General features: G+C 35.9%; 2 protein-coding genes and 1 non-coding gene across 3 annotated transcripts; 1 reads left to right on the top strand and 2 right to left on the bottom strand.

The window, feature by feature from the left end:
- Window positions 1–34,585: 34,585 nt before the first annotated feature.
- On the top strand, window positions 34,586–34,693 carry LOC118348555. The gene has a single exon (XR_004801633.1). It is a non-coding gene; the product is annotated as a small nucleolar RNA R71 (small nucleolar RNA).
- Window positions 34,694–45,977: 11,284 nt separating this feature from the next.
- Window positions 45,978–50,773, bottom strand: LOC118348432 (L-ascorbate oxidase-like). Its single transcript, XM_035690056.1, has 3 exons — window positions 50,678–50,773; window positions 46,411–47,201; window positions 45,978–46,057 (listed from the first exon to the last, which is right to left on the bottom strand). The coding sequence occupies exons 1-3, from the start codon at window positions 50,771–50,773 to the stop codon at window positions 46,000–46,002; spliced, it is 945 nt and encodes a 314-aa protein (XP_035545949.1). The 3' UTR covers window positions 45,978–45,999.
- Window positions 50,774–58,808: 8,035 nt separating this feature from the next.
- LOC108986893 (L-ascorbate oxidase-like) lies at window positions 58,809–62,954 on the bottom strand. The gene is made up of 5 exons (XM_035690484.1): window positions 62,527–62,954; window positions 62,347–62,439; window positions 62,035–62,247; window positions 61,193–61,387; window positions 58,809–60,010 (listed from the first exon to the last, which is right to left on the bottom strand). The coding sequence occupies exons 1-5, from the start codon at window positions 62,830–62,832 to the stop codon at window positions 59,057–59,059; spliced, it is 1,761 nt and encodes a 586-aa protein (XP_035546377.1). The 5' UTR covers window positions 62,833–62,954; the 3' UTR covers window positions 58,809–59,056.
- Window positions 62,955–72,089: the final 9,135 nt, after the last annotated feature.

Below are 72,089 nucleotides of genomic sequence, written 5' to 3'. Positions count from 1 at the left end.
TGAAACAATATTAATACATATATATTCTTATTTGCAATGAATCAAAATTAGTTGCAAATAATAAGTTTTTCCAACTTAAACATAAATCCTTGCAAATAAGTCTAATTGCAATGAAACAAGTGTTGCTGCAATTAATAATACTTATTTCTCACAACCCATTTCTCAGCCCCTCCGTTTGAAGTGTCATCATCCAGCTCTGTCACAACCCATAGTACCGCTCCACCTCTCAAGCCATTCTTGTGTGTGTGTGTGTGTGTGTGTCTCTCTCTCTCTCTCTCTCTCTCTCTCTCTCTCTCTCTCTCTCTCTCTCTCCTGCGCCTCCCACATGCACCGTAGGTAGCCACAGATGCCACTGACGAGCAAAAAGAAAATTGTCAGTTTTGTATCATTAACTCTGTTATGGTTTAAGGAATGTTGTAAAGTTTACAGTGTAAATATGTAGGCACTTCGAGGGGCCTGACCTCCAATTTGTACTTGTATTGTACTGGAAAATCTGATTACCTCATTCATTCATCATGAACATATAAATAAACTACAAATGAGACTAAGTCAAAATAATAACCCACAGACTCAACAACCTGAGACCCACTAACTCATAGTTGACCCACTTAATAACAAACTCAATATAGGGACTTAACTGACTCATAACGAAACATAAAATACTGACTTATGTGGCCCATCTAAGTACAATCCGGAACCATTCAAATGGACTCATTCAACGACTTAAATACTGGACTCAATGAATAAAATAGATCCTAGGACTTATGGCCCAGTCAGGCCCCTTTGACACAACCCGGTCCACACAAAGCTTCAGATATTAACCCTAAGGATTAGGGTTCCTCTTTGACGGCTCATAACATACTTCCCTTCTTCAGAAGACCTTGCCCTCAAGGTTTGGGAAATGGCGTTGCAACTCTTCTCGATCCACCCACGTAGCATCTTCTCCCGCCATGCCCTTCCATTGTACTAGCATCTCAACCCCCACCTTCTGCCCTTTCTTGAGTAAACGTTGATTGAGAATCGTTTCGGGTTCGGGTTCTAAAGCTCCTTCTGCCGTAACTCTAGGTAACTTTGCTAATGGTTGAATCTGTTCTCCGAGTGTCTTTTTGAGGCACGAAACATGAAATAATGGGTATATCTACGATTCCTTGGGTAGATCTAACCAATACGCCACCTTGCCTATTTTTTGCACCATCGTGTACGGCCCATGGTATCTCAGTGATAGCTTGAGATTTCTTCTTACTGCAACTGACATCTGTCGATATGGCCTTAGCTGAAGGTAAACTCTGTCTCCTTGCTAGAATTCTCGGTCTGCTCTCTTTCGATCTGCATAAAGTTTAATTTTTTCCTGAGTTTCCTTCAAGTTTTCTCAGACTAACTTGTTAATGAGCTCCCGATTTCTAAGTTCTTCGTCTATTACTTGAACTTTTGTTGACCCCGGTTCGTATGGCATCATTCTTGGGGGTGGTTGTCCATACACTACCTCATATGGTGAGATCTTGGTAGAGGTATGTTCCGAGGTGTTGTATGCATATTCTGCGAGAGCCAACCACCATTCCCAGTCACGAGGTCTGTCTCCTGAAAAACTCCTCAGGTAGCCTTCCAACCCTTTGTTTACTATCTCTGTTTGGCCTTCTGTTTGGGGGGTGGTAGGCTGAGCTAAGTAATAACTAAGTACCACTGATCTTGAATAGTTCTCTCCATAACTGACTAGTAAACACTGGGTCCCTGTCACTCACAATTGTTAGTGGAAAACCATGTAATTTGAATATGTTATCAAGAAACACTGTTGCCACCGTGGCTGTTGTGTAAGGGTGAGAGAGAGACATGAAGTGAGCATATTTGCTTAACCTGTCCACTACCACCATTATCACTGTACGCCTTCCTGATGGTGGTAGACCTTCAATGAAATCCATACTTAAATCATTCCAATTCCTTGTAGGGATTGGTAAAGGCTGGAGCAGGCCTGCTGGGTGGATGTTTTCCACTTTGTTTCTCTGGCATACATCACATTCACGGATGAAGGCCCTAACATCCCTTCTTAAACCAGGCCAGAAAAACTCTTTTTTGACTCTTGCATATGTTTTATACACCACTGTGTGGCCCCCTAATGGACTATTGTCGAACTGTTGCAGGATCACACGCTGGAAGGCCACCAAATTCCCAAGGTGTAATATGCCTTTGTAAAAAAGCAGGCCATCTCTGGTTTGGACTGGGATTGGTCCAAGAGACCCTGATGGCAGTTGCTTAAAAGCTCTTGCAACTGGGAATCTAAGGGGTAAGCTTTCCTTCACTCTTCTACCCAGTGAGTTTGTAAAAGGCTTATGGCTTGGATGTTGGCTTGTTGGGTTTGTGTTTGGAGGATGGTGGATTCTGGTTTTGGTGGGTGGTTGGGTTGGTGTTTGGTTTGGTGGATTGGGTTTCTATTTCTAGTTTTTTTTTTTTTTGTGATGGATAATCTGGAGAGAGCATCAACAACTTTATTTGTTTTGCCACTCTTGTATTCGATTGAAAAGTCGTACCCCAACAATTTTGAGACCCATTTTTGCTGAGCTGGAGTACCCACTCTTTGCTCGAGTAGATATTTTAGTGCTTGTTGATCTGTTCTGACCTTAAAGTGGTGCCCCAATAAGTAATGTCTCCACTTTCTGATTGTCATCACTAATGCCAGAAGCTCTTTTTAATATGTAGACAACATGAGAGTTCTCCCCTTTAACCCTTGACTTAAGAAAGCTATGGGCTTTCCTTCCTGCATAAGCACCGCTCCCAATCCTTCTCCTGAAGCATTACATTCAACCACAAATTCTTTAGTGAAATCTGGTAAACGTAGTACAGGGGGGCTTACCATTGCTGTTTTAAGCTTCTCAAAGTCCTCTTGTGCCTTGTTTGTCCATATAAAAACATTTTTTCTCAATAGGGCAGTCAATGGAGATGCAATGGCTCCATAATCTTTTACAAACTTCCTGTAATACCCTGTTAACCCTAGAAATCCTCTTAGGGCTTTCAAACTCTTGGGCAGGGGCCACTCTTGCATACCTGAAATTTTATGTGGCTTGGCTTTCACTCCTTCTTTGGAGATTAAGTGACCTAAATACTCTACTTCACGACAACCAAACATACACTTGGACTTCTTTGCATAAAACCGATGGGATCTCAAGGTTTCTAGGACCATATGCAAGTGTTGTAAGTGTTCCTCCAAAGATTTGCTGTAGATCAAAATATCATAAAAAAAGACCAAAACAAACTTTCTTAAGTAAGGCTTGAAGACCTCATTCACCAGCCCTTGGAAAGTTGATGGGGCATTAGTAAGCCCAAAATGCATCACCATAAATTAATAGTGATCCTCATGGATTCTAAATGCTGTTTTATGTATGTTTCCTTCAAGTAACTCATCAATATTAGGGATTGGGTACCTATCTTTCACTGTATTTTTGTTTAGTGCACGGCACGGTAGTCCACACATCCAACTTCCATCTGCTTTCCTCACCAGCAGCACCGGGGATGAGTAGGGGCTTTGGCTTCCTCTAATTATCCCACTTTTATGCATCTCAGTCACCAACTTTTCTATCTCTGTTTTCTAATAGTATGGATATCTATATGGGCGTCAAGCTGGTTTTGATCCCTCCAATAGCTCAGTCTTATGGTCATGACTTTGAGGTGGAGGCAAGCCACAAGGTTGAGCAAACACATCTTCAAAACCTTTAATAACCTGTTTGAAAAAGGCTCTTTTTCCCCTTCAACCTTCATCTTTTCTTCACCAATCAAGTGCAGCCATAGTCCTTTCACAGACCCTTTCTTTAAATTTGGAACATGTTCCTCTTCCTCCAATGCATTAATTGGTGGTTGTAATCCTTGTAATTTAACCTTAGCACCCCTGAAATCAAACTGCATAGTATGATTAGACAAATTCCATAAAATTGATCCCAAATTCCTCAATCAATCCACTCCCAAAACCACATCACAATCTCCTAAAGTTAATAAATAAATGTTAGCCATAACCCTCAAATTATGTAGATTTATAGGAACTGCCCTACAGTAACCTTGGCAAGGTAGGCTATCCCCATTGGCCACTTTAACTGTCAGCTGGCTTTCTCCCACTGGTAGTTTTGACTTCTTTGCTACATACAGATCCACAAAACTGTGCGTGCTACCTGTGTCAATAAGAATCAAAATCTTTTGATGATTAATAAGGCTTTCAACCCTCATGGTTTTAGGAGATAATGAGCCTGCCATGGCATGTAATGATATACTAAATAGTTCACCCATCTCTTTTTCTTCTCCTTCAACTCCCTGAGACTCTATGACTGCTAACGTCCCTTCATTAGACTTTGTTTCCTCTCCTTCCTCCCCTTCTATCCCTTCCAACAGGAACAACTTGGGTCTACTACATTTGTGGCCAAGGTGAAACTTTTCATCACAATAATAGCAAAGTCTCTTCTCCCTCCTTTCCTGCATTTGGTCTGGGGTGATCCTTTTTATGGGGATGGTGGGCCTTCTATTTGGATTGTAAGTGTTGATAGGAATTCTGTTTTCAGGCCTTGGTGGTGGTGGTGGTAATCTGAGTATGGATGGTGGCCCAGGTAGCTTGGGAATATATGGGTGATTGGTTAAATTCTGGTTTTGGTTTCTGTTTTGCATCCCTTTGTTCCTCCTAGTCACTTCTTCCTCCTGTAACCTAGCCAAACCAAAAGCAGCTGAGATTGTATCAGGTTTAAGCATGGTTACCATAATTTTTAAATCATCCCTCAGGCCACAGATAAATGTACTAATGTGAAATGCTCCTGTAAGCCCTTTAATCTTATTAGATAGAGTCTCAAACTCAGTTTGATACTCTTCTATAGTGGTTGTTTGCTTAGTTTGGTGAATGCTCCAATTGGGTCCTCATAAGTGGAGGGTCCAAAGTGCACCCTCAGTGCTGCAATAAAATCCTCTTATCCTCCTATAGGACCTGAATCCCTTAGCCAAGAATACCAAGACAGTGCCTTCCCTTCCATGTGAAAGAAGGTAATTTGTAATTTTTGCTCATTAGGTGTCTCAAAATACTCAAAAACTTGTTCAGCTTTAAGAATCCATTCCATGTGCTCTGACCCATCAAACTCAAGGAAAACCAATCTAAGAGTTCTAGCATGTATGCCCCCATTCCCTTCAAACAATGGATTACTTTTGAACTGACCTTTTGGATTGGATGATCCTTCTCCCGTGTGTGGATTACTTGATTGCACTGCTAACTGCTCATAGCTGGCTGCTAAGTTGTTGAGGTGTTCCAACACAGCTTCCAACATATGTTTCTGTTTGCTTTGTTCTTCACGCAGGTGCATAGTCTCTCCTTTTAGTGTGGCAACAGCTTCTGCCAATTGAGCGTGGCGTGTACCTGTAACACCCCGTATTTTAGTGTATTTTTTTTTTAATTGAAAGATTATTTGTTATTAATTTAAAATTTATTCTCTTGTTTTAAAATTGTTGGATTTTTAGTTGTGTTATTTTTATGATTTTAATTTTGTGAAAATTATTTTTGAAGTGCTTTCTCTAAATTAATTATTTTTATGCGTTTAAATTTCTTCTCAAATTAAATTAACTTGTTGTTGGGTTTAATTATTTATTTTTCATTTTAATCACTGCGTTTGAATTATTTTATTTCACTTGCTGTTTTAAAATCGTTTCCATTGGACCATTTTTGTGACCCAAGATGTGGGGATTGGATTTCATTTCTTTTCCTACATTTTTCTCTTTCCTCTTTTCTTTTTCTTCCTTCTTTTCTTTCTTTTTTTTTTTTCTTTTTTCTTCTCCTGGCTGGTTCCCGCGCGCCGCAAACCCCCCTCCCTCTCTCCGTCTGATTCTTCCTTCGCCCCTAGCGCCGCCGTGCGCCGGCAGTGGTCGTCACCGCCCGGCTTCCCAGCACCCCCACCCACCGGCGACCTCCCCCTCCGATTTCCAGCCCCAGCCGCGCCACTGTTAGCCTCCACGCACCACACGAAGCCGCGGCATTCCTTGCGCCGCTGCGCCGCCGTCGCGCCACCTCCGGCCACCATCTTCTCACCACATCATCCTCGACCTCCTAGCAACCCAATGGACCCAACCCCACCTCCGATCTGTCACCGGTGAAGCCCCACCATCAACATTTCCGTTTTGGGTGTTTTTGCACTTCAACCGCCTTTTTCGCCGCCACCCACGGCCAACCACCACCACCACTAGCCTCACCGCCATTCCTAAGCCCTACCCTATCAATCTCGGGTCTTCGTTTACACCCGTTCAAAAGTGGTTTTTGAGACCCACGGCCACAGTGCATTTGGCACTGTTTTGTTGCTGCGTTGCCGCTTCTAGCACCTCCGTGATCTTTCAAAAATTATATTATAGCATTGTAAGTATTTTTTTTCCAAAGAACTTTTGAGATTTAAATGTATTTATGCGCTAATTCATATTTACTGTGAAGTTGTTGGTTGTGCCGGACTGAGTCCGAGGAGTAAGGGGGGTCGATTGGATTGATGGTTGAGAGAATATTTAGAGGGGAATTAATTTTCTTTGTCGAGTGCAGTTTAATTTTTGGAGGTATTAGTTTATATTTTCTGTTATGGAGTTGTGAATGGGAAGAAGTGTGCTTTGTTTAGTGTTGGTTAAATTGTTAGTAATTGTTTGGGACTGCGAACTGTTGGAATAAGTGTGAGTTATTGGAATTTGAATTGGCATTGGTCTTTATGCTTGTATTGGACAATACTGAGATTGGTATAGAATATTTTGGGTCAAAGTGAGGGCTGTCCGGATTGTTATTTGGCTGTTGGAGTTTGATTAAACTTGCTGAATTATGATCTAGAGTTTGGGTCTTGAGTTATCTAAGATCAATTTTGTGTTGTTGGACTTTAATATTTAGTTTATATTATTTTTATGAATAGGTAACGAGATGGATAGAGACTGTATTCAAGTCATAGATAATGCGCTGCAGGAGTCAGGTAAGCGGGGTTCCTATGCTGGGTTTTATACAAGCTAATAAGACTGAGGTTGATTTTATGAAAACTTGCATAATTTGTGTTGTGTTGGGAACTTATGAAAACAAAGATCAACCTCGGTCACTTATCTGCATTATTCATGAAATCTGTGTGAAAAAGGAAAATTATATTCTGACATGCATTGTGTAGACATGAGCTAAATTTTGTCATGTGGTTTCTGAAATCTGGAAAAAGAGCGATATTGGGAATATGAAAAGTTGTGCATTTATTTGTTCTGGCTTTTGTGTTCAGCGTGTGTAAACTGTTCTGATTCTGTTTTGGTACTCTGTAATTTTTTGATATAATATCTGAAAACCTTTGGCATGGTGTACTGGTTTTCGTATCTGACTCTGTCTCTGCTTTGCTCTGCTCTGCTCTGTTATGCTCTGCTCTGTTTGGGTTGGTACCAACTTCTCTGTCTCTGAGTGCACCCACTTTGGAAACAAAGTGGTTTTATTGTGGTCTTTCCTGTGTGCACACTCGGGGCTCCGAGAAGAATAAAGGAAAGATTTCACCTCTGTCTCTGCCTGGTTTGGCCACCGGGGTTAGCACAACCCTACCACGGGGGTGAAACATGGTCTCTGCTCTGTTTGATGCTCTGTTTTGATCTGATGATGATACTCAGTTTATGTTATGCCAAAGCACTAAGGGTTTTACTTGTCTTAAAACCATCGCTCTGTTACTTTTGAAAATATGTTATGTTCTGCATGTTAACTCTGGAAAATATTTTGTTCTGCATGTTCTAGTTTGTAAATAATGCTCATGTTTGCACGCTAGCATATGATTTCTGCTTACTGAGTTGTTGATAACTCACCCCCTATCATTATAATATTTTTCAGATGATGTGGAGAGTTCAAATGAGAACCTGGATTAGATTGCTGTTTGTGTTTAAGCTGAGGAGATGTTGGTAGAAGAAGGACTTCTGGTGTTCTTAGTTTTAATCTCTTTGAGTTTTAGTAATATCTTGGGTTTCAGTGAGATTTATGAAATTATTGGTTGGGTTGTTATGACTACCGGGAGGTTATAGACCCCTTTGATTTATTATTATTGCATTAAAGATCGTGTGGAGTTTGTAATGAGATTATTGAGAAGATTTGAGATTGATTTCATTTATGAAGTTTTTGGAGATTATTCTTCGAATGTGTTGGGAGACATAATTATGTGTGACAAGTAGTAATTCTCCAAGCCACCCGGGTTTGGGGCGTTACATTTGGTATCAGAGCCAGGTTAGAGATTCTGCATACTATAAATCTTTGAGGTTTAGATATCTGTAGGTTTAAGGAGAAATTTCAGATTTGAGGTGTAGAATTTTAAAGAATAAGAGATGATTATGTGGATAGTTAAGGTTTAGATTTTGCAGACTTTATGATTGAGTTTTGAGATTTTGAGGTTTAGGGATTTTAGATCCGACAAGCTTACTTGGTGGACTATAGGAGATAATCTTTATAAGATTAATTTAAGGTTTAGATTTTTGGAGGTTAGATTTTTAAAGACGAAAGAGAGTTTAGAGCGATGTTGGGTTTACAATATGAGATGATAGGAATGACTATATGAGTTGGTTAAAGATATGGCTAAGAATGGGTAAAACCATATGTGCAGTACCAGAAAAGTTTAAAGGTTTAATTGGAAATTTTTATTTTTATTTAAATTGAATTTATTTGGTTTTGTTTGATTTTTTTTTTTATTTGAATTGAAATTATGTTATTTTATTTATTAAGTTTATTTTATTTTGTTCGTTTCGTTCGAAATTGAAAAGCGGGTTAAAGATTAAGTTATGGCAGGAATATGGTACGACTGAGAACGCTATTGTTATATTTAGCAGAGTAAGCTTGAACTTTTATCGACTTGGTGTGCATTTATAATTTCATGTTTTGAAAGGAACGGCATAGTCTGGGTGATCTATTTGGGTAGTAAGATATTTGAGGTTTTCGATTTCATGGATATATGACACGAAGCTTTAGAATAGAAAATTTTAAGTTCAACAAACTTTAAGGATAGACTTACGGAAATTTCACCAAAAGTTTAAGGTTTTACAGACTTTAGGAAATGATTGTTATCATTTAATGTTTTAGATTTTGAAAATTTCGGGAGTCGATTGTTTTATTATTGGATATAAGTTCATCGATCTTACAGATTTCGGAGAATGATTCTGATATAATTTAAGATTTTAGAATTACAGATTTGAAGGACTGAATGGAAATGAGATTTAAGTTTTTAATTTTGCAGGCTTGGTGTGCTAGCTGGATTTATTTTGGAGATTGGTTAGTATGTGACCATTATTATGGGGTTGATCAGAGTTGAGTTATAGATATAGGGATTTTCAAGGAGATTGCTTCTTTGGGGATTGAAAGTATTGATCTAGTTTGGATAATGATTGTTATTAGTTCGGGGTTTTAGTGGCAAGTTTTGGGATTAGATCCATATCAGATTCAAGGATAATAGTTGGTGCAGATTCAGGAATGAATTCTTGGTGAATTTGAGGAAAGTGTGTAATAGTGTATGGTTTTAGAGATCAAGAATTTACTACCAAATGTCATAAGAGTTTTCTGGTCAGTAGGTATGGAGCCACCTTGTACTCGATGGTATTGTTTTATGAGGGCATAAATTTTTATGCATGTGGCAAATTATCAGAGTGCGCAGCAGGAGCGCGATATTTTGGTTATAATTAAGGATTCAAACCTTGTGTTGATCTTAAGGAATTTTTGGTAATTTGAAATTTGATAAAGATACTTGTAATTAGAGATTAACTATTGGTGGTGCGGAATTAGGATATAATTCTTATTGATTTTGAGGGAATATGTCTGGATGATGGAAATGTTTATTGATGGTTAACTTTGGAAGTGGCTAATAGGTTACCAACTTGTAGAATTCAATGAAGCTTTGTGAGTTTTAACATAGGAGTCGATTGAGGTTAGCGCAGATCGTGTTACGATAATAATAATAATCATTGGGATTCCTTGGATGTTGTATTAAGGCTCTTGTGGAAAGATGAGATTTTGGATAGCATAGTCACCCTAGGAATACTGGACGTGTTGTGCCACTGGGGGGACTAATACGAGTATGATGAAATTGCCTATGGAGATAGACTTGAGAGAACTTTACTCATGCTTGTTGGGAGTTGTTGATGACATGATCCTTTCGAACGTGTTTTGGGTTGTATCTTCTATCCTGCTTTAGCGTCATGTTTGACCATATAAATTTTGAGGACGAAATTTTTTAAGGGGGGAAGGATGTAACACTCCGTATTTTAGTGTATTTTTTTTTTAATTGAAAGATTATTTGTTATTAATTTAAAATTTATTCTCTTGTTTTAAAATTGTTGGATTTTTAGTTGTGTTATTTTTATGATTTTAATTTTGTGAAAATTATTTTTGAAGTGCTTTCTCTAAATTAATTATTTTTTTTTTGCGTTTAAATTTCTTCTCAAATTAAATTAACTTGTTGTTGGGTTTAATTATTTATTTTTCATTTTAATCACTGCGTTTGAATTATTTTATTTCACTTGCTGTTTTAAAATCGTTTCCATTGGACCATTTTTGTGACCCAAGATGTGGGGATTGGATTTAATTTCTTTTCCTACATTTTTCTCTTTCCTCTTTTCTTTTTCTTCCTTTTTCTTTCTTTTTTTTTTTTTCTTCTTCTCTGGCTGGTTCCCGCGCGCCGCAAACCCCCCTCCCTCTCTCCGTCTGATTCTTCCTTCGCCCCTAGCGCCGCCGTGCGCCGGCAGTGGTCGTCACCGCCCGGCTTCCCAGCACCCCCACCCACCGGCGACCTCCCCCTCCGATTTCCAGCCCCAGCCGCGCCACTGTTAGCCTCCACGCACCACACGAAGCCGCGGCATTCCTTGCACCGCTGCGCCGCCGTCGCGCCACCTCCGGCCACCATCTTCTCACCACATCATCCTCGACCTCCTAGCAACCCAATGGACCCAACCCCACCTCCGATCTGTCACCGGTGAAGCCCCACCATCAACATTTCCGTTTTGGGTGTTTTTGCACTTCAACCGCCTTTTTCGCCGCCACCCACGGCCAACCACCACCACCACTAGCCTCACCGCCATTCCTAAGCCCTACCCTATCAATCTCGGGTCTTCGTTTACACCCGTTCAAAAGTGAGTTTTTGAGACCCACGGCCACAGTGCATTTGGCACTGTTTTGTTGCTGCGTTGCCGCTTCTAGCACCTCCGTGATCTTTCAAAAATTATATTATAGCATTGTAAGTATTTTTTTTTTCCAAAGAACTTTTGAGATTTAAATGTATTTATGCGCTAATTCATATTTACTGTGAAGTTGTTGGTTGTGCCGGACTGAGTCCGAGGAGTAAGGGGGGTCGATTGGATTGATGGTTGAGAGAATATTTAGAGGGGAATTAATTTTCTTTGTCGAGTGCAGTTTAATTTTTGGAGGTATTAGTTTATATTTTCTGTTATGGAGTTGTGAATGGGAAGAAGTGTGCTTTGTTTAGTGTTGGTTAAATTGTTAGTAATTGTTTGGGACTGCGAACTGTTGGAATAAGTGTGAGTTATTGGAATTTGAATTGGCATTGGTCTTTATGCTTGTATTGGACAATACTGAGATTGGTATAGAATATTTTGGGTCGAAGTGAGGGCTGTCCGGATTGTTATTTGGCTGTTGGAGTTTGATTAAACTTGCTGAATTATGATCTAGAGTTTGGGTCTTGAGTTATCTAAGATCAATTTTGTGTTGTTGGACTTTAATATTTAGTTTATATTATTTTTATGAATAGGTAACGAGATGGATAGAGACTGTATTCAAGTCATAGATAATGCGCTGCAGGAGTCAGGTAAGCGGGGTTCCTATGCTGGGTTTTATACAAGCTAATAAGACTGAGGTTGATTTTATGAAAACTTGCATAATTTGTGTTGTGTTGGGAACTTATGAAAACAAAGATCAACCTCGGTCACTTATCTGCATTATTCATGAAATCTGTGTGAAAAAGGAAAATTATATTCTGACATGCATTGTGTAGACATGAGCTAAATTTTGTCATGTGGTTTCTGAAATCTGGAAAAAGAGCGATATTGGGAATATAAAAAGTTGTGCATTTATTTGTTCTGGCTTTTGTGTTCAGCGTGTGTAAACTGTTCTGATTCTGTTTTGGTACTCTGTAATTTTTTTATATAATATCTGAAAACCTTTGGCATGGTGTACTGGTTTTCGTATCTGACTCTGTCTCTGCTTTGCTCTGCTCTGCTCTGTTATGCTCTGCTCTGTTTGGGTTGGTACCAACTTCTCTGTCTCTGAGTGCACCCACTTTGGAAACAAAGTGGTTTTATTGTGGTCTTTCCTGTGTGCACACTCGGGGCTCCGAGAAGAATAAAGGAAAGATTTCACCTCTGTCTCTGCCTGGTTTGGCCACCGGGGTTAGCACAACCCTACCACGGGGGTGAAACATGGTCTCTGCTCTGTTTGATGCTCTGTTTTGATCTGATGATGATACTCAGTTTATGTTATGCCAAAGCACTAAGGGTTTTACTTGTCTTAAAACCATCGCTCTGTTACTTTTGAAAATATGTTATGTTCTGCATGTTAACTCTGGAAAATATTTTGTTCTGCATGTTCTAGTTTGTAAATAATGCTCATGTTTGCACGCTAGCATATGATTTCTGCTTACTGAGTTGTTGATAACTCACCCCCTATCATTATAATATTTTTCAGATGATGTGGAGAGTTCAAATGAGAACCTGGATTAGATTGCTGTTTGTGTTTAAGCTGAGGAGATGTTGGTAGAAGAAGGACTTCTGGTGTTCTTAGTTTTAATCTCTTTGAGTTTTAGTAATATCTTGGGTTTCAGTGAGATTTATGAAATTATTGGTTGGGTTGTTATGACTACCGGGAGGTTATAGACCCCTTTGATTTATTATTATTGCATTAAAGATCGTGTGGAGTTTGTAATGAGATTATTGAGAAGATTTGAGATTGATTTCATTTATGAAGTTTTTGGAGATTATTCTTCGAATGTGTTGGGAGACATAATTATGTGTGACAAGTAGTAATTCTCCAAGCCACCCGGGTTTGGGGCGTTACAGTACCTTTAGCAATGGTGCAAGAACGCGGCTCTGATGCCATTGTTACGGCTTATGGAATGTTGTAAAGTTTGCAGTGTAAATATGTAGGCACTTCGAGGGGCCTTGCCTCTAGTTTGCACTTGTATTGTACTGGAAAATCTGAATACCTCATTCATTCATAATGAACATATAAATAAACTACAAATGAAACTAAGTCATAATAATAACCCACGGACTCAACAACCTGAGACCACTAACTCATAGTTGACCCACTTAATAACAGACTCAATACAAGGACTTAACTGACTCATAACGAAACATAAAATATTGACTCACGTGGCCCATCTAAGTACAATCTAGAACCACTCCAATGGACTCATTCAACGACTTAAATACTGGACTCAACAAATAAAATAGATCCTAGGACTTATGGCCCAGTCAGGCCCATTTGACACAACTCGGTCCACAAGAAGCTTCAGACATTAACCCTAAGGATTAGGGTTCCTCTTTGACGACTTCTTTGGTTTCCTAACTTGGTGATTCGATGTTGGTGGTTTTGAAGGGATAGAGAAGAAAAAAAAGTGTGATTTTGTGTTGGAGTGGTTAGAAGTTACGGGGAGAAATGGGAAGGCTGTTTGTGATCTCTCTTGAAGGAAATGGATCAATAGCTGCAAGCACTGCCGCACACACCTCTCTCTTTCTGATGACATTATTTCGAAAGGTTTTGTTTTGATTCCCCATTTTTGTGTTGATCTTGAAGTTTCAATCTTATTTGTCTGCTATCATGTTTTTATACCTAAAGAATTGGAAGATACACCCGCCATTTTTGTGTGTGCTTTGCATGGCATATTTGTTATGTTTAGAGTTTAACCCTCTCATCCATTTTATTTCCGAACTTACAAAATGGAGATTGGAGCTCCTTAAATTTTAAAGATGTTTGGTTTAGAAACTCCGTATTTTGTTTGCTTTGCTGTTGGCATTGCCATAGTTAACTTCAAATTAATCAAAACTTTTTTAGCTCTTCATTGGATAGCTTTTGACCGTAAAGGGTTTGTAAAAGTTGGGTGGATAGATTTATGCATATTGAATGCAATATGAAGTTTATATGACTATTAGAGCGGTGCTACTCAGGCGGCAGAGTAGCACTGCTCAAATTGACCGCTAGGCCAAATTGACTTTTTTTATTTTTTTTTTCCAATTTTTTCATTCATATTTTTTATCATTTTAAAATATTTTTTAAAAATATAAAAAAATATTAATACACTAATAGTTAAGTCCTTAACTATTAAGTAAAAAAAAAATTAAAATAAAAATTAAAATAAAGGAAGTGTCAAAATGAGGTCAAATTTAGGTGTCAAAGTAGCATTTTCCATGACTATTATATGTTTGTGTGATGGGTTTGTGTTGAGTTCAAGTGATAATGTGTGTTGGTGTTGGTTCTACGCATTTGGACAGATTTATATTATGTGCTATCTTGGTGTATAGGCGTGTTATTTATGAAGTCAAGGGGCTGTTTAGTGAGCTTGTATGTATTATGTAAGTTGTGTGTGGATAAAACTTGTATGTTGAACAAAATTGTAGCAGTTAATTTCTAGTCCATGGTGTTGCATCAATTTCTGATCTTATCTCTTTTTCCTTGGCTTCTATTTGATCTTTATAATTCCTCAAGCTACATTAGTTCGAAAATAGGCATAAGATATGTGTTGGAAGACAAACTCACCACCACTTCATTGTTGTTACTGCCAACAACCAAAAAACAGCCCCAACTTACCTACTCAGGCCATGTTTATATCACTTTGTTCACTCTTCCTTCTCTGTTTTATACAGGCCATCAGGTCAGCAACTTATGGCCCCTTCAAACTCAAAACAGCAAGCTTCAACGCCTTTTTATCTCCTCCTCAACACCTCTTCTTAAGCCCCTCCAAATCAACACCATTCTTAGCATCCTCAACCATTACTGCAAGGAGTTTACGCCTCAAACAACCACCACAAGCTGCTGTGCAGCAGAATTTCTGCAACAGCAGCCATAACAGCGAAAATTATATAACCCTCGTAATTTTGCTGTCTTCCTCTAGTCCTCTATTGAAGCCCCTCACCAATGAGACACCATTCTCAGCCTTAAACCACTGCGTTGTGGAAGGAAATAGAAATCATAAGTGCAAAAACAAGAAGCTAATTGTCATGTGTATAAACTTCAGGTGAGTTTTATTGCATGATTATGCTTGATTGTGGACTATGCTACCTAATTGAATTGTATTGAGATGTTTGATATGAGTGTAAATATTTTCATACAGGATTTTCAACTCATGATTTAATTACCTTCAGATTTCTGTTCTTGTAAATAATTACTGGAGAAAAAAGAGTTAAAGCTTAGTGGAAAATAGTCGTGGAAACTTGTGGCCCCTAATGTGTGATATTGTATTATTTCCAACGATAAAATCTCATGGCTAAAAGTGACTATTTGCAACAAAAAAGAAGAATCATTGGGATAGACTTTCCCCATCGTGGCATTTGCAAGAGTAGGGCAATAACATCTCATTGTTGCAAATACTCTTTTACAATGAAAATTAGACTTTTTGCAACGGATTTTTTTCCTTGTAAAAAACCATTTCTATTGCACTGAAATAATCCACATGACAATTGACAAATATAACATATAAAGCTAATATTTTATTATATAGTAGGCAACTAGCTAAAGAACAATAATAAGGTTAAAAGTATAATCAACTTTAACACATTTAGCATTAAAAAAGATACACTTTAATTCAAACATATTTTTAGACAATCAACTATTCAAAAGTATTAAAATATTATTTTTAATATTAGTCGTGTACAAATTGTGTAAAAGTCGTAACTTGATGCCTTTACAACCAATTCTTGTGGTTGAGCTTTTTGATTGTTAGGGTATCGATTTCATGGGGCCATTTCCTATTTATTTTGGTTATTTGTATATCTTGGTTGCTGTGGATTATGTTTCTAAATGGATTGAGGCAATACCATGTAAAACAAATGACCATAAGACAATGCTGAAATTTTTGAAGGAAAATACTTTCGCTCGGTTTGGTATTCACAAAGTCATCATTAGAGATGGTAACACTCACTTTTGCAATGGGCCTTTTGCTGCTTCGATGACTAAATATGGGATCCACCAAAAAGCTTCTACCCCATACCACCCTCAAACCAATGGTCAGGCAGAGTTGGCTATTAGGGAGATTAAGCAAATTTTAGAAAAAAACTGTCAACCCCAATAGGAAAGATTGGTCTTTATGTTTGGTTGATGCTTTGTGGGCTTATCGTACAACTTTTAAAACATCCCTTGGCATGTCTCCTTATAGGCTTGTATATGGATAATTTTGTAATTTTTTGTTGAAATTGAGCATAAAGTCTATTGGGCAATCAAACAACTCAATTTTAATTCTGACCAAATTAGTGATTTGAGAAAATTGCAGCTAGATGAGTTAGAGGAGCTAAGAAGAGATGCTTATGACAACTCTAAGTTGTCCAAAGAATGCATGAAGGTTTGGCATGATAAGAATATTCACAGGAAGAATTTTGAGCCTAATCAGTTTGTTCTTTTATATAACTCTAAACTTCATTTGTTTCTAGGAAAACTGCGGTCAAGATGGAGTGGTCCATTTGTGGTGAAAACTATTTTTCCTCATGAAGCCGTTGAAATAGTCAATCCTCAAAATGGAAATACCTTCAAAGTAAATGGTCAACGGCTTAAACCTTTCATTGCTCACTTTTTACTTGAGGACTCCACTCTTCCCTTGTAAGATCCGCCCATTTGGTCTGCTGCATAACCACCTTGTTTTGGTTCTCATTTATTTTCTGTCTTTGTACATAGTGTCATTTTGCATTTCCACTGCCTATTAGCTTTCAATTGCTATTTTTCTTGTCTTTCTTTTTTACTCTCTCTTGCAGATTTTCTATCTCTCCTCTCCCTTATCTAGTACTCTCCTTCCCTCCTATCTTTTTCTTGTTCTTATTGCATTTACATTGAGGATAATGTGCATACTTAGTTGGAGGGTGATGGGTGCTAGATGCATGTGCTGGTTATATTGTGTTGTTCAGAAGCAATCTTTTTCCTCCACTTTTCTTTTAATAGTTGGTTCTTATTGCTGGTTTGCTTCTTAATTTCTCTATTTGTGTAAATTTTTCATTTCTCTTGCATCATTGAGGACAATGCTACAATTTAGTTGGGGGGAGAGAAATTATTATTGTTATTATTATTTTCTGTTTTGCATGCCTTGCTCATATGTTGGCTTAAAATTTCCTATTTCTAATTTTCACATGCTAGACAATGATTTGTTGAGGTTATGGAACATGTTCAATGTAGTGAAATTTGAGTTTAGATCAAAAGGGAAACTTATCAATTTAATTTAGTTGTTAAACCAAAGGAAAGATGTTAAAAGTTTTGCAAAAACACACAACAAATGCCCAGAATGCTTAGAAAGACTACATTGGGTCATTATTTGTTGATTTACACTTCGGTTATTTGAGACTCTAATGAACTATATCCTAATGGCTTAGGAAGAAATCTGAAGTGTATTAAATGAGAAAATGGACAAGCCATAGATCAAATCTGGAAAAAAAAAAAAAAAAAGAAAAAAAAAGGAGAAGAAGAAGAAGAAGAAGAAGAAGAAGAAGAAGGTGAAATAAGAAGGTTTTCATGCATGGTTTACATTTGTGTATTGGAAAAGACTACCTATTACTGGGGTCCTTATTAAATAAAAGAATAGGTGTCTTTTAAAGTGTAATAGCATGAAAGCCGCCACTACAATGGTTTTGAATAAGAGTAAGACCATGTGGTTATCTCAGATTAGTTGCTGTGATTGAAACTGCTAATGCCTCTTGGTAGTCAATCTTGGAATTCTAACCTTATTCCCATGCACTTGAAGGAAAGCAAACTTTGTTACACTCTATTCCCTTGGTTGTTTAACTAAATGGTGTATAAATCTCCCAGTTGATACAAAAATTCATATTAATCTCTAGTGTTCTTAAACTCAACAAGTTTATTTCATGGCATGTGATTTTCAGATTTATTGGAATTGTAGCTGGTAACTTCCCATTTGCATGATTTCATTCACTTTACTTGCTAAAGACTAGCAAAAAGTCAGTTGGGGGTGTGATAAATGTTCAATTATGCGGTATTAATACTCTTAAATATTTTGGGTTAAAAGAGCTTTATGTGTTAAAATACGAGTATTAATTAGATAATCTGATTTAACTTTGTTTGGCATGTGAAATGATTTTCTTGTCCCTAATTAAATTCAGATAGACTCATATAGTTTATGTGTTCCAGAATTTATCAAGAGTTAGAGTTGGAAAAAAATCATCACAAGGAGACCCACGTATAAGAGCTGAAGCCCATGAATATGAAAAACCTTTTCCATGTGAGAGATGAAGCCCATGGTTAATATGGAGCACGCCTCACATCTAAGTGCTGCAGCTAGGAGAGGAACTCACGGGAGGCTGGGGACCACAAAGCCATTACGATGGAGAGGTTGTGATCCATGGCAAGGAGAAAGAGAAGGAGAGAAGATTCTGAGTATAAAAGGAAGAGGAATTTCTAGGTGAAGGGATCTAGTTTTTATTTTTATTTTCCTGCTTTGGTTCATACGCGATTATCGGAGTTTAGGGTTTATTTCTTTTGAGCATTTTATTGTCTTATGAGGATGATCGGCTAAGTTTTACAACTTGGGTTGCGGTAAAAGCTTTCTTTTATCTACATTATTTACTAGGTTTCTATAGATTTCAAATTTCATACCTTGCTTTGTTTGAGACCAAATTTTGGAAATAGAAAGTTGGATAGATCATTTTGCTCTTATTCTTGTTCTATTGTTGACATAAGGCACAACAGACCCTTGAATTGATTAAGGTTTCTATTAGCCAAGTGCTATAGTGAGATTGGTTGATGCTTTAGTGAGGATATTTCCTGTTAAGAACTGGCACACGTACTTTGAGTGTATATTTTTTTAATCTTTGATTTATTAATACCTTGATTGGGTTAATAAAAGACAAGTGGCGCTTAGAATTACAGTTTTTCATCATTTGGAATATTAAATTTTCTACAACTATTTCTTTTATGATTTAATTCGTCTTTCTAAGAATTACAAACCTGAGATCCTTAAAGCGCAACCATATATTCCATTTTCATTAAATCTTTCTTTGTGAATATATTAACATCCATTTTGCTCATTGTTTATACATACAAAAAAAATACAAAAAATGAATTTTACACGTCATTTTATTTCTTTACACTTCTCATACATTAGCATACTTTCCAATTAATTTTCACAAATACGTTGGTAAACATTTGTCTATGTGGAATACGATCCTGGACTTATCCTTGATACAACTTGGCACTTCTACACTTGGAAGCACATTTGAGAACACGTCAAGTTTTTGGGGCCGTTACTAGGGACAATTGGTGCCATCAAAGTATTTTTTCTGAACTTCGAGAGGATGTTTTTAGAGTTGTGAACCTCTTCACAGCCTGGATGATATATTTTCCTCTAATTTTACTTCTTTGCTTTTATTTTATTTTATCTTTTATTTATTTATTTATTTGATCTTTTATTTTATTTTTTATTTTTTTGCTGAATTTGCATGTCTTGTTGGGCTAGAGATAGCACATATAGACTTGCTAGGACTGAATCATCAACCTCATCTTCGAGTGCATCTGTTTCTCCTAATTCAGCATTTGAATCATCATTTGACACTCATAGCAATATGGTTGAAAATGATCAAAATGATAGGGAAATGGTAAATCCTAACAGGACACTTAGAGAATATTTGCAGCCTATTAGGACTAGTTCACCCTCTTGTATCATTCAACTCTTGAATGCAAATAATTTTAACTTCAAACCTGGGATGATTCCACTACTGCCACATTTTCATGGCATGGAATCAAAAAACCCTATTTGAACATCAAAGAGTTTGAAGAAATTTGCTCAACTTTCATAGATAGAACATACACTGAAGAAGTCATTAGGTTAAAACTGTTCCCATTTTCTCTAAAGAACAAGGCTAAAACTTGGCTAAACTCCTTAAAGCCAAGGTTGATTGAGACTTGGTAGGAAATGCAAATTGAATCTTTTTAAAAAAACTTCCCAATGCATAGAACCAATGCCTTAAAAAGACAAATTATGAATTTTTGTTAAAAGGATGTATAAACATTTTACCACTGTTGGTAACGTTTTAAGGACTTATTAAATGCATATCCTCATCATGGATACAAGAATTGGAGGGTCATAAGTTTTTTCTATGAGGGTTTACAACAAAAAATGAGACAATTTGTTGAGACCCTGTGTAATGGTGAGTTCTGTAACAAAGAACCGGAAGAAGCATTTGAGTATTTTGATTATTTGTTAGTTCAATGCACAGCCAGCTCAAGCACCTAAACAGGGACTTGAAGATACAGTTTAGTAGCTGAGTGTGACACTTCAACAATTCATGCAGGGTCAAGCAACACTCAACAACCAGAATTCTAATGAATTCAAAAACTTGACGTGTTCTCAAATGTGCTTCCAAGTGTAGAAGTATCAAGTTGTATCAAGGATAAGTCCAGAATCGTATTCCATAAAGACAAATGTTTATCAAAGTATTTGTAAAAATTAATTGGAAAGTATGATGATGTATGAGAAGTGTGAAGAAGTAAAATGATGTGTAAAATTCTTTTTTTTTGTATTTTTTTTGTATGTATAAACAATGAGCAAAATGGATGTTAATATATTCACAAAGAAAGATTTAATGAAAATGGAATATATCGTTGCGCTTTGAGGATCTCGAGTTTGTAATTCTTAGAAAGATGTATTAAATCATAAAAGAAATAGTCACTGAAAATTTAATATTCCAAACGATGAAAAACTGTAATTCTAATTCCTACAAGTGACAAACAGAATTTCAATATAAAGATGAAAATAGCAGTTCGAAAGAAATGATTTAACAAACACTTGGGTCACGGTTTTAGGCTTCTTTTGTTTCTACACTCCACAAGAATTCTGGGTACTACTTGTTTTTTATTAACCCAATCAAGGTATTAATAAATGACAGATTAAAAGAAATATACGCTCAAAGTATGTGTGCTAGTAGTTAACACGAAATATCCTCACAAAAGCATCAACCAATCTCACTATAACACTTGGCTAATAGAAACCTTGATTAATTCAAGGGTCTGTTGTGCCTTATGTCAACAACAGAACAAGAATAAGAGCAGGAGGATTTATCCAACTTTCTATTTCCAAAATTTGGTATCAAACAAAGCAAGTTATGAAATTCGAAATCCATAGAAATCTAGCAAATAATGTAGATCAAAGAAAGCTTTTACCACAACCCAAGTTGTAAAACTTAGCCGATCATCCTCATAAGACAATAAAATGCTCGAAAGAAATAAACCTTAAACTACGAGAATCATGTCCGAACTGAAGCAGGAAAATAAAGGAAAATAAAAATAAAAACTAGCTCCCTTCACCCAGAAATTCCTTTTCCTTTTATACTCGAAATCTTCTCTCATTCTCTTTCTCCTTACCATGGATCACAGCCTCTCCATCAAAACGGCTTTGTGGTCCCCAGCCTCCCGTGAGTTCGTTTCCAGCTGCAACACTTTGGCATGAGACGTGCTCCTGATTTACCATGGGCTTCAGCTCTCACGTGGAAAAGGTTTTTCATATTCATGGGCTTTAGCTCTTGCACCTAGGGGCTGTTTCTAGCGATCTTTCAAAGATGGTGCTTAATAATGAATCACCTCAAATATGAAATAGAACACTCATTAACTAGAAAACTCCCATTATGGAAGTTCCATTATGCCCTTCTCAAGTTTCTCTCATTGCTTCTATTTCGATTTACTCTTCCTGTGCTTCTTTCTTACTCTGTGGCTCTCTACCCTTGTACCTAGGGGCCGTTTCTAGTGACCTTTCAAGGATGGTGCTTAATCATGAATCACCTCAAATATGAAATAGAACACTCATTAAATAAAACACTCCCATTACGAAAGTTCCATTATGCATTCTTCTAGCTTCTCTCCTTGTTTATCTCGATTCACTCTTCTTGTGATTCTTCCTTACTCTGTTGCCCTTTATTGTTGCATCCAGGGGTTGTTTCTAGTGGCCCTTCAATGATGGTACTTAATCATGAATATCATCAACCTACCTACCATTTCTTCTAGTTGAGCCATAAGAGGTTGTAGCCCTAAGTGTAGTTGTAAGGACTGTGCCAAAACAGGGGAAGGCATCCCTTTAAATGGGCAAAATGCTATAGACAAAGAGGTAGCTAGGAGGGCAACTTGCAGCCTGGGTAGAAGTAAGGCGAGCAACACGTTCTAGAGAACCCAACAGATGTGAGAAAGCATAGGACAAAGAAGGAAGGTTTACCTTACACCAAGTACGAAAGTTGAACGATGGGTGAGGAAAAGCTCGGTGCAAAGCTAGGAGCACTCCGATAACACAAAGGAGCTCAGAAGGTAGCAAGTGTTATACTCAAGGCCCATGCTCCATTAGGAACATCACAGTACACCTAGGAAGATGGAATATGGATTTGCATACCATATCATCTGACCTTAGAAGTATGACCTAATGGCATGTGGGAGATTCTCATATGGAGAATGATTACAGGTTTGGTCCCAAGGCAAACTACAAAGACATGCACGCCTTGTCCCATTAGTCATTTCGTCTCTACCATTCCTCAAGTCTAGATGACAAATGGACGGTCGAGATCAAAGGTCTCTCATTCAATAAAAGCAGATGTAAGAGGAAATGTCAAGAACCGTTAGGAATGTAACTGATAGTTCTGCTGTATAAAAGATATTGGACAATAGTCAATATCTCACTTTTGTGATCGTAAAGTGTTTTCTCTTTTCTTTCTTCTTCTATTCCAAGGTTTTTGAGGAAGCAGAAGGCTTATGGTCTTCATCAACTGAGGCAGTCACCAATGCAACCTTTGTATTAGAAATACCATTCAAGTAGGTAAACTCCTAAGATGATTGGTTCTACTTTTAAAATACCTCCCAAGTGCAGAAGGTGTCTTACTTGTGTATAATGAGAGTCCCAAGGTCGATTTCACAGGGATTAAGGTAGATTCAGTGCTATGTAATTGTTTATTGGAATAACAAGAAGCAAGAAGGTGAGATATGAGATGTGCAACTATCTTATGGTCACTGGGCAGCTTTGTAAGCCAGATTATTCATAGCAGAAGATTCAAGGGGTTGAAAATAGTTTTTTTTTTTCTTGAGAATCCTAGATGTGAATGAGATGGATTTGGATGCACACTTAAATTAATATATAAAAAAAATAAAGAAATTGAATTCTCTGTATTGATAAAGAAGAACAAATTCAAAACTCAAGACCAATTTTTTGAAAAGCTTTTAGAAAAAAAAATACCTAGGCTTGGGGTTACCTTTACACAGAGGGATTCTAGGGGAATTTTGCATTCCTCAATTATTTTCAAATGCGATTTCAGTCATGATAAAAGTATTTGGATAATGTATATGATTAAAACTCTAACAACACATTTGGATAAAAGCATTTGGATAATGTAAAGCATTTGTCCTTAATTCAAAACCACTAATTTGTTGGCTTTCACGCTATCACACTTTGAAAGGCTTCCTTATTTCTTTTCTTGCTAAAGTCCCGGCGATGGGCAGCCTTTTCCAAAAGCACTCAGATCTCTGGTTTGTCCCTTTTCTTTTCTTTTTTTTTTTTTCTAATTTTTTTTGAAAAACCATTAAGATGTGGTTCATTAAGGTATGTCCAGCTGCACTTTTTATAACCCTAGTAGAAGAAGTGACTTCTCAGATGTCCTAGTTTGCAAAGGAAATAGTTTGGAAGTGAGCAAAGTGTTCACTATATCCTTTGTTCAAGTGTGACTTTATTATACGATCTTCTCAATAGAGCCACTTCAAAGTTCTTGTGTATCTACGAACTCATGATTTAGAAAGTTCTCTTCTAATCATACCTAAGAAGTGTTTCATCCTAGCACCATAATTGTTCTCCTTGTGACAGTATTTTAATTTTTATTTTTTTAGAATTGTACATGAAACTTCATATACCCCCTTCCCAACTAAAATAAAGCATTGTCCTCAATGTGTTCATGAAGAAGAGTTAATGAAGAGATGTTACCTGGGCAGCAGAACTTAACATTTGAAAGATGTAACACAAGAAAATGAGTATGTCCTGCAGTGCAATCTAGTTAGATCATGAGGCCAATAGCTTTGAAGGAAGAAACTTTAGTAAAAGGGAATAAGCAAAGAAAGGGAAGAAAGAAGAAGAAAACAACAAAAACTAAATAAAGTAATTGAAACTTGCAGTCTGTGTAGGAACTTAGTCAGCTGACAATTGGTTCTTGTAATGGGATGAATGAAATTTCTGGTGCATAAGTCCCAAAGAATGGCTTCAGTCTCTGACCATTCACCTTGAAAGTATTACCATTTTGAGGGTTTGATATTTCTATGGCACCATGAGGAGAAATTGATTTTACTAGGTATGGTCCACTCCACCGAGATCTTAGTTTTCCAGGGAACAGATGAAGCCTAGAATTGTACAGCAAGACTTGCTGTTTAGGTTCAAAATTTCTTCTAAGGATGCTTCTATCATGTAAGACCTTCATGTGTTCCTTGGCTAACTTAGAATTCTCATATGCATCCCTCCTGAGCTCCTCTAACTCAGACATTTGCAACCTTATCAAAGATCCAATTTTTTCCATGTCAAAAGTAAATTCTTTCACTGCCTAATAAGCTTTGTGCTCAAGTTCTATAGGGGGATGGCATGCTTTGCCATAAACCAGCCTATATGAGGACATACCAAGTATAGTCTTATAGCAGTTCTATATGCCCACAAGGCCTCAATCAATCTCAAAGACCAATATTTTCTTGAGGGATTAATAGTTTTTTCAAGAACATGCTTAATTTCCCTATTTGCTAATTCAACTTGGCCATTGGTTTGTGGGTGATAGGAGGTGGACACTTCATGATGGATACCATACTTCTTTAAAAGTGATTCTAGTGGTTTGTTACAAAAGTGTGTTCCATTATCACTGATGATGGCCCGAGGCATACCAAACCTGGACACTATGTTGTCTTTTATGAATTTGAGCACCACTTGGTGATCATTGTTTTTACAAGGGATGACTTCCACCCATTTAGACACATAATCTACAGCCACCAAATATAAACATACCAAAAGGATGGGGGAAATGGTCCCATAAAATCTAATCCCCAGCAATAAAAAATTTTCAAAACCAAGTTTGGGTGCAGGGGCATCATATTCCTCCTAGCTATCCCTCCTAGTTTTTGACATGGCTCACACCTTTTGCAGAATTCAATAACATCTTTAAACATATGGGGCCAATACAAACCAGACTGTTGGATTTTGGCCACTATTCTCTTTGCAAAAAAGTGGCCCCCACAAGCCCCATTGTGACAAGCAGATAGGACAGAAGATATCTCATTGTCAGGGACACACTTACAGATTATTTGGTCAGAATAGTACTTGAAAAGGTAACAGTTGTCATAAAAAAATAATTTACCTCTACTTTGAACCTTTCTAGATCCTAAGGAATCCAATGTTGCGGTGTTTTCCTTGCTACCAAGAAATTGACAATGTCAGCATACGACGATGTATTCTCAATTAAAAGTAATTGTTCATCAGGAAAAGATTCATAAATTGACAAAGAAAAATCAGATTTAGTGATAGTCAATCTAGACAGGTGGTCAGCCACCACGTTGTCCACTCCCTTAGTGTCTTGAATTGTGATATTGAATTCCTGCAAGAGCAACACCCACCTAATCAGCCTTGGCTTAGCATCTTTTTTTGTAAACAAATATTTCAAAGCTGCATGGTCTGTAAAGACAACTACAGGTGACCCTATAATATAAGTTCTAAATTTCTCTAGAGCAAATAAAATGGCTAGCAATTCTTTTTCTGTCATGGAGTAATTTTTCTGAGCTCCAGTTAATGTCTTACTGGCATGGTAAATAGCAAAGGGTAGTTTGTCCCTACGCTAACCTAAGACAGCTCCTATGGCAAAGTCACTAGCATCACACATGATTTAAAAAGGGAGGGACCAGTCTGGAGGTTGCATTATAGGGGCTGTAGTGTGTAAGTGTTTGAGCTGGTCAAAAGCTTTTTGATGCTCTGTTGTCCACTCAAACTCAGTGTCATGCATAAGTAATTTACTCAAGGGTTTAGAAATGGAGCTAAACCCTTGTATAAATCTTCTATAAAATCTAGCATGTCCTAAAAATGACCCAATGTCCTTTATAGTTTTAGGTGTGGGCAGCTTAGAAATCAGGTCTATTTTATATATCCACTTCAATACCCTTTAAGGACACTATGTGTCCTAGTACAACACCCTGCTGAGCCATAAAATGACACCTTTCCCAGTTGAGCAGCAAGTTTTTCTCCTCACACCTTCTTTGTTAGTTGTGCTGGGCCTAGCTGCTCAACCTTGAGCATCCATGCTGCTGATTGTGTAACACCCGGGCCTAGCCAAGCCGGGTTTATAAAATTTTTGGGTTTATAGGTATGAAAAGACTATTTGGAATTTCGAGTAAAATTTTTGGAAGAGAGTATGGGCCTAAAATATTTTTGGTGTATTATAATTTTTGGATAGGTTTAATATCTTTTAATGGACCAAATGGATCTTCACTCAAAAAAAAAATTATTGGACAAGTGTAATATTTTTTAGGTTTAGTCGAGGCCCAAGAATTAGGCAAAAAGCCCATGCATTAATCCCACACTGCACGTTTTGTTAAAGAGCCCTAGCCTGTGAAAATAATTTCAAACCCCTCGATCCACATGTTCACTTCCGTTTACTCACTACATGCTACTCTCTCATCTCTAGTGTTTTATTTTGATCATCCATTCATCTATATATTCGCACGTTGATCAGCCTCAACCAAAAACTAGAATAGCCGCTTTAGTTTTTCTCCCTTTTTCTCTCGGTTTATCATTGCCACCGCACCAGACCTTCAAGTAACCACAACCCAGCCACTGCCACCAGCGTCTTTCCCGTAGTAGCAACCCTACGGATCAGACTCGCCCCCACCATCGCGCCCCGCCCTAAGCCACTGTTCAAGCCACTGCAGGTCCCCTATTTTTGACACCCAAAACAGAGTCGAACGTTGCACCTCCACTGCCAACGACTAAAGCTTCCCAGCCTTTTGTCGGTGTGCACCATAGCCCAGTCGTGAGGCACTACCAGGTCGATCTCCATTCCCTGTCGTAAGCTTCTGTTTCCTTCTCTTGTGTTCTCTCCTTCCCTCACTCTCTGTCTCCCTCTTCGTGCTCTCATCTCTCTCTCTCACATCTCTCTCTCCCTCTTAGAACTGCACCGTCACTTACAAAGGAAGTCATCGCGAAAGAATTTCTGTCCAGCCACCAAGTTTGCTGTCGCACGATGGTTGTGCCTCTCGGTGAGTATCTCGCACATTCCCCCCCTCACTGTAACCTTTGAAACTTGTTTTCTTCTTTTCCGTAGCCTTTGTAAGACCACACGTAGCCTCTAACAAAAAATTGAAGCTTTTCACTTAATTTTAAATTACATCCCTACCCTTTTATCTGAAAGTCATAACAGATTGAATTATTTTATTCATGTAGGTTGGGTGTTTGTAAATTTGTAGTTCCCTAGATATACTTGAAGTATATTATTAATTTATTTTTAATACATAATTTTTAGAAGTACATAGTAAGTGCAAAATTTTATTTTGAAACCTTTAAAGACAAACTAATTAGTTGTTGTTTTTTTTAATGAAATTCTGCTTTCCTATTTTTATCAATTTTGTTATAATTATGTTAAGAAAATATTTTAAACTAGAGATTTTTTTTTTCATGTGGCATATTTGTAATTAGTAAGAGTATTGGTATACATTTTTAGAAATAATTTAGAGCTTAAATAGGCAGAGATTTTAAATGAATATCGAGATATTTGAGAATATATGATATTTTAGGGTTGTAAGAGTTGTAGATTGATTCTTTTAAGGGAAATTAGGTTATGCAGTATTTCATGTTTAAGCATTGATATACGTGTTTGGTTGGAAATTTATGGAGTACGTAGTTATTTTATAGGTGACGATTTACAGTTGACTCGACATTTTTTAGAAAAATTCTGAAAAACTAAGAAGTCCAGGTAAGTGGGGTTCCTATGCTAGACTTTGCATAAAAATAAAATGGGCTGAGGTTGATTTTTAAAAAGTATGCATGTTCTGTTTTGAAAAGATATTTGAACTACCTTAATTATTTGTTCTGCATTACTCATGATATTATGTTCAAGAATAAAGTATTTTTCTGGCATGACTGGTGTAGACATGAGCTTATTTTCCAGCATTTTGTTTCTGAACTGTGCAAAAGAGAGCGAATATGAAATTTTGTGCGTAAATTATATTTTTGGGATTTGGTTATGTTTCGTTATGAAGATGTTTTGTGATTTCTGGAAACTTCTAGCACGACATTCTGAATCGGAATTTGGTTTGTGGATGGTGATCTATTTGGCCTACCACAAGTGCTAATCGTGGCTTCTGTTTGGGTTGGTACGAACTGTTCTATTTCTGGTGCACCTACTTTGGAAACAAAGTGGTTTTTCTGGTGGTCTTTCCTATGTGCATACTCGAGGCTCAGAGAATAAATAAGGGGAAGATTCACATTCTGTTTCTGCTCGATTAGTTACTGGGATTTGCACAACCCTACCACTGGAGTTAAACATGGCCTCTGATGTGATAAGATGTTCTAGTATGATGGTGGTCAGCTATGCTATGCCAAAAGACTTTGAATAAGAATATTTTCTGAAACTTTCGCTCTGATATTTTGATATCATGTTCTAATTCTGCATTCTAAAAGTAAATGTATTTTGTTCTGCATTCTGAACTCTATAAATGCTCATGTTTGCACACTAGTATATGTTGTTTGCTTACTGAGTTGTTGATAACTCACCCCTTATTTCCAAATATTTTTCAGATAGTTTTGATGGTTCAACTGGAGAACAAGAGTATGAAGTTTAAGCATGGTGTGATGATCATATTGGAATAAGTGTCTAAGGGTATAAGTGCTTATTTGAGAGTCGTAGTTAGTAAATTGATTCATTTTCGGTTATTTTGATTTGGTGAGTTAAGGATATTCTCGAGTCTTTGGAGAGTTTTTAATTTATGTTTTTGAGAATTTCTTTGTTGTCCCTATGAAGGAACATAGATATTTGGGTTGAGTAAATGAATTAATATCTCATGAAGTTTTTTGGATTTTATAGTTGTGTTATTGAAGTTGATATGAAATATTAAGAGCTAACTCTCCGGACCTTCGGGATCGGAGGGTTACAGTTGGTATCAGAGACATGTTTGAGATTCTGCATACTACACTGAGGTGATTGATGAAAGATAAGGTTTTAGAATTTCGTAGGCGGATCATGACTTTGAGGAAATAATTTTCAGAGTTGAGTCGTAGACATTTGTGAACTGTAAGAGGTGATTTTATCGGTACTTAAGGTTTTAGAATCTTCAGGCGTTAGGTAAGATGTCTTATGGAATTTGAGGGGTAGGATTTTATAGATCTTATGAGATGTTCATGTTGATTGAGGTTCATTTCGATTTTCTAGACCGCATATATGGCTTTTGACAGGATTGAAGGTTTAGAGTTTGGAATTATATTGTTACTACTGTTGCGTGTACACTTCTTATATGTATTTATGTTTGTTTTACTATTACCACCAGTTGCTTATTTTTGTACGAACTCTTTATTCTTGTAACGATTTTTAATAATCCAAGTTGTCAGGATACCACCTCGTCGTCAGGAAAGAAGTGTATCGGGTATGAATGTGACAAATGATGAATGGGGATGCACCATAGACCAGTTTAATCGAATATGCATCCTCCCACTTTCGATGGTCGGGGTGACGCAACCTTAGCAAAAGACTAGATCCAAGACATTGAGGAGATACTTCGGGTTATAAACTGCACGGATGAACATAAGGTTTTATACTCCGCTTTCAAACTAACGAGAGAAACAAAAAGATGGTGGATTTCTGAAAGAACTATCAGAGAAGCTGAAGGGACGGAAATAGTTCGTTGGTTGCACTTCAAGTAGATTTTTCTGGAACGCTTTTTTCCAACCTCAGTTAGAGACGAAAAGGCTATGGAGTTTGCTAATTTGGTACAGGGAGCTATGACAGTACACCAGTACGCAGCTAGATTTATCGAGTTATCACGTTTTGCTGCATATCTGATCCCTGGTGAGGAGAAGAAGGCTTGTAAGTTTGAACAGGGGCTGAATGAAAAGATTTACGAACGAAATGTGGGCTTTCAAATCTGAAACTTTTCAGAGTTGGTGAATAAGGCCACAGTATTTGAACGAAGCCTTCAAAGAAGCGCTGCACTGCTGGAACAGAGGAAGAGGACTGCGCCACAGGGGTCTCAATCTGCAATGGATCAAGGGCCATGGAAAAGTGAAATGATGGGAGTAGCTCGGGGCAAAAGCAAATGCAAGGAAATCAATCGGATAGCCTCTGTAAGTTTTGTAATCGTGCACATACTGGAGAGTTCAGAAGGGAAGTGGGGGCGTGTTTTCGATGCGGTAAGACCGGACATCTTAGCCGGGAATGCCCTTTGATACTGATAGACAACAAGAAGCCTAACCCTCATCCAGGTTCCCAACAAACGAATCAGCGAAATAATCAACGTAGAATGGGACTGGCCCAAGTGTTTGCACTAACATCTGAAGATGCTGAGGACGACAACAATGAGATCACAGGTATCTCACTCTATTTCTCCTTGAAAGCTTTTTACTTTTAGTTGAGTCAAGATTAATCATGCTTGCATGAAACTTTTCTAATGGTATAGCTTAGAATATTGAAGTTTGGTTGAAAGTAGATTTTCTGAGGATTCGAAATTTGTGAATCGAGGTTATTCAGGACTTAAGCTTGGAACTTTTGATTATACTATTATTTGGAACTTTTAGTTATTATTTTGGGAGTTCTCTAGTTAAATGTGGAGGTTAGTTCTTTTCCGATGTATGTGATTGAGGTACAATGTTCTTAGGACTATAAGTTGATAGAGTGAGCAGTGGAAGCATCGCTTTGGTGAGTGATAATTTGAGTCTATTTCGCTACTTGTATAAGGTTCAAGGATTATGTGGGCAGTTCGGAATTGTGTTAGGTTTTTTTTAATGGTATTGTTGAGGTTTATAACTTAGATATGATCGTTCGAAGTGCAATACAATGTGCACAAATAAGTGTGAAGGATTAAAATATTTGGTGTTTGTTTTAGGTATAGCAAATTTCGAGGATGAAGTTTTTTAAGGGGGAAACACCCAGGAGCAGCCAAGCCCGCCTTAAAAAAATTTTGGGTTTATAGGTATGAAAAGCCTATTTGGAATTTCGAGTAAGATTTTTGGAAGAGAGTATGGGCCTAAAATATTTTTGGCGGATTATAATTTTTGGATAGGTTTAAAATCTTTTAACGGACCAAATGGATCTTCACTTGAAAAATAATTTATGGGACAAGTGTAATATTTTTTAGGTTTAGTCGAGGCCAGAGAATTAGGAAAAAAGCCCATGCATTAATCCCATACTGCACGTTTTATTGAAGAGCCCTAGCCCGTGAAAATAATTTCAGACTCCACCTTCTACATGTTCACTTCCGTTTACTCACTGCATGCATGCTACTCTCTCATCTCTAGGGTTTTCTTTTGATCCTCCATTCATCTATATATTCGCACGTTCATCGGCCTCAACCAAAAACTAGAATAGTCGCTTTAGTTTTTCTCCCTTTTTCTCTCGGTTTATCACTGCTGTCGCATGCTGGTTGTGCCTCTCGGTGTGTATCTCGCACATTCCCTCCCTCACTGTAACCTCTGAAACTTGTTTTCTTTTTTTCCATAGCCTTTAGCCAAAAATTCAAGCTTTTCACTTAATTTTAAATTACATCCCTACCCTTTTATTTGAAAGTCATAACAAATTGGATTATTTTATTCATGTGGGCTGGGTGTTTGTAAATTTGTAGTTCATAGATTTGCTTGAAGTATATTATTAGTAATAATGTATTTTTAATATATAAATTTTGGAAGTACATAGTAAGTGCAAAATTTTATTTTGAAACCTTTAAAGAGAAACTAATTAGTTGTTTTTTTTTTTAATGAAATTCTGCTTTCCTATTTTTATCAATTTTGTTATAATGTTAAGAAAATATTTTAAACTAGAGATGTTTTTTTTTTTTTAATGTGTCATATATGTAATTAGTAAGAGTGTTGGTATGCATTTCTAGAAATAATTTAGAGCTTAAATAGGCAGAGATTTTAAGTGAATATCGAAGTATTTGAGAATTTATGATATTTTAGGGTTGTAAGAGTTGTAGTTTGATTCTTTTAAGGAAAATTAGGTTATGTAGCATTTCAAGTTTAAGCATTGATATACGTGTTTGATTGGAAATTTATGAAGTACGTGGTTATTTTATATGTGATAATTTATAGTTGAATCGATATTTTTGAGAAAAATTCTGAAAAAGCTAAGAAGTCTAGATGAGTGGGGTTCCTATACTAGACTTTGCATAAAAATAAAATGGGCTGAGGTTGATTTTTAAAAAGTATGCATGTTTTGTTATGAAAAGAAATTTGAAATACCTCAATTATATATTCTGCATTACTAATGATATTCTGTTCAAGAATAAAGTATTCTTTTGGCATGATTGGTGTAGATATGAGCTTATTTTCTGGCATTTTGTTTCCGAATTGTGCAAAAGAGAGCGAATATGAAATTTTGTGCATAAATTATATTTTTGTGATTTGGTTCTCTTCTATTATGAAGATGTTTTGTATTCTGATATGATGTGATTTCTGAAAACTTTTGGCATGACATTCTAAATCAGGATTTGGTTTGTGGATGGTGATCTATTTGACCTACCACAGGTGCTAATCGTGGCTTTTGTTTAGGTTGGTACGAAGTGTTCTGTTTCTGGTGCACTTTAGAAACAAAGTGGTTTTTCTGATGGTCTTTCATGTGTGCACACTAGGGGCTCTGAGATAAATAAGGGGAAGATTCACATTCTGTTTCTGCTCGAATAGCTACTTGGGTTTGCACAACCTTGCAACGGGAGCTAAATATGGCCTCTAATGTGATTTGATGTTTTGGTATGATGGTGGTCAGTTATGCTATGCCAAAAGACTTTGAATAAGAATATTTTTTGAAACTTTCGCTCTGATATTTTGATAACATGTTCTGATTCTGCATTCTAAAAGTAAAAGTATTTTATTTTGCATTCTGAACTCTGTAAATGCTCATGTTTGCACACTAGTATATGTTCTTTGCTTACGTTGTTGATCACTCATCCATTATCTCCAAATAATTTTGATGGTTCTGCTGGAGAATAAGAGTAGGAAGTTTTAGCATGGTGTGATGATCATAGTAGAATAAGTGTCTGAGGGTACAAGTGCTTACTTAAGAGTCAGTTAGTAAATTGATTTATTTTCGGTTATTCTGATTTGGTGAGTTAAGGATATTCTCGAGTTTTTGGAGAATTTTTAATTTATGTTTTTGAGATTTTCCTTGTTGTCCCTATAAAGGAATATAGATATTTGGGTTGAGTAAATGAATTAATATTTTATGAAGTTTTCGAGATTTTATAGTTGTGTTATTGAAGTTGATATTAAGTATTAAGAGCTAACTCTCCAGACCTTCGAGATCGGGGCGTTACCAATTGTCCAGTTGTCCACTCAGGAGTAAGGTTTTCAAAAGTTTTACCACTCATTAAGGTGGTGACAACTTTTCTGACACTTGATGAATTTGACCTTGAGGATTGGGTTGGGGTTGGGCAAGGAATTTCCCTTTCTCCTGGATTTTGAAGGTTGCAGAAATCTTGGTCAATGTGCCTCTGATGTCATTAAAGATTTGTGCATTTTGTGTATTTATTGTTGCTTGCCCTTGCATGAACTACTGGAGGGTTGTTCCCATTTGCTGGACAGTTACCTCAAGGTTTCTCCTCTGACCAAAATGTGTTCCAGCAGAATATTGAGGTGGCCCCGATGATGTTGAATTTGGATTGGTTGTATATTGAGAAGGACCAGGTGCATGAATGGGGGGTTGAGCTGATTGCTCATTCTTCCAGCTGAGATTTGGGTGGTTCCTCCAGTTCGGATTGTACATGTTGGAAAATGGACCTCGAAAAGATTTGGAGATAAAACTAACAGAGTTAGATTGATCTAGAAGGACTTCCTTAAAAGCTGGAATTGTAGGGCAGTCACTAGTGACATACCCTATTTCTTCACAGATATTGCATTTTTCTGGGATTTTCTGAATAGCTTGAATTTCATTTACTTTGTTTGTATCTATGGTTTCCAATTTCTTACAAAGCATAGACACTCTAGCATGAAAATCATCCACCTCTCTCAAGTTGTATTTCCCCCCTCCAGTTATTTTTAAAGGTTTAGTTCTATCATATGCATCTGAAACATCCCATGACTGGGCATTTTCATACAGGTAATCAAAGTACTCAAAGGCCTCTTCTAGTTCTTTATTAAAGAACTCTCCATTGTACATTGTCTCCAAGAATTGTCTCATCTTAGGTTGTAAACCCACATAGAAGAAACTTATTATCCTCCAATTTTCATACCCATGTTGAGGACAAGCATTGAGTAAATCCTTGAACCTCTTCCAGTACTGATAAAAGGTTTCAATGTCTTTTTGGGCAAAATTCATGATCTGCCTCTTTAGTGCATTGGTTCTGTGCATAGGAAATAATTTATTAAAAACTCAGTCTGCATCTCTTACCATGTTCCTATGGATCTAAGCCTCAAAGATTTCAACCAGGTCTTGGCTTTTTCTTTTAATGAAAAGGGAAATAACTTGAGTCTGATCACTTCTTCAGCACAAGTTCGATCCATAAAAGTTGAACAAACTTGCTCAAATTCTTTGATGTGCAAATACGGGTTCTCAAACTCCATCCCATGGAAATGAGGTATAAGGGGTATCATGCTGGTTTAAAATTGAAATTATTTGCATTAAGAGGTTGTATAATGCATGAGGGTGAGCTAATTCTAGCAGGTTGCAAATAATCTTTGAGAGTCCTGCTATGATTCTCCACTCTCCTCTCATCTTGTTCTTCTTCACCCATGGTACTAACACTCTCAGAAGATGACTCAAATGAAAGTAACTCACAATCAGAGTGTGTCACAGAATCTGATCTGATCAATCGAGAAGAATGATCTCTACTCCAAACAGACATGCAAATGCTCAACAACAATACACAAACCAACATCAAGCATTGGTGTATAGTGATAGCAATAAAAGAAAAAGGATGATGTTAGTAAGCTTTTACAGAGAATGTTATTCACAATAATCAAAGGGAAAAACAGAGAAAGCTAGGGTCAGAGATCACCAAAGTGTGAAGAGGTTCACACTTAGTCCCCCATTCCTCTGCAGTGTTCTGATAGCTCTGCAATTTGCCTTTAATCCTTGGCAACGGCGCCAAAAACTTTGTTCTACTTTTAAAATACCTCCTAAGTGCAGAAGGTGTCTTACTTGTGTATAATGCGAGTCCCAAGGTCGATTTCACAGGGATTAAGATAGATTTAGTGCTATGCAATTGTTTATTGGAATAACAGGAAGCAAGAAGGTGAGATATGTGTAACAGCCCGCTAGAAATTTATTGGTGGAATTTCTATTGACTTTAGGAATCTCGTGAAAACCCCATAAGTTTTTATGAATCAACCAATCGCATAGGTTTTAGTCTGTCAACATAGTCAGTGTTATCACTCACTATGGTGCTGGAAATATGAGTTTAATTATTTGAGGTAGTTAGAAGTGTCAGAATGCGTTATGGTTTACACCATTAGATTCAATGGATTATTTAAGATTTTATCGCACAATAACCTATTTTCATAATTTCGGACGAAACGTCTGTTGGAAATTGTGAAAATTATTTTTAGGGGCACTTCGGGGTTGAATTTCGTTAAACGATTTTCACTATAGGTTAATATGAATATTTAGAATTTTTCAGTATTAAGTTTATTATGTATTTTTTTGGAGTGAATAGTAACCTCGATAAGCGCACCCAGTACAGTGTTTTCAAAATCACAGTGTGAAATGTCCAAATTAGGTTGGAAGAGTTTATTTGGAAACTTGGCAAGATCTTAGCCACATATGGTGAATAGTATTAGACACTTGACACCATGAGGAACCATTAGATGGATTTGTGAAGGAAGTCAAGGTGTGAGATGATGCCACCTAAGCAAAGCTCTATTTCATCTGATCAACTAAATTGTGTCAGACCAAAGAGGGTTTCAACCCTAGCAAAACCTAAATGGTTGGAATCCATTTGAAACCCCAAAAGGTTGGTTGAAACCAAAACCCTAAACGGTTTTCTCAAACCCTAAAGTTGGCCTCCAAACCCTTTTTAATCCGATTTCTAGCATTGTATTTAATCACTTGATTAAATCACTTTCACATGCTATTAATTAATCAAATCCTTGTTATGACATCATTATCCAACCATTTAAACCTTGGAAATTTGTTTGGGCCAAGAAAAATTGGTTTTGGGCTTGATAACATCTCAAACCCTAACCAAACCCCCTTTAAACCCCAAATTGAAGCCCACTTGGTGGGGCCCACCAAGGCCCACAAAATTGGCCACCTTGGCAAAGCTTCTTGGAGAAGTTTCCTCTCCCACATGGCAGACCATCCACTGCCATTGGCTGCACCCAATAGTGCCTTGATGTGAAGGAGAAATCCACTCCATCAACCTCCATCTTTCACAGCTGCTGCAGGCAGTTTTTGCCTCTCACTATTCTCCACTTTATGTCACATAGCCACCTCCAATGAAGGGTCATTCCAGCCCACAACTTCCCCCTCTAGGAGCCTATAGTCGTGCAAGGCACTTTTCATTCCATTTTATCACTTCTTTTCTCCCGTTCTTAGAGAGAAACCCAAAAGAGCTCTCTTGGGCAGATTTCTGGGACATTTTACATAGCCATTTTAGACCATTTTTATGTATTTTCCCAAGATTATTCCTTCATATAAATTGTTCTTTTTTGAGTCTAGTTTCCGTGGATATCTTATTAGTCTCATTTCATGCTCATTTGATTAGTCACAAGTATTTCTAACCATGGAAAGGTCATTCTGGGCTTGAAACGGGAGAGTATGTTATGTTTTGGAAGTTTTGACCAAGCTAATGGACATATCTTGGTCCGAAAATTTTATGGAGTGTTGTTAACATGTGTTTATGAATGTTCATTGAGATGTTGTTACATGAATAAAGCTTTTGATGATAGATTTTCTTAGAGTTAGAAACTTGAAAACTGGAAGTGGAAAAACAGTTTCTGTTTTGTGAGAGTTTGAATATTTCGTGGTTTAATCTTATTCAAAAGGCTTTGATATTTTTATATGATGATCCTAAGCCTCTTATATACATTTTAGGATGTTATTTCGAAGATATTTAGTATTAGTTTTAAAGATATGATTTTCTATGCAAGAGGATTTCGGTTAGGCCTAAAATTTGTTGTTTTTGAGTTAGATCCATGTTTTATTAAATTTTAGCCATGTGATTTTAAGTTTGATGGTTGGATCTTCTTTAGGACACATTTTTAAACCATGTGATATGTTAGTTTGAAGATCACATGTCTTTAAGCCATGGATCAAGAGATTGATCAAAGTTAGTTGGGAAAAACAGTTTCTGTTTTGGACTAAGTTTAAAACCAAAAACTCCAAGTGTTGTTTTGTGATTTTTGGTGAGTTTGGTTGATGATTTAAAGCATGTTTGATCTTAGGATGATGTTATGAATATGTTAGAAGTAAGATTTGATTTTTTGGAATTCTTGAAGATGTTTTTATTAAGGTCAAAACTTGTGATTTAAGGTTTACTTTTTGTTAAAAGGTTTGGGTCTTTTACAAAAAGTTTGGTGTTGATAATTAGCTTCTTCTTAATGGATATTTTTTTAAGTTTGTTTTTAAACTTAGGATAGGAAGATCCTTGTTACAAGATTTTAGTTTATTCATGAGTTTTGAAACTTGAAAGAATTGCAACCAAAATCAAGACAAATAGCCTATGTAGATTTCGGCCATAGTAAGTTTTTCATAGTTGTGATTGGTTTTAAATTTTTCTGAGTAGATATTTGAGTTTGGGACAAAATTTACATGAGGAATGTAAATTTTGGTAATTTTTGGAATTAGGATGTCAAATCCTTAAGTTATGAGTAAAATGGTCATTTGCCCACATGTAGAGGGTAAAATGGTAATTTTACTCTAAGTTGTCTCTTTTCACATTTCTAATTGTTAGTAATTAATTTCTAACTTTTAGAATACCCTCTTACAGTTCCTCGTGTTTCGCGCTTTATCCTAGCAGAACGCGACGATTTAGGTAAGTTAGCTTTTAACTTACTATCAGTTTAATGTGTATGAGTGATAAGTAAGGGAACTAAATTGTATGTATGCATGTTATCATATGTGCCATGCCAAGTCATTACATATTTATCTGTTATACAGAATTTATTCTATCATGAATTATTCATCTGTTACACAAGATATTCTGTCACGTATTCTTATATATTGCAAGTATGTCATGTAAAGTTAAGTATGTCATCTATTACATGTATTTCATGTCACGTAATATTCACTGTCACATGTTACACCATGTTAAGAAATGTTGTCTGTTATATGGTATGCCATGTTACGAAATGTTGTATGTTACATGTATGCCATGTTATGAAATGTATTCTGTTACATTTATGTCTTGAAGTATGTCATGTCTGTCATCTTACGTTCATGTCACGTTATGTTACGTCAGGACTTTTATCTTTTATGTCACGTTCATGTTATGTCATGTTACGAAATGTCATGTATGCCAGTTAAGTTATTCATGTCAATCACGACCCTAAGTACTAGGATGGGGTAATATCCTAGTGGAACTCCTTTGTTCACGCTGGAGTGTCTAAATAGGTGTGAAATTCCCTGGGTTGACGAAGTACAGTCAACAGGTTGCGAATTGGGCCTAATTAGCTGGTCACCGGAGTGCGCCAGGCACTAACGCCGATGGTGCCACACATTATGTTACGTGTGTCCACAGCAAGTGTGGCACAAACAAATAAGTCATAGGGCCACAACAACTATGGAGCATGAAATATGGGGCCGCAACAACTGTGGAGCATACACTACGTGAGACACAGCAATTGTGACACGTAGAATACGTGGGGCCACAACAACTGTGGAGTACGTATTAACGCACTCACAGCTGGTATAGAAACCTGTGATGTGATGCGGTAATCGGCAGGGACACACGGCTCAAGGGGACCTGTATAACACCCATATGGTCACTTTAATGATTAAGTCTATTGAATAAGATTTCAAGTTCATGTATTTCACGTTCAAGTCATGTTTCAAGTTCACGTTATGTTATATTCAAGTTTATGTTCACGCCATCATGGTAATCCCATGAGACAAGAAAATGTTTCAAGTTCATGTTATGTTATGTTCACGTTTACGTTATGTTCCAAGTTCACATTTATGTTATGTCATGCTCAAGTTCATGTTCAAATTATGCATGTTCACGTTCATGTTATGTTTCAAGTCCATGTTATATTTCAAGTTCACGTTCATGCCATGTTTCAAGTCCATGTTATGTTTCAAGTCACATTCATGCTAAGCTTCAGCTTCATTTTAAGTTTTGCCAGTTATGTTATGTTGTATGTCAAGTTATGTTATGATTACTTATGATTTGATTATGCATTCATGCTTTTACTGCCATGCATGCATCATTAACCTGTGTGGAAGTTTTCTGTTAACTTGCTGAGATTTGTAATCAAATCTCACTGTGGTAATCTCAACTACCATTCCCCCCGAATGATAGATTTTATTATAGGATCTGAAGGAGAAAAGGGAATCGACCAACTAGAAACAGTCGACTAAGAGATGGTGCGACGTAGATGGTAGTACAATAGTTACCTCAGATTACTACTTGTATTTGTGGAGTTCAATCTCCAACACTCTTTTGATCACAACCTTAAGGACTATTATTGTTATCTTAGTTGTTTAGTATGTCGTTAAGTATGGAGTATGTTTTAAGTATGTAGAATATTTTAGTTTGGTGCATAGTATTGCTAAAGAAAAAAAAAAGAAATTTATTATCCGCTGCAAATATTGCATAATGCTAAATACATGTTAGGAACATTGCATCTTATATGTCATGAACAAGGGCAAGTAACCTTGTGTTGCATGTCCCGACGCTTCAGATGTCCGTCCGATCCCAAGCGGAATCTGGAGCCGTCACATATGAGATGTGCAACTATGTTACGGTCATTGGGCAGTTTTGTAAGCCAGATTGTTCATACTAGAAGACTCAAGTGGTTGAAAATAGTTTTTTTTTTTTCTTTTTTTTTTTGAGAATCCTAGATGCGAGTGAGATGGATTTGGATGCACACTAAAATTAATATATAAAAAAAATAAAGAAACTGAATTCTCTGTATTGATAAAGAATAACGAATTCAAAACTCAAGACCAATGTTCTGGAAAGCTTTTAGAAAAAAAAATACCTAGGCTTAGGGTTACCTTTACACAGAGGGATTCTAGGGGAGTTTTGCATTCCTCAATCACTTTCAAATGCGATTTCAATCATGATAAAATCATTTGGATAATGTATATTATTAAAACTCTAACAACACATTTACTGAATAATCTCAACAAATTTCACATCAAACTGACAATCAGCATATAACTCGGGTTTTGGGTATGCATCCCTTAAGCATCCACCGTGCCTTCAATCAACGATGGATCAAAGAAGACACAGAGAAATCCTAATCCCAGTGTCTATAAGAATGACAAATATTCATGGAAAATACAAATTAAAACTGGGAAGAAATCAAAACAAATTAAAATTCAACAGTGGCTATCCCAGCAGCAGAGCGTGAGGGGGGAATCGGGAGGACTGGGCACGGTGGTTGGCCCCATGTGCAGCGGCTTCTACGTGAAACCTCGTGGCTTGGGTTGTGTCTGGAGCAGTGCAGCGTGGAGGAGCAAGAAAAATCGCTCCGCTTCACTTCCTATAAACAGGGCCATGGTGGCTTTCGGTGGTGGTCACGGGGGACGTTCTGGGTGGTGAACAGAGCTTGTACCCGATGGTGTCGCTTGATGGTGCTTGGTGGCAAAGGGAGGAGGCGTTTGGGATGCTTTGTTTTTAGTATAGAAAATAGAGTATGCCAAGGGGTTGGGGATGATACACGGTTGGGCTACAGTGGCTTACGGTTTCACAAGGGGCTGGGCAAAGGCCAGAGGCTTCAGTCGTGCAAGGGGAAACTCGCACGGGGGTGGTTTCCGTTCATCTGAGCGCACAAGGGTGTGGGTTTTTGTGATGGTGAGGTCGTGCAACTAGGCTGTAGCGAGGTCGAACACCGTGGGTGTGGAGGTGTAGAGACGGCGACGGTGACGGTGATTGCATGGAGGTTGTGGAGGGTGGCGGCTTGTGGTGGACGATGGTTTGTTGATGGAGCTGCTTCTGTGCGTGCGTGGGTGGAGACTGCCGTGGGAGTTTTACGGTAGCTATAGGCTTGGTAAACTATCACATGCAGGTACGTGTATATATATATATATATATATATATAGGTGGTTGAAAACTAAAAGCAAAACCCTAGAGATGAGGGAAGGAGGGACGTGATCGAAACGGACGTGAATCGTGCATGCCGAGGGAAACTGACGTGATCGAAGCCGTGCATGTAGTGGGGTGTGGCACAAGATCTTACGGGTTTGGGCTGTTTGGCCACTTCAAAGAAAATCTAGGCTCAAGTCTGGTAGTGAAAAAAAATAATTGGGTTTTTTCATACGTCTAACCCAAAAAAATATAAAAATACAGGCTTGGTGCTACGCCTGGGTGTTACAATTTGCCCAAGTGCATGAAAGGCCTTTCAAGGAATGCATCTTCAGCTGGGAAAACTTCAGTTTGTAGAAAATGTTTTGCCGACAGAACTGAAACTGCTGAAAAGCCATAAAACCTCCATTTGACCAAACCAATTAACGCAGGAAATGAATTTTTTTTCCACCATTTGCCGACGTTTAACAAATCATTTTCTGAGGAATGCATGTTCACATAAGCTGCAGAAAATTTGGTCGCAACATGCATTTATTCTCCACGGGCTTCTATTTGAGGCAAAATTTGAGGCATCTGAGATGATTTTTTTTTTTTTTTTTTTTTCCGTATTTCACTTGCGATGGAATTCGGTGGAAAAATACTTGTTACTATAGGTTTTGATATATTTTCCATGAGTTGGACTCGAAGTAAAAATGCATGTGTGTTGTAGTGTTAGAATATTAGTTATAATTAGTCAAGAAGTTAATAAAAAATAGTTATAAATAAATCCCCTATTTTGATGATTATAACTAGAATACTAGCTAGTTATAATTAGTCAAGGAAGTAACCACTAGTTATAAAAGTAATAATTAAAATAAAATAAAAAAGATACAATTGTTATTCAATGATAAAACAAAAACTATAAAATACTATTTGTTTATTATAATTAGAATACTAGTTATAATTAGTTAATAATATCAAAACACTAGTTTTAATTACTTGAGCAAATAGAATAATAGTGATAAAAATTATAATCAGAATAAAATCAAAAGAATACAAATATTAGTCCATGATCGCTTAAACAATAAAAATACTATTTTGATGATTATAATTAGAATACTAGTTATAATTAGTAGAGGAAATAAAAACTAGCTATAAAAATTATAAGTAGAATAAAATCAAAAGAATACTAATGTTAGTCCATAATAATAATAAAAAAACTATAAAATACTATTTTGATGATTATAATAATTAGAATACTAGCTAGTTATAATTAGTCAACCAATAAAAACCGCTAGTTTTAATTAGTCAACCAAATAAAATACTAGTTATAAAAATTATAATTATAATAATATTGAAAGAATACAAATATTAGTCGAAAATATAAGTGTTATGTAATATGGGTAAATGACAATTTAAAGGAAGTGTGCATGGAGGGCCACAATCAAATAAAACAATCAAATAAAGAGATAAGAAACATGCGCACACGATTCAGATTCTACACCTCTCAATTAGAAGATTTGAACTTGCACCTAATCTTGTTGAGTCACGGAGTTTTTGTTTATTCCAACGTTGAGGAAGATCTCAAATCAACAATGGCGATGACTCGGGAACGGTCTGAAAAGATAGTCAAATTCATCACTCTACACGCATAATGATGTCAGGCAAAAGTTTAGTTCCGTACGATTTCATTAATAATTCAAATTATGTTTTTCTTCCCTCCTAATTCATTTCTAAAATGTCAAACTAAACAATTATATGCCAAAATTGCACATAACGTCAAGAGGTCGGAGAGATAGTGTAGTGCAATAATAAAGAAAGATTCATCATCTTCATCAAAATAATTTTCTGTTCATTCTCTGCAAGACAGTAAGCTTGTATTACAAGAAGGGTGATAATAAATCTATACAAGTCTACTGTCTTGCAGAGAATGAACATATAATTAAATTATTTTGAAAAAGTGTGGGTCTTTCATTATTACTACACTATACAATTTCTCCAACCTCTACAAGTGTAGTAACAATGAAAAACCCATCTTCTTCAAGATAATTATCCATTCATTTTCTACAACACGAGAAGCTTGTATAGCTTATTATCATCCGTCTCACAAGCTTACAAGACAACTGATAATAAGTTTATACAGGTTTCCTATCTTGCAGAGAATTATCTTGAGAAAACTTTGGGCTTTCAGTGTTATTGCACTGCACAGTCTCTACAACCTCGACAAGTACAGTAACAATGAAAGACCCATATTCTTCAGGATAATTATACGTTCATGCTCTATAAGACGAGAAGTTTGTATAGAATTATTATCATCTGTCTTACAAGCTTACAAGATGGCTGATAATAAGTCTATATAAGTTTCTGTCTTGCAAAGAGTGAACTAAGAATTTTCTTGAAAAAATGTTGATTTTTTTTTGTTACTTCACTATACAGTATCTAGAGTTCGAGAAGTGATGGCCCAGCAATTTTGGCATATAAATGTTTTTTTTTCTAAGCTGGCATTTAATGTTTACTTCAATTCTTTAAGTGAATTGGAGAAAATAGAAACTTTATTTAAGAATTATCAATCCAATCGTATGGAACTAAATTTTTGTCTTAATAATGAGGAGCCGGCATACCAAGTAAATGCATTATTTCATGATATTAATTCTATTCATTTTTCTTACCTTATCGTCTAATAATTTTGCTTCTTTTTGTAAGAGTTTTATCAACAAAATAAATAGATCAAACTTGAAGATCCGTCATGGAGATGCGATTACAACATCAATAACAAGAGAAGCTGCGGAGAGAGTTAGCAATTGAACACCAAGAAATACTTCAAAAGATGCAGATGATGTCCCAACAGTTTATGCTTCCTCCATCTCACACATATTTTCTAACAATTCTCTTAGAGTTTGATTGTAGTTTCATAAAAATTTTAACAATTTTTGGATTATTTATTATATTTGAATTTCATATTTGTTGCCAATCGTTCGAGCGCCATTTCATGTGTTTGAACGCATACTCTGTTCTATATTTGGAATGGGTTGATTCCTATTTGAACAGTATATTGCATGAACATAGGATGTTCAAATAGTTATAATAATAATTCGAATTAACTAGTGTAGTGTAGTCTCACCATTCAAACGTGTACCATTTTTATTCGAACTAATATCACTTATATTCGAACAAAAATAAATTTACCATATCATGTTCGAACAATTACATAAAAAGTCCGAATCATATATGGTATCAATATTCGAATGGATATTCGAACGAGTATCATTTTTATTTGAATGCATATCACTCTTATTTGAACAGAAATAGCATTACCATACGATGTTCGAGCACTTAAGCAATATGTTCGAACCACATATGGTCTCAACATTCGAATGCATATCACCCTTTTTCAAACGTATATTCGAATAAGGTACATTATTATTTGAACATGTTTCTCCTATGTTCGAACAATTACAACATATGTTTGAACCATATACGATCTCAACATTATATCACTCTTATTCGGACGGGCATGCATTCAATATTCGAACGATCTATCATTCCTTTGAATGTTTGTCAATCCATTTGAATATGACATAAAGTGTTCAAATGCCAGCCTCATCTCGTAACCGTTCGAACTTGTTTCTAAGTTTGAATGCGTCGCATTTGAATGGTATTTAGGGACAAAATACTTTTGTGCCGAAATAGCCCTAACAAAACAAAATCGTCTTAAGGTTTCCTACCCGTTTTCCTTCTTTTCATTATTGGACTTTTTTATCTCAGCGATAAAGCATGCTGGATTTCCAAACTCTAGGAAAGTTACCCAAGATTCTGCAATGAAATAGCCCTAACAATTCCTGCAAGATAAACATGTTAGTTTTGAATTTCAGATTATGACAAATCAGATTAAATAGGCCTAATCTTTCTATAATTTCTTTTTCTTGTTTCTTTTTTTGGGTAAATAAGCCGCCTCTGAGAGTTAGTAGGGCTACAGGAACTATTAGGCCTGTTTCGTTGGAGAATCCTGCTAGTTTTAAGAGTTCGTTACACTTAAGCTTAAATTAACGAAAAGAAATAGATTTAATTATTTATATTATATTTTTAATATTCCCAGAACACATGAACCAGAAACACCGTTGATACAAATGTTTTTGATTTCTCACATGGATCCCGTAAGCCGATATACATAAAACTCGATCCACATGTTTTCTTCTTCTTCTTTTTTTTTTTTTAAACAAAGGGGAATTGAAAGTTTCGAACTCAAATTTTTTATTTGAAAAATTGAGTCATATATTATCTGGTCATCAAACTCTTAGCATAATTGTGAGAGGCTGGCCATCCAATAAGGATGGGAATTGGAACACCTTGGGCAAATGGAACTGCATGCATGCCTCCCTCTATCACATATGTCATAAACACTACAGAGAAATTAATTATTAGTTCAAAGTTGATATCTGGGTTACAGTTCATTTGAGGATCCTGTGCACACGCACTCATGCATCGAGGCCGGCTGGTGGAAGTATAGAACTGTTCATGAAGTACCAGTACCAACTGTAGAAGTGATAATACAATGAGTAATGATATTCATATAACATATTTCATAATATATATTATAAAATATGAATATTTTGATAAAATAATGTTACTTTTATAAATTAGTTTACAAAAAAAAACTTTCTTTTAAAACATGACTATGTAAAATATTATAAAATGTGACGTGTATTTATTATTTTTCTAATGTTATGTATAAGCAGTCCTACCTGTAACCTACCTACTGCATTCTTACTTTACGTAAACGCCTAAAAGTTAAAAACATATGGGCTTGGACCACGCCCATACCCATATGCAAATGAGGCTCGATGTGGCAATGGAAGGCCCACACCCCTGGATTATCTGCCACATACCTTAACGCTGTCCATCCATGTGGGAATATGACTGCAGTATTCCTCAAAGGCGGATTTTTGAAGTTGAGTTTCTTCTCATCCTTGGCCGAGAACTTCCCTTCTCCATATCCCAACACCCAAAAATCATGACCATGCAAGTGCCAAGGGTGTATTTCGCTAACATTATCGCTTAGCGCATTGGCATTTTGAAGTATCACATCTACCGTAGTATTCAAACCAAACATGTAAACTCCACTGCCAGTAGTTGAGTTAGGGTTGATCGGAGGTTTCATCACGTCATAGTTGTTGGGGAAGTTTTCCGGTGGACTCTTCTGATCGAAAGCATTTCGTAGACCATATTTTATGGAGCCCAGATAAGGAGTGGGTGGTAATGCTAAAGAGACATTATTGATAGCCCACTTGGTAAACCCATCAATTTTATTTTGGGTGTTGAGGAGGGTGATCCGACGGTCGTAACTTTTTGGAGGTTTTGGGGACCCCATGAGAGCAAAGATACTCTTAGAGAACGTCTTGCTATGGTCATAATCATTCCATCGAGGAGTCACGGGAGGTGGAGAAGTGGGGAACTTTGACGCAGAGATTGGTTGGTAATTTAGGATGGTAAGGGCAGGAGGGGTCGCTGGAAGCCTTCCTCTTACACCTAAAGAAAGCCAGTAGTTCTTGGAAGGATCTTGATCTGTAGTTATTAGGACTGAGTAGCTTTCACCAGAGTATATGTCCAAGTCATTGACCGCAAATGGTTGTAGATAATTCCCGTCAGCTTCTATAGCTACCACCACCTTTTTGTGATTCTGAAGAAATTCAAACACGTAAAGACAGAGTATTTAGATTAACAAAAGGACATGAAGGAGATACAGCAATCAGCTATCATGCATCAAATGGAAAACAACACAAATAATGATCGTTTGCATGTTCCTTTCACACGAAAGGATCTGGCCCAATGAACAGGTCATCATAATAAAGCAGGCATGTTCAGATGGCAGCAAGACTCATTGTTTCAGTAAAATTTTCAGAGTCGTACAATATGGAGAAAGAAGTATTCAACATGTCACGTGATCTGCCAAGCCCCATCGCATCAGACGTACTCATGCTCGAGATCTCCCCGCGTTAAATGAAAAGGATAAAAGACAAGCTTATATTTAAAATTTTTATTTTTTTTATTATTTTTTTAAAATATTTTTTTAACATCTTTAATCATTAAAAAAAATTAAAATAAAATATAATTTTATTTATAATCACTTTCTAAAAAAAATTCTAAAAAATTTATAAAAACTTAAAAAAATAAAAAAATATAAGAAAAAAATATAAGAAGTAAGGCTGCTATTACGGAGAGAAAGGAGCCACAAACAACAAAAATCGTACGGATTCTGTAGAAAGTTACGGCTTTAGCTTCTGGACTTTTCGCTTTAGAATCAAACCCTAGCTTCGGAGCTTCCCAAAGAAAAAAAGAAAAGAAAAAAAACTTTTTCTTTTCGGACCCGCCGAAGTTATTTAGCAGAAAGATTTTCCTGGTCTCTCTCTGTGAACATACAACACACGTAATTTTTTAATTTTTAATTCTTTTTATTAAGTTTGTGATATATAGATGATGATAAAAAAATCAATTAATTTAATAAAAATAAAACCAAAAAAAAAATATAATGTTTAATTATATGATATGATAAATCGCAAGCTCATAAAGGGTCCTTGGATGGAACTGTGTAAAAGTGACAAGACTTTGTACTCATTTTGCATGCATTCTGCCACGTGCCACCAATACCTCGCTGCTATGAGCCTATGACTAGCGTTTTACACAGATCCGCGACTAGCGTTTTACACAGATCCGCCCAGACAAAGAAAAATAAATCCAATGACTCGTTTTCTATTTCCTTACTTTATATATATATATATATATATATATATATTCTCAATTTTACTTTTCTCAGTTCGATGCATACTTTTCTAAATCTTATATAATTTATCTCCGAATAATATTAGAGATAAATTATTATAGTAATATATATTTTATACTCATTGCATAGTTACTTCTAATTGATTATTTCTAACATTTATTTAGAAATATATAATCTACGTGATGTTACATCATGTGTATAAAACAAATACTTCTAATAATAACTTTTATCTATATTTATTCTTTATCTTTTACTCACACATATGTTCTATGATCTCTAATTAACTTCGCTTCCACGTTGGGGATATTATATACTTCTAATTGGGTTTACGTTTCACATTGATAAGATATACGTCAAATTATAATTTTCTTTTTTTTTATAAAATAAATCTAAGCATATCACAAACATTAAAATCATTGCCAATTTCTAAAATAATGTTTTTTGTTATAATTATATTTCCGTAACCACTATTGGAAGGTTTAAGCCACATAACCTATATTTCAAAATGACTAGTCAATGATATAATTAGAATCACATTAGAATATTATAAAGATCAATAAGAACTTCTAATTCTCAAATAATATTATATGATCTCATACACTACCTATCAGAATGAGATATTATGTGCAGCCATTGTGACTAATATTAGAGAAAGAATTTTGTTATGCATCAGCTCCTATTCACCCCACATATAATTAGAAAGATTTATTGTATTTAATAGAAAGATTTATTATCGTTCATTTATCATTTTTATGTGACTGTAAATTATTAGAAGATTATTTATTGTCATTTACTCATCTATCAATCATTAATTATTATCATTGAAAAAAAATAAAAAATTATAACTAAAATAATGATAAATAAAGTTTTCTTGATATATAAGAAAACTATATATCTTGGAGAATGATTATCTACCTATCACTTTTTCGCCGATTCAAACCATGTTGTCGTGGAATCTTAAGATCAACAAGATTGGTGGAGAAAGTATATTATGGTTACATATATATTCTATTCAGCGTGTGTTGTTACATCAGCTAGCCTATGTGGTGGTGCTGCATGTAAAGCGAAGAATCAAAGGTTTAATTATCTTAGAGCGAATCGAAGGTTTTCTCGATCCTTAAAACAAGAAATTAAGAAAGTTTTAAGAAAGAAAATGACCCGATCAGAAAGTTATGCGCGCGTGAGAGCCAAGTAATAGAATATCCTTAATTTTTGACCTTTAAAACATTATAATATGCCTTGGAATATGTATACATCATGATTAAAGTAAGGTACTAAATGATAGTTGGCAACTGGCATGACCTAATTTTAATCATTTTCTTTTTCTTTTCTTTTTTCAAATTTAAAAAATTAAAAAAAAATTAATACTAGATACAATTTTAGAGTGTAAAAAATTTGTGATTTTTTTTAATAAATGTGAAAACTATGAAAAAAATTTTTATTTATTTTATTTGGATTCCAATATTTAAAAAAAAAAATTAAGTGCCAAGACTACTTGTATTCTATAAATTAAAAAAAAAAAAAAAAAAAGGACTAACAATTAAAAGTAGACAATGATGTGTGGCGTAACATGATCTAGTAAAAGTAATACATGATTGATATTTGAAATGAATAATTCTGGATTCAGTCCTGAAATGAGGCCTCCCCATGCACGTCTTAATGATACCAAGAGTTTTAATCAATTAAAATGATTTCGTTTCAATACTGAACACTAAAGACTCGTCTCCCCCAAATGACCTGATCCTCTCTCTCTCTCTCTCTCTCAAATCTGATGTTTGCCAAACGCATACACCTCGAATCAGACCAGAACTCACTAGAGTTTTTTTATCCTATCAGGTATTTCTTTTTTTTTATTTTGATTTCTCGTTAAATTTTCTCCCATCTAGTATTTTCACATTAAAATCCTTTTTTCTTGCTTTCAGAGCGTAAATTGCGGGCTGGGATTTGTAAATTTCAAGGATTTGCTTTCTGTTATGACACTCTGTGGTGGCAAGAAGGAGAAGAGCAGAGGGTTAGGGTTCATAAGAGAGAAGAAGGGAAGTGGAACTGAACTGGAAGACTGAAGATTCGAGACTTAGATGCAAGAAGCAACTCAAAACGCATAGCTGAAGCCTAACAAAACACACCGTTGAGCAAGGAGTCAGGGACTCAAAATGCATAGCTGAACATTAACTAAATGCACCGTTTCATCCTGGTGCTGAAGATTCCAGAAGACTTATTTCTTTCCTTGTTGCTTTCTTTTCATTCCGTAGTTGGTTATTTTCCATTACATGTGTCTTTATGTCATTTGCTTATGTTGTATCCCTGCGTGGATATGAAGGAAGGCACTGAAGTGTCAGAGCTCAGATTGTATTTTCATGAATTTGGACTCTTACTAGGAGGTTAAGGGATTCCCTCGAAAGAATCCTAATATCATTTCTATTTCCAGAAATTTTCTTTGTCATTTTCACAAACACAGAACCTGCATTCATTTCCTTTCCATTGACAACACCACCATTTTTCCCTATTCCTTCCGCAATACAGCACCATATACTTAGAACAATTACAAGTGGTATCTAGAGCCCTACATTCCTAATGGCTGAAAATCCAAATCCAAGAACCAAACAACAACAACAACAACAAGAAATGCTAGTTCATCATGAACAAGCGATCCAAGATCTAAGAGAGCAAATGCACCAAATGGTAGACATGATGAGAACAATCCTAGCCAACCAAACCCAGGAGCATCAGCGTGAACAACAAGTTGAAGGAGAGCATGAAAATGAACACTGCAGGCAAGGACCCAGGGGGGTCAAACTAGACTTTCCTCACTTTAGTGGGAAAGACCCAGCAGCTTGGCTCTTCAATGTGTCTCATTACTTTACATGCTATCAAACACCTCATGCACTGCGATTGTTGATAGCCTCTTATCACATGGAGGGCGAGGCCCTCATTTGGTACCAGGATGTGATTGACACAGGACAGTTTACATGCTGGCAGACTTTTTCTCAGGCCCTGCAACAGCGTTTTGGCCCCACAATGTACGATGACTTAATGGAAGCTCTTACCAGGCTGAAACAAACGTCGACGGTGGCTGTTTACAAGGGTCAGTTTGAGGCTCTCTCAAGCTGACTCAAAGGATTGTTCGAAACCCACAAGTTGAGCTGCTTCCTAAGCGAACTCAAAGATGAGATTCGTCTTCCTCTTCGCATATTGAATCCAGTGAGCCTAAACACAGCATATGGCCTTGCAAAAATACAAGAGGAATATTATGTTAGTAAAAAAAAATTTCAAACCATGGGGAGATCGAAACAACACACACTCCAAGAACCCCTGCCCCCATACAGAAGATTTCCTCTAGCCAAATGGATAAAAAGAGGAAGCATGGTTTATGTTACCATTGTGACAAAAAATAGAATCCAAATCATGTGTGTAAAGCACCAAAGATTTACTTCTTGCAAGCCACTGACCAGATTTGCCATGACAAAGGAGAGGAGGTGTTCTATGACACAACAAATTTGGGTGAGACAGCTTCACCAACAGCACCAGCTGAAGCACCTATCATTTCACTTAATGCCCTAATAGATACTCCTTGCCCCAAAACTATGAGATTACTTGGAAATATAGGTGATGTGTCTATGATTATTTTAGTGGATTTAAGAAGTACTCACAACTTCCTGGACCCATCTATAATTAAAAGAACTCAGTTGTAAGTTAATGGGGATGTGAATCTGAAAGTGCAAGTAGCAAATGGAGATATTGTTAAAACTTTGGGATCTTGTAGTGAGGTCGTCACTAAGATCCAAGGGACTTATTTTAAACCTTCTTATTTTGTGTTAGTCTTAGCGGGCTATGACGTTGTATTAGGGATTCAGTGGTTGGAATCCCTTGGATCTATTGTTTGAAATTTTTCTGCATTGTACATGCAGTTTCAATGGTTGCGAAAAGCAGTGGAGCTGAAGGGCCTTAAATTGGAAGAAACCTCATTTGGTGATTGTCACAAGTTGTTTATAAATTCTCTTTACAATGGAAAAGGCCTAATATTACAATTGAATGCCCAACCTGCACATGTGACTAGTGAGGTACACAGTCCCGAAATAAAAAAGGTCTTAACAGCTTTTCAAAATGTTTTTTAGGAGCCAACTGGGTTGCCACCTCTGAGGTCTCACGACCATAGAATTGTGCTGAGGGAAGGCACAAGCCCTATCTCTACAAGGCCTTATCGATATCCTTTCTACCAGAAAGCAGAGATTGAAAAAATAGTGGCAGATCTTCTTAAAACAGGGGTTATTAGGCCAAGCTCAAGTCCCTTTTCATCCCTCGTCCTACTGGTCCGAAAAGCTAATGGGAGTTGGTGCTTATGTGTCGATTATCGAGCCTTAAACAAGGAAACGGTGAAGGACAAGTTCCCCATACCGATGATTGACGAATTACTAGATGAATTACATGGAGCAGCAGTATTCTCCAAGCTAGACCTTAGGTCCAAATATCACCAAATTCAAATAGTACCTGAGGATGTTCCTAAAACGGCCTTCCGAACTCATGAGGGCCACTATGAGTTTTTGGTAATGTCCTTTAGGCTTACCAACGCCCCCTCCACCTTTCAAGGGCTAATGAACACTATTTTTAGGCCTTATTTAAGGAGGTTTGTCTTAGTATTTTTTGACGACATTTTGGTGTACAATAACACCATGGAGCAACATATTGGACATTTACAACAGGTTCTACAAACCCTATCTATGCATTTTTTGTTTGCGAAGCTATCCAAGTGTCAATTTGGGGTGCATGAGATCGATTATTTGGGTCATATTGTGTCGGGGCAGGGGGTCAAGGCTGATCCAAAGAAGATAGAAGCAATGATTGAATGGCCTACTCCAGTTAACACTAAAAGCTTGAGGGGCTTCCTAGGCTTGACAGGCTATTATAGGAAGTTTATTAAGGGTTATGGCCTTATAGCAGCCCCAGTCACGAATCTACTTAAGAAAAATTCTTTCAAGTGGGATGACAAGGCTAATACGGTGTTTTTGGAACTTAAAGCTGTTGTTTCAAAACCACCAGTTCTAAGATTGCCTGATTTTACTCAAAACCTCATCATTGAGTGAGATGCAATTGGATGTGGAGTTAGGGCAGTCTTAATGCAAGGAGGGCAACCTATTGCTTTCTTAAGTAAGGCATTAAAGGGGAAGGCTCTTGATCTTTCCACATATGAAAAAGGATTGCTGGCTCATATCACGGTAGTCCACAAATGGAGGCCCTATTTATTGGGCCAAACTTTTATTGTGAAAACAGACCAACAGTCACTCAAATACTTGCTTGAGCAAAAGGTGGGCACGCTATAACAAAAATGGATCATGAAATCGATGGGGTATAATTTCTCTATCCAGTATAAACACGGCAAAGAAAATAAAGTGGCTCATGCCATTTCATGAAGGCATGAACCAAAATTGACATCAAAGGGGTTTTTGGGTCTTATCACATTCCCCACACCAGATTGGATAGAGGAACTCAAAACGACATATACAGCATCACCCGAGTTGAGTGAGATCATATAGTAGCTAACTACAAGTCAACAAGGGCCTAAAGGATATGTTCTAAGGTAAGGTTTGATCTTGAAGAAGGGTAGACTGGTCATAGATCCGCAATCCTCCTTCAAGGCTAAAGTCCTAAAATTTATCCACTCGGATCCTCAAGCTGGTCACTCTAGATATTTGAAGACATACCAAAGAGCAAAAAGAGATTTCTTTTGGCAAGGAATGAAAAAGGACATCAAACAGCTAGTAAAGGAGTGTGATGTATGCCAGATGAATAAAACAGAACACATTTTACCCCCTGGCCTTCTTCAACCTCTTCCCATTCCAACCCAAGCATGGGAAGCAATCTCATTAGACTTTATTGAAGGACTGCCTAAATCCCAAGGGGTCAATGTAATATTAGTGGTTGTTGATCGATTAACAAAATATGGCCATTTTATGACCTTGGCACACTCATACACAGCTGCTGGGGTAGCCCAATTATTTCTCAAAGAAGTGTTTAAATTTCATGTTCTTCCTAAGATCATGCTTTTTGACCGTAACCCTATTTTTCTAAGTACTTTCTGGAAGGCCTTATTTGAGTTGTAGGGATCTACATTACATTATAGTTCAGCCTACCATCCGAAAACTGATGGTCAAACTGAGGCACTCAATAAAACTCTCGAAGGATACCTACGTTGCTATGCAAAAGCTAAACCTAAGGGCTGGGTGCAGTGGTTACCACTGGCCGAATGGTGATATAACACCTCATACCACACTTCGACCAGGATTTCCCCATTTGAGGCTCTATATGGGTATTGTCCTCCAAAACTCAGTTCATATATACCAAGCACAACAATCAATGATGCAGTTGATAAACAGTTACACACAAGAGATCAGATCAATACATTGCTCAAGCAAAATTTGGAAGCATCGCAACAAAGGATGAAACTTTATGCTGACAGGAGAAGAACAGAACAAGAATTTATGGAGGGAGAGTGGGTTTACCTCCGTCTACAGCCATATAGACAACTCACTCTTGGCGAGGCACAACCTCAAAATGTCCCCGCGATTTTATGGGCCATTTCAGGTAGTGCAACGAGTTGGTAGAGTCGCCTACAAGCTTGATCTTCCCCCTCCATCAAGGATTCACCCGATCTTTCACGTTTTATGTCTGAAACGCAAGCTGGGAGGCCAGATCTGTCTGCTTCCTACACTCCCTCCAGTCAACACCGACGGGGAGATTCTACCGGAGCCAAAGGCCATCATCGATAGATAAATTAAACGACAAGGAGACAGCGCCCTCACGGTGGTTTTGGTCAAGTGGATCGGGGCCTCCTTGGAGAATAATAGCTAGGAACCACTTTGGAGGTTGAAGGAGCTCTATTCGAACCTTGTGGGCAAGGTTCTTTAATGGGGGAGGTTTGTTATGACCCTCTGTGGTGGCAAGAAGGAGAAAAGTAGAGGGTTAGGGTTCGTAAGAGAGAAGAAGGGAAGTGGAAGCCAGAAGGAAGTGGAATTGAACTGGAAGACTGAAGATTCGGGACTTAGATGCAAGAAGCAACTCAAAAGGCATAGTTGAAGCCTAACAAAACGCACCGTTAAGCAAGGAGTCAGGGACTCAAAATGCATAGTTGAACAACTAAACGCATTGTTTCATCCTGGTGCTGAAGATACCAGAAGACTTATTTCTTTCCTTGTTATTTTCTTTTCATTTCATAGTTGGTTATTTTCCTTTACACGTGTCTTTATGTCATTTGCTTATGTTGTATCCCTGCGTGGATATGAAGGAAGGCATTGCAGTGTCAGAGGTCAAACTATATTTTCATGAATTTGGACTCTTGCTTGGAGGTTAAGGGATTCCCTCGAAAGAACCCTAATATCATTTCTATTTCCAGAATTTTCTTTGTCATTTTCACAAACACAGAACCTGCATTCATTTCCTTTCCATTGACAACACCACCATTTTTCCCTATTCCTTCCGCAATACAACACCATATACTTAGAACCATTACACTTTCAGAGGGATTTGTAACGTTAAACTCCAGGTGTATGCGTTTTAGCTTGAAAGGCGATTGCTCTCTGGGATTTGTTTGCTTTCTGGGTTTTGTTTGCTTTCAGAGGGTAAATTGCTTTCCCTCTATCCATTATACAAGGCTCCACCCTCCACTAAATGCGAGATCCAGCACTCCTATAACTTGTAAAAATATAACTTTAAAAATATAACCAAATTGCTAAGCTACTAAATGCGAGATTCGTAATTTGTATACAGGACAATCAAAGAGCATAGAAAATCAAAGAGCTCTAGAATCTTCCTAATTCCACGAAAATTAAAATAAAGTTGATTACAAAAAATTGGTTTGTTCGGATGGTTTACGTTGTGGCGGCCAAAGATGGTGGAGGAGAAGCTGACGTCAACTGTGGCGGACGGAGCTCGAAGGCGGCCGACGACGTTGAAGTTGGCTCTGGGAATGGAGAGATCTGAGATGTCCATCGGGAGGTATAATTGCTGGAGCCTGGAATGAATTTCTTGAAAATGTCAGTTTTGACATTTGACCAAAATTTGAGAGGAATTAACTAAAAGCCTAGTTGTCTGCAAGCAGTCCCCCAACAGAGATGGTACCTAGCAGTGCTCATTTGGAATAGAATATATTACATATCCCAAGGGCTAGGTTGAGTGAAGCAAGTGTTGTGGAGCTGGCAACCCTCAGCCTGTAAGTCTTATTGGGACGCACATGTAGGATTTGAGGTGCGCATTGTTCGCTTCCCCTAAATTTGCACTGGCTGGTGGTGGTTTTGCCATATTGAGCTGCCAGGGAACAATTGTACTGTCCTTTTCTGTTGATCAGTAAGCTCTGGGAAGCATACAATGTAAAAAGTAGGACTGCTGCTGACATCGATAATATAACGGATGAAATTGATCAAATGTTTTTTTTTTCTTTTTCTTTCAAGATTTTTTTATATATTTTTAAAAAATGAAAAAATATCAATTCACTAATAATTAAGTAAAAAAATAAAAAATAAAAAAATTTAATATTACTTTTATCGATTAAACTAACATTTTTTAAGGTGAAAAGTTAACACCCACGCAAGGGGACCAGTCGACGGGAAAAGAACCAAATGCACGCACATACAAGAGAAAGAATTGTGTAGTACTTTACTTTTCGATGGAGATTACTTTACAGCATGGTGATAAAATATTTATTAAAGGAAAATATTATTCCCACAGAAGATTTCGGTAGAAATCTTCTATCGATTTTTTTTTTTTTTAAATTTTTTTACTTAATGATTAAGTAAGTATTTTTAAATGAATATGTGATTTTTTTTTTAAAAAAATATCTAAATAATTTAAAAAATAGTGAAAAAAAAGTATAAAAAGTAAAAAAAAAAAATGATACTTGCAGTCGTGAATGTGCAAGCGCCGTGCAGTCATTTTGAAAAAAGTGAATAAATATGGAACCCACATGAAAATAAATTAATTTTTTGATAGTAAACCTCACTCTTTTTCAAAGCGACTGTACGACGTTTGCGCATTCCACAATTGTATGTAGTATTACTCATAAAAAAAAAGTGTTTGAGTCTTTAGTAGAAAGAAATTCCATATGGACGTAGCAACGTCCTTTATTAAAAGAGCGGTACTACTCTGCCGCTTGAGTACTACTGCTTAGACTAGCTTACTACTAATTGCTTTTGCATCTTTTTTGTTTTAATTTTTTATTTACATTATTGTAATATAATTAAATATTTTTAAAAAATAAAAAATATATTTCAATACACTTAAAATTACTTTTTTAATTATTAAAAAAATAAAAAAAAATTATCAAGCGATACATTTGAGAGATACAATTAAGGAGACAAAATGTTTGAATGTAAATTCAAAATGTTCGAACATGAATATACAAAATTATATAGTAACATTCGAACATAGGCATCAGCGTTCAAGCGTACTCACCCTCAAATGAACAAAACGTTCGAATGATTAAACGATTCACATTCAAACAAACATTCGAACGTACAAACATTCGAACGTACTACTTACGTTTGAACGCTTCTTCGTTAACATTCGAAATAACGTCCGAACGATAAAACCCGTTATATTTGAATATTGGTCTGTTAACGTTCAGACAAAAATTTGAACATTTATTGCAATTAAAGTTCGGACACATAAACGTTCGGACATAAATATGATACGTTCGAACTTGAATCGAACTTGAATCAACGAACGTCAACTTCTGTCATTAAATGCCAATTGGTTGGGTTGACGTTCGAACATTCAATTGGATGTCCGAACGTTACTTTCTATGACAGATCTCAACCCTCACAAAAAAATGAAACGTTCAAACGTTACACTAAACGGAACATCTCCAACAGTAAACCGTCATCGATTGTTTTCTATGATGCATATTAGGTGACGGTCGTGGTGACAGTTTCAAACCGTCACTGAATATCTTTAGTAACGTTTTGGTAATTTTTTATGACGATTTCCTCTGTCACAAAAAACAAATTATGTTATAGTGTAATGATATTCACACAACACATTTCATAACATATTTCACAATACATATTATAAAATAAGGATATTTTGATAAAATGATGTCACTTTTACAAGTTAATTTACAAAAATAAGCTTTCTTTTAAAATATGAATATATAAAATATTATAAAAAGTTAGGTGTGTTCATCATTTTTCTAATGTTATATATAAGAGTAATGCTATAGAGAAGCCACTATAGCAATGCATACTTTGCACTCACTGCGTGGCTGCTTCTAGTTGATTGTTCTCAACACTCACTTGAAGAAATATGTAGTCTAGATAATACCACATCATGTGTACAAAATAAATACTCCTAATGATGACTTCTATCTATATTTATTCTATATATAATAAGTCCTACCTACCTACTGAATTCTTACTTTACGTCAACGCCTAAAATTTAAAAACATATGGGCTTGGACTTTATGTTAAAAAAAAAATTAACGCATCGTTGGGTTACCGAGACTCCTTCCATCTCATATAATTAGTTGTTCGCCACAAAATATATATAAATAAATATATATGATGAACCTCCCTGGCCTGGCATATACTAGGAAAATTACCGATTACCTACACTGATATGAGAAGAATAACTTACTGCATGCATAAGAAGGATCAGAACAACGATAATAACACGGATTCATCTCTTCTTTTTTTTTTTTTTTTTGGGGGGGGGGGGGCGGCGCCCGGCTCTTGGACCATCTCTCCCAGTGGGACTAAAATTAGGTGGAATCAGCCTTTCTTGTTCAAAAATTTCGCAGTTAGACCACAGGAAAGAGCCTCATTTGGTATGCTTTTCACATGATGAACACCTTCGGCAAAGACCACGCCCATACCCATATGCAAATGAGGCTCGATGTGGCAATGGAAGGCCCACACTCCTGGATTATCTGCCACATACCTTAAAGCTGTCCATCCATATGGGAATATGACTGCAGTATTCCTCAAAGGCGGATTTTTGAAGTTGAGTTTCTTCTCATCCTTGGCCGAGAACTTCCCTTCTCCATATCCCAACACCCAAAAATCATGACCATGCAAGTGCCAAGGGTGTATTTCGCTAACATTATCACTTAGCGCATTGGCATTTTGAAGTATCACATCTACCGTAGTATTCAAACCAAACATGTAAACTCCACTGCCAGTAGTTGAGTTAGGGTTGATCGGAGGTTTCATCACGTCATAGCTGTTGGGGAAGTTTTCCGGTGGACTCTTCTGATCGAAAGCATTTCGTAGACCATATTTTATGGAGCCCAGATAAGGAGTGGGCGGTAATGCTAAAGAGACATTATTGATAGCCCACTTGGTAAACCCATCAATTTTATTTTGGGTGTTGAGGAGGGTGATCCGACGGTCGTAACTTTTCGGAGGTTTTGGGGACCCCATGAGAGCAAAGATACTCTTAGAGAACTTCTTGCTATGGTCATAATCATTCCATCGAGGTGTCACGGGAGGTGGAGAAGTGGGGAACTTTGACGCAGAGATTGGTTGGTAATTTAGGATGGTAAGGGCAGGAGGGGTCGCTGGAAGCCTTCCTCTTACACCTAAAGAAAGCCAGTAGTTCTTGGAAGGATCTTGATCTGTAGTTATTAGGACTGAGTAGCTTTCACCAGAGTATATGTCCAAGTCATTGACCGCAAATGGTTGTAGATAATTCCCGTCAGCTTCTACCACCACCATTTTGTGATTCTGAAGAAATACAAACACGTAAAGACAGTATGTAGATTAGCAAAAGGGCATGAAGGAGAGATACAGCAATCGGCCATCATGCATCAAGTAGCAAACAACACAAATAAGCAGCTTCCCCAATATCCTTCTGGCCTTGGAAAGACTCGCGCTTTCCTGTTTTTGCATGTCCCTAGTAATAGGCCCAAGGTTAATAGGTACTCATGATCGAGAGCTCCCCGTGTTAAATGAAAAATTAAAAAAGAAAATAATTTTTTTAACATCTTTAATCATTAAAAAAAATGAAAAATTATAATTTTCATTCCTTTATCATTTTTCTGTAACAGAAAATTATTAGAAGATTATTTATTGTCATTTACTCATCTGTCAATCATTAATTATTATGAAAGAAAAATAATTAAAATATTATAACTAAAATAATGATAAATAAAGTTTTCTTGATATATAAGAAAACTATATATCTTGGAGAATGATTATCTACCTATCACTTTTTCGCCGATTCAAACCATGTTGTCGTGGAATCTTAAGATCAACAAGATTGGTGGAGAAAGTATATTATGGTTACATATATATTCTATTCAGCGTGTGTTGTTACATCAGCTAGCCTATGTGGTGGTGCTGCATGTAAAGCGAAGAATCAAAGGTTTAATTATCTTAGAGCGAATCGAAGGTTTTCTCGATCCTTAAAACAAGAAATTAAGAAAGTTTTAAGAAAGAAAATGACCCGATCTGAAAGTTATGCGCGCGTGAGAGCCAAGTAATAGAATATCCTTAATTTTTGACCTTTAAAACATTATAATATGCCTTGGAATATGTATACATCATGATTAAAGTAAGGTACTAAATGATAGTTGGCAACTGGCATGACCTAATTTTAATCATTTTCTTTTTCTTTTTTTTTTCAAATTTAAAAAAATAAAAAATAAAATGTTAGATACAATTTTAAAGTATATAAAATTTACATACTTTTTTTTTAATAAAAGTAAAAACTATTAAGAAAAATTTTATTTATTTTTATTTGGATCCTAATTTTTTTTTTTTACTTTTTAAAAATAAGTGCCAAGACTGCTTCTATTCTATAAATTATTAAAAAAAAAAAAAAAAAACTAACAATGATGTGTGGCGTAGCATGATATAGTAAAAGTAATGCATGATTGGTATTTGGAATAAGATTATATTACATACCCCAATGGCCAGGTTGAGTGAAGCAAGTGCTGTGGAGCTGGCAACCCTCAGCCTGTAAGTCTTGTTGGGACGCACATGTAGGATCTGAGGTGCGCATTGTTCGTTTCCCCTTAATTTGCACTGGCTGGAGGTGGTGTTGCTATATTGCGCTGCCAGGGAACAGTTGTACTGTCCTCTTCCGTTGATCAGCAAGCTCTGGGAAGCATACAATATAAAAAGTGGGACTGCTGCTGACATCGATAATTTAACCGATGAAATTGATCAAATGTATTTTTTTATATATTTTTAAAAAATAAAAAAATTTCAATTCACTTATAAAAAATTCTTTAATTATTAAGTAAAAAAATAAAAAGTAAAAAGTTTAATATTACTTTTTTTGATTAAACTAACATTTTTTAAAGTGAAAACCCACGCAAGAGACCGGTCGATCGACTGGAAAAAACCAAACGCATGCACACATAAGAGAGAGAATTGTACTTTACTTTTGGATGGAGATTACTTTACGTCATGGTGATCAAATATTTATTAAAATTACATGATTAACAAATATAAATAGTTTGAAATTCTTGTTCACGTCTCTATCTTTTGCAGTCGAAATAGATCTGATCCAAATTATTATTTTTTTTTTATAATTTTTTCATAATTTATTTTCTGTTCTTTTGTTGTGTCGTGAACCGAGCGTCTGTAGCAGGAAATGATCGATCACGAACCTCGTTATTAGTGTTTTTTTTGTCAATGGGCCCAAATCTCTTACGTACGTGCATGTCTTGTTCACGGCAATCTTTTTTAATTGGATTTGAAGGAATTGCAATTGTAATAAAAACACAACAAATAGAGGGTACCTGAGGTTCACCGATCCAACGAAATGGGATGGAGGAGAGGCCAACCTCTTGCTCGTGAACACTTTTGTGCCACCAGTCGCTCAACAATAGGTTGAACTCACCATCGTAATGGAATGGCTCTTTCTCTCCTTCTGCAACGTCCACTATCAGAGACCCATACAACCCTGCCGATCTCTGCATGCCCAAGTGGCCATGGTAAAAGTATGTTCCTGCCTGCACAGTTTTTGATCAAAACGTTTAACTCTTTCACAGAGAGAGAGAGAGAGAGGGAGAGAGAGAGAGAGAGAGGGAGAGAGATGAGTGAGATTTTACCCTATCAACTTTGAACCTATAATGAAAGGTCTCCCCAGAGTTGATAGCACACTGTGAAATGAAAGCAGTTCCATCGGCCCAAGGTGTGCCCAACTGAAAAATAAGAGCATATAACACCCAGATCAACACAGATGTGAAGGGGAGGGAGAGAGAGAGAGAGAGAGAGAGAGAGAGCAAGACCTGTCGGATTCCATGCCAGTGAATGACAACTCCCTCAGTGGAGAGCTTGTTAGTGAGTTCAACAACAATTGTGTCTCCTGCTTTAGCTCGGATGGTCGGGCCGGGAAACTGGCCATTGATCCCCATCACGACATGCTCGATGCAATCAGGAGACCAATACATATACTCTACTTCCCATTTAAAGTGCCTGGTCTTGGCACCTGAAGATATTCCAATAAACGGTAATAAAATGCACCAAATAATGAAGGCCCTAAGAGTAAGACCCCTTGAAATTGGGCGAACCATGGAACCATCAGTTGGCACCATGTTCTCCTAAACAGAACAGAGGAAAGTGTAAAAAAGAGGGCCTAGAAAACCTTTAAGAAATGTAGAGGCTAATGAAGTTGAACTGTGTTGGGGTGTTGGGTAGTGAAGGTTTTATAATGGTGATGGAACTATTGATTACTTTATAGAGCAGTGAAACGGCTAAAAAATCTGCTTCCCCCCAACCCCAAAAAGAAAAAATAAAAAAAAGAAAAAATAGAAAAAGAGAGAGCAAAAGAAATTAAAAGAAAGCTTCCAACTCAAGTATCTTGGATTCCACGGACTGCAATTTGTAACAACGGTACGATTGGTATTGGTTTTTATTCCATCCTTCAAACACTCGTTCGCGTGTGACAATATATAATTATAATGTTCCTCTAGTACAATTAGATCATAAAGCAAGAACGAAGAAAGAGAGAGGCCGAAGATCTATCACAAATTTCCAATTAACGTTAGATTATGATTCAATTATTATAATGTTGCATTTGTTAATGATATAATATAAATAATTAAATCTATCTATTTTTATCTGTTTCAACTTTTTAGATAAGTAGTAATTTCACATATTATCAAAACAAAAGTCTTAACTTGAACCCTAACTACTCTACACTTAAACTCACGAAAATAAATAGATTTAATTATTTATATTATATTCTTAATAATCTGATATCAACACATGAACCAGAAACACCATTGATACAAATATTTGTGGTTTCTCACATGGATCCCGTAGGCACTTTTAAAACTCGCACTACACATTTTTATTTTTATTTTAACAAATGAGAGTTGAGAATTTCGAACTCAAATTTTTTATTTAAAAAATTGAGTAATATATTATCAGACTATCAAACTCTTGGCTTGATCGAGAGAGACTGCCCATCCAATAAGGATGGGAATTGGATCGAACACCTTGGGCAAATGGAACTGCATGCCTCTATCACATATGTCATAAACACTACAGAGAAATTAATTATTTGTTCAAAGATGACATCTGCGTTACAGTTCATGTGAGGACCCTGGATCCGTGCACATGCACTCATGCATCGAGGCCGGCTGGTGGAAGGATAGAACTGTTCATGAAGTGTCAGGACCGACTGTAGAAGTAATAATGTAAATATCCACGCAATATATTTTATAACATGTTTTATAATAAATATTATAAAATAAGTATATTTTTTATAAAATGATGTTAGTTTATAAAAATAATTAGTTTTTTTTTTTTTTTTTAAATATTATTGTATAAAATGTTATGAAAAATGATGTGTATCAATTTCTAATGCTATATGTAAGAACGTCCTACCTACCTATTAGCATCAAAACAAAGCTAGCTTTCTCAAGTGCCACTCGGCTCCAAAAGTGAAGGCTGCGACACCTCAGTTCCACCTAGTGCCACTCAACCTCTCCACTTAGCAAGAATTTTTGTATTTCGTTAATATTTATTTATTTTTTTAAAGTGATTAAACAATATTTGTCCACTCACAATTACAACTATAATTTCTCTTAATTAAATAGTGAATTTGTTGTATTGAGGAAATCGGTTGTAACCGTTTTCCATTTTTCGCTGCTTCCGGAATGTCAGTGCACATGACATGTTTGTTAGAATGCCCGAATATTTTGGGCTCCCTTTGTCTTTAAATACAACACTGAACAAATCAATCCTTACAAAAATGAATGATATTTTCGAGTGCTGCATCATTCACTACCTACTGCATTCTTTTTTTTGGAAGAACTACCTACTGCATTCGTACTTTACGTAAACGCGTAAAAGTTAAAAACATATGGACTTGGACTTTATATTAAAATACATTAACGCCTCCTTAATTTGGTTATTGATCTCATATCATCTTATATAATTATTATAATTTTTAAAAATTTTTACATAAAATATAATAAAAAATTCAAATATTTTAAATTATAAAATAAAAATAATATTAAAAATTTAAATTCTAACAATATTTTATTCAATTTTTAAATTTTATCTCATCTCATCTCAATTCATCTGTCTAACCAAACAAGGCCTAAGGTATTTGGTAAGCGTGTTGATCATCACCTCAAATTACTTCACTATTATTCATTATTATTTACAAATTATTCACTATTTTTTTACTATTAATATTCAATATTACTTTTTAATTATTATTTTTTATTAATATTCACACATTATCTAAAATCACCTTAATATCTAAACGTAGCCTTAATTAATTTGAAAATAGATCACGTGCGACCAAAAATTGTACCACCGTTATTAACAAAACTTCCTCGATATTTCCTGATGCTAGCTTAATGGATAAACCATTATATATATATATATATATATATAATAAATGTATATATGTCCTCTATAAGGAATATGATCGATCATATGTAATTAATTGTCTTAATTTATTACCCAAGCGGCAATATGCTTGGCATAAAAAAAAAAAGTAGGAAAAATGACGCAAAGAGTCTACACTTAATTGTGGTTTTGATAACATGTAGAAAATAAAATAAAATAAAATAGAAAATGAAAGGAGATGGGAGAAGAGAGAATGAGAGAGAGACTTTAAAGACTACATTTTTACTATTCTCAATTATTCATGAATACAAAACATAGATTATTATTTATAACGAAAGATGTTTGCCCGTTATGTTTGAAATGTTGAGAATATTGAGATGTGATGGGTTGATGCTCCAATGATTGTTTCTCAAGCCATTTGACTTGACAAAAACATGAGTTTGTAATATTGGTTGTTACAACGGCCTTATAATTAATGAATGGGTTTGTTATAAAAAATAGTAGTATTAATCTAATTAACTTTAATTTGATAATTACGAACATCAAATCAAGATAATATCAGATTAAGATTTACAACAATGATAATAATAATAATGGTGCGCAAACCACTAGCTACAATTAAAATCGTGCGTAAACCTCTATAAGAAATATCTACAATTAATTGTGTAATTTGTGGAGATCAGAGTATCCTGAGTATCATGTCATGATGATCATGATCGTGCGTAAAGCTTCTCGGAAGAAAAATATATATACGCGCATGCATGTATTGTCTTTGTTTTCATGGTCATGACGAGCTGGGACCATTGATCAGTCATTAACGGAAAAAAAAAAAAAAAAGATGAGGGGCCTGCGTTGATCTACTTTATGCACATGAAAAAGGCGAAAGGAGCAGTAGGTTGACAAAACAAAGTAGTGATGATCGAAGACAACAAAAATAAATTATGAATCCTTCCAATTCGTGTGAAGAAAGGAAACGATAGTTGAGTTGTTTCCATTAATATTTCTGTCTGGGTCTGGCTTTTCTGAAGCATTTGCTTGACATTTTGTACCCACAATGCGTGCCTCTGAATCATCGTACCTACACCAGATCATTTCATGATCTTTTTACAATTATTCGTATCGCGGACACGATTTGAAACTTTATTTCATTTTATTTTAAAACGGCATAATTAGATTATATTGGTATATAAGATATATAGAGATTGATTATGTGATTGATCCTATTAATAACTCAGATAAGTGGTGTATGGGATCTCATATTACTTGATAATGAAAAATTCTTTCTTTTGGAATATATGCCATGTGATTTGAACTTTCTATTGAGACGTTACAGTTTGTATCAAAGCTTGGTTTGAAATTTTGTAGATTTTAAAACATGAATTTGATTGGATCTAAGGTTTTAGAATTCTTCGGACTTCGAGAGATGATTTTGATGAGATTTAAGGTTTTAAATTCTGCAAAATCTATGAAATGAGTTTTTGAAAATTTTGAGGTTTTGGATTCTGCAGACATTGAGATTGATTTTGATGAAAGTTAAGGTATTAGGTTTTGTATACTTTAATAAATGAGTTGGTCAAATTTGAAGTTGTAGATTTTGTAGATCTTAAGAAATGACTTATATGATATTTAAGGTTTTAGATTTTGCAGATTTTACTTAGTGATCTCGATAAGGCTTACGGTTTGGATTTTGTAGATTTTAAGAAATAATTCATTTTGATATTTAAAGTTTTATATTCTGCGGACTTTAAGATAACGATTTTTATCAGATTTGAGGTTTTAGATTCTCCAGACTATGGTTTATTGGATTAAAGGTTATAGAAACCAAAGACTATGATACGTTATTTTGATCAAGTCTGAGGTTATTGATTATTTGGATTTTAATACATAAATCTGATAAAATCTTAGGTTATAAATTCTGCAAACTTTAAGCAATAATTATTTTCAGACTTAAGGATATAGTCTTTGCATATTTTTGGGAAAAAGATTATTATCGGATCTAAGGATATATGTATAGCAAACTGAGTCAAAACTTCAGTTGTGATAAGGGTGGACTTTAGCTGTGATTGATATTGATTTTAACTGCCGCTATAACAAATACTAGTCATGGAATTATGTGTTTTTGGAAATATAACGTTTTATATTCTGCAAACATTAATATTTATTTTGATGAGAGTAAATGTATTAGATTTTGTAGACTTTAATATATGATTTGGTCAAATCTGAGGTTATAGATTCTACATACCTTAAGAAATGATTTTTATGATTTTAGATTCTGTAGACGTAAATTAGTGATCTCGATAAGGTTTAAGGTTGGATTCTGTAGATTTTAAGGAATAATTCCTTTTGAGATTTAAAATTATATATTATGCAAACTTTAGGAGAACAATTTTTATAAGATTTGAGGTTTTAGATTTTCCAGACTATGGCTTATCGTATTAAAGGTTATAGAAACCAGAGACTTTGGTATGTGATTTTGATCAAGTTTGAGGTTATTTGGATTTTAATACATAAATCTGATCAAATCTTAGGTTATCTACAGATTTTTGGACACATGATTATTATTGAATCTAAGGATATATGTATAGCAAACTATAGGAAATGATCATATTCTTATTTGAAAAATGTGATCAAGTTAGGTTAAGTGTAGGATTGCGTGGACTGGTTTATATTTGAGTCAAAACTTCAGTTGTGATTTTGGTGGACTTTAACAGTACTGATTGATATTGATTTTAATTGCCGCTATAACAAATGCTAGTTAAAAATGAGGTGATGAACATTTTAAGTCTATGTTGTCGGGATAAAACGTTGTTGGTACTCTAATATATTTGGTTGGCATTGTTTTGGATCTTGTGAGGTTGTTGCTTATATTTTAGACAATATGTGTGGACTTCTGATTAGATAGGGACATCTTGGATAAAGTTTGGGGGATTGAAGATACCTTCGCCATAAAGCCAATCGTTAGTATATATGTCGATATTTATAGGAAGGAAACAAAATTAAAACTTTCATTGCTGTGAATGCTTTAATTATCACTACTTTTGGGATTCACTCAAATTGATGTTAACTTACTCGACGTCCCAACCACCTGAACCTCCTTATACTCTGTGACCAACCGTTCATTTTCCTTTCTATTGGTAACGAGTCTCGCCTTTATGTTTTGAAATCTTGAATTTGTGTTTTAAATTTAGCATATGATTTTTAAATGGAGCCCTGTGTTTTCAAGTCTTCGAAATATTTTCACAAGTCCAAAATTATTTTAAATGGGGTGCTTTTAGTATTATTGAACCAAGCCCATATTTCAAGTAAGCCTTTTTATATTTTGGAGTCTCGAAAATAATATAGTTTTAGAAAATTATTTTATTTAAATAATTTTAGTTCTTTAAGAGTATTATTTAATATTCATTATTTCATTTTATGTTAAATACTCTATTTATTTAGATGCTTTTATTTCTCATATAAATATTTAATAAAACTCATCATTTTATTTTATGATGAAGAATATTCTTATTTTCAGATCAAGAATAAAAGTTGGTTTAAAACTCAATGTATTTTCCTTGCAATTATTTCTATTCTTTATTTCTATCTGTCTTTTATTTTAGTTTGTTTAATTCTCCATGTTTAATCACTACCATTGGATCTAGGTTAGGAACCCCTAGATGTAGGGTTAGGATTAAAACCCTAATCCATTTTCTTTCCTTTCTTCTCTCACTCTCACCTCCCTCCAGTGCCATTGCCTCCCCCCCCCCCCAAAAAAAAAAAAAAAAAATCCGAAACTCCTCATCGTGGCTCCCTGCCAGCTATCGTTTCGTTGCCATCAACAGCACCACCGTGTCTTGTTGGCGACAACTCCTTCTCCCTCTCGACTTCTCCCCTTCCTGATCCCTCTCTTCCCCTCTGCATCTCATCCCTCGATTTCTATCAGGAATTAGACTTATTAATTTGTTATCTTCTTATTGTTGTACTCTTTTATTCACTTTGTTGTACTCTTTTATTCACTTTATTCTTTTTGTATCACATGATAGTCACATGTTATTTTTATTTCTTCATGTATTCCTATAAATAGGACTACTATACACGGATGTAATTACTTTACATTTTATTTTTTTCACATCAATTCCGGAAGTTTCTTTCCTCTCTCTCTTAACCTTTGGTCTACTAGGGTTTTCACCATTTCCCATGCTCTGCTAGGGTTTACTTTACATGGTATCAGAGATTCTTTTATCTTGCTTCTATGGCGTCGTCTCCGAGGATGCCACTTCTCCTTTCTTTCTTCATCCTAGCAATAGTCCTGGTGTTCTCTTGGTTACACAACATCTTCTCGATGAGAACTACCATGCCTGGTCTCGCTTGATGACTATGGCTCTCTTGGCAAAGAATAAGCTTGGATTTGTTGACAGATCTATTACTAAACTGGAATCAACAGATTCTCTTTTCTCTCCATGGCTCTGATGCAACAATATGGTGATATCTCGGATTAAACTCTGTTTCTCTTGAAATTTCTTCTAGTATCTTGTATATTACAACTGCTTGTGAGATCTGGTTAGATCTTAAGGAATGATTTTCTCAGAAAAATAGAACTTGTATTTTTCAGTTACAAAAATCGATTTCCTCTCTTTCTCAAGGTTCTCTTTCTGTGAGTAACTATTTTACTCGTCTTAAAGGACTTTGGGATGACCCTACTAATTACAAGTCTTTTCCTACTTGTGCTTGTGGAGCAGTACAAACGTTGAACCATTATGTTCAACAGGAACGCATTTTACAATTTTTTATGGGATTACATGAATCTTTTGCACCTGCTCATGCACAAATTCTACTTATGGATCTCCTACCTTCTTTTAATATAAAGTTTTTTTTCTCTTGTTTTACAAGAGGAACAACAATGAGAAATATCTTCTGTTTCTCTTTCCTCTGTTGACTCACATGCTTTTATTTCTCAAAATGATACAACCAGATCTTTTAAATCCTTTTATAAGAAGGATAGAAGTTTGTAAGTATTGTGGAATTACTGGTCATGTGGTTGAAAAGTGTTAAAAGATGCATGTCTTTCCCCCAAGCTACAAGCCGAAATAAAGCAACAATCTATGGCTATTAATGTTGTCCTCAATGATAGCAATTCCTCGACTGTTTCTCCTTTTTCATTGATTGAGGATTAGTATCAACAGCTTCTAAATTTGCTTCATCCTTCTAAATCTGCTGATGAAGTTCCTTCTGTTGTCAATGAATACAGTTGTCTCACATAATGTTTCTGGTATTATTTCTCCTCGAAATAATACTAATTCTGTTTTTTTTTTTTTTTTTTTTGCTCAATCTGTTCCTTTTAATTTCAATTCTTAGATTCTTAATACTGGAGCCACTGATCATATGGTTCCTTCTATTGATTATTTTACTTCCATTACCAGATCTGTTAATACTTTTGCGAAGCTTCCTAATGGCCAATCTATGTCTGTTACACACATTGGTTCTGTGTCTATTTCTGAACATCTTATTCTACATGATGTTCTATGTGTTCCAACTTTTAAATTCAAATTAATATCCATTAGCAAGTTACACAATCACGAACTTGCTGTTTTTTGTTTTCATCTAACACTTGTCTAATACAGGATCTGATTCGTTGGAGGCTGATTGGAGTGGGTAGATTGCAAGGAGGCCTTAATATACTGCAATAGTTAGGCCTTTCTGTTTCTAAGCCTAATTTTTTTTCTATTACATATGCTGCTTGTTTAGCTGAAACAATATTTTCACATGTTTGCTCCATTTATTCCAAATGCTTTAATTATGAGCTTTGACATGATATACTTGGTCATCATTCTAATTATAGGATGTTGTTTGTGAATAATTTTGCTCCTAAATTGATTGTTCCTTGCAGTCTTTGCATGATTTGTCCTTTAGCTAAGCAAAGGAAGTTGCCTTTCCCTAATAATGTTCATATGTCTGCTATCTCTTTTGATCTTGTTCATTGTGATGTTTGGGGACCATATGTTGTACGTACTGTTGAAGGTTACAAATATTTTCTGACTATTGTTGATTATTCAACTTGTGCTACATGACTTTATCTTCTTAAACATAAATCTAAAGTTTCACATAGTTTTAGAGTCTGTTATAAAATGGTTAAGACACAATTTTATTTAAAATAAAGTCACTTCGCACTAATCATGGCACTGAATTTCTCTTTGCTTCTTTTTTGCGTTCTAAAGGCATCATATATCAGCATAGTTGTGTTGAGACTCTTAAAAAAAAACTCTATTGTAGAGAGAAAACATCAACACATTCTTAATGGAGCTAGAACAATGATGATTCAGTCTCATTTGCCTATTAATTTTTGGGGTGATGTTGTTTTAACAGCAACATACCTCATTGATAGGCTTCCTACTCCTTTAAATTATAAATCTCCTTCTGAACTTTTATTCAAATCTTCTCCTTTTTATACTCATTTAAGAACTTTTTGTTGCCTGTATTTTGCTTCAACTCTACAAAGATTTCGAACCAAATTTGATCCTAGAGCTCAAACTTGCATATTTATTGGTTATCCTTTTGGCATAAAAGGTTACAAACTTCTTGATTTAAAAAAAAAAAAAAATCAATCTTTTAATTTCAAGAAATGTTGTTTTTCATGAACATATTTTTCCTTTTACTTCTCAAAATAATACTAATGTTTCTTCTATTTTCCATAAACCGGTTGAATGTTCAACTTTAGATTCTTTAATTGTACATTCAACAACATCCTCTGTTGATTCATCTCTTAGTTCTTCTTCACTTTCTCACCCAAATGACTCTTCACCATCTGTTGGCTCTCCAACTTCTCATTCCAATGACTCTTCACCTTCTATTGATAATTCTGCCCCACTATCTTCTGTCACTGTTCCATTACCTTCTGATCTTCCTAGAAGATCTTTTAGAATAGAAAGGTACCTGGTTACTTGCAAAATTCTTATTGCAATTCTTCTTCTACACACTCTACATCAAATCCTTCAACAATCTTTGATTC

Source organism: Juglans regia, chromosome 5 (assembly GCF_001411555.2).
Source record: "Juglans regia cultivar Chandler chromosome 5, Walnut 2.0, whole genome shotgun sequence".
In the NCBI taxonomy this organism is placed as follows: Eukaryota; Viridiplantae; Streptophyta; class Magnoliopsida; order Fagales; family Juglandaceae; genus Juglans; species Juglans regia.
Note: the sequence above shows the minus strand (reverse complement) of the source record. Positions and strands in the feature narration are given on the sequence as shown.

Coding starts and splice junctions, on each gene's coding strand:
- LOC118348432 (XM_035690056.1), bottom strand. CDS start 50,773: ATGAATGCAGGTTCTGTGTTTGTGAAAATGACAAAGAAAATTTCTGGA. Junction 47,202..50,677: donor GGGAATCCCTTAACCTCCTA/GTAAGAGTCCAA, acceptor GAATTTCTTCAG/AATCACAAAAAGGTGGTGGT. Junction 46,058..46,410: donor CATGGATGGACAGCGTTAAG/GTATGTGGCAGA, acceptor TCACTTCTACAG/TTGGTACTGGTACTTCATGA.
- LOC108986893 (XM_035690484.1), bottom strand. CDS start 62,832: ATGGTGCCAACTGATGGTTCCATGGTTCGCCCAATTTCAAGGGGTCTT. Junction 62,440..62,526: donor ACTGGCATGGAATCCGACAG/GTCTTGCTCTCT, acceptor CTTATTTTTCAG/TTGGGCACACCTTGGGCCGA. Junction 62,248..62,346: donor ATAGGTTCAAAGTTGATAGG/GTAAAATCTCAC, acceptor AAAACTGTGCAG/GCAGGAACATACTTTTACCA.